The sequence below is a fragment of the Nesoenas mayeri genome (genome assembly GCF_963082525.1).
Source record: "Nesoenas mayeri genome assembly, chromosome: 22".
Classification (NCBI taxonomy): domain Eukaryota; kingdom Metazoa; phylum Chordata; class Aves; order Columbiformes; family Columbidae; genus Nesoenas; species Nesoenas mayeri.
Window position 1 is genome coordinate 1,868,292 of NC_137572.1, and position 51,396 is coordinate 1,919,687.

Genomic DNA, 51,396 nt, shown 5'->3' on the forward strand with positions numbered 1-51,396 from the left:
CAGCTCCCTTTCCCCTACGCTGCTCTCTAATTATTTTTCTACATTTCCCAAATTCATTCTCCTGAATTTCCTCAATTTCCTGAATTTCCCAAATTCATTTTCCTGAATTTACCAAATTTACCAAATATAAGACAATAACAAAATTATTTGGTACTTTCCAACCAAAAATACATGTATTATTTGACGCAAGATGATTATTTGACACAAGAAGAAGGGGGACACGGGACGCAATTCCCCGGTCATTTTTGGGGATGGAGAAGCAAAAATGACTTGATTTTCCAAAGCGCTGTTTCCATCCCACTATCCCCACGTTTTATTCATCCGTCGACGGCTTCCCAAACATTTCCCGCAGCGAGAAGCGCGCCCCCCGAAAGGAGATTTAATTAGCAAAAAATCTCGTTAGGCAAACGAAATTACCCATAAGACAATCCTCCTCTGGACAGGGGGTGCGATTAAGTGAAGCCGTTAATTTCGAGCGGGTTTTTTGGGGAGGGGTTAATGGGAAGATCCCCCTGTGCTCGCCAAAAAGCCTTTGAGCGTCTCATCAGCAAATTCGTTTCGATGCCCCAAAAACCAGCAAAACAAATTAGAATTTGGAAGCGCATGTGTAGAAAACCCCAGATTTAGGTGGGGTGAGATTGGCACCCGCCGGGATGGAAATGGGCATTTTTGAATTGAATTTCAGGTATTACAACATGATTTGTACCTCTTCTTTAAGGCTTTTTTAACCTTAAGGCTGCGGGGATGTTCACTCTGGTCCCTAATGACACCCGGGAGCGCAGCAGCATTGTAACGATAACGGCAGCGTCATAACGATAACGGCGTTCGTTTCATTTTAGCAGCCCTAAGATACTGATTTCTCCCCCCAATGATGCATTTTCCCCCCTCCATCGGTTCCCAAGACGCAAGAATTTCGTATCGTCATGCACAAAATGGGGAGATTTGGGGGTTTTTGAGGTGTGGTGTGAAGGTGAGGTTGCCAAGAAACAGCCCAGGGATGCGCAGTCCCCACTGCATCCCCCCAATATTAATAGTCTATTAATATTAAATATTAATATTATATTAAGATAAAATAGACAATATTATATAACGTTATTCAATATATATTGGGAACTAGCATATAATATTATGTAATAGCCACCAATATATGATATTCCTCAATACATCCCATCAATGTATTTTATATGTTATATATATAAAATATATACATATATGGGTAATATAGTAAAATATTGTATAATATTCCATATATACATATATAGTATAATATTCCATATATATATTCCATATATATATGTATAATATTCCATATATATTCCATATATATATATAGTATAATATTCCATATATATTCCATATTAAAAAATATATCTATATGCCATATATATATAAAATATATATACATATATAATGTAGTAAAATATTGTATAATATTCCATATATATGAAAGAATATAATATTCTACAATATATTCCACTACTATATTCATTATTAGTATATTATTATTAATAATATATTATTACTATTATTAATATTATTATTGATATTAGATATTAATTTATATTAATATATGTATTAAATGAAATATTACTTTTTATATATGCCTATAAAATATATACCCTGTTGAGGTCATTATTTTGGGTGTCCTGCAAGGACCATTGCTAATTTGGATGCCCTTCTGAGGTCATTAATTTGGGTGCCCCGCTGGGGTCTTCTGTTTGGGTGCCCTGCAAGTCTCATTCTAATTAGGGTGCCCTGAGAGGGTCTTTGCTAATTAGGGAGTCCTGCAAGGACCGTTGCTAATTTGGGTGCCCTGTGAGCATCACTGATCATTTGGGTGCCCTGCAAGGACCGTTGCTAATTTGGGTGCCCTATCAGCATCACTGATCATTTGGGTACCATCTCATGGTCTTTCCTAATTTGGAGGCCCTACAAGGGTCTTCGTTGATTTGCGTATCCCACTGGGGTCACTAATTTGGGTGCCCTACAAGGACCTTTGCTAATTTGGGTGCCCTGTTGAGCATTGTTGCTGATTTGGGTGCCATCCCACAGTCTTCGCTATTTTGGGTGCCCCACTGGGGTCTTTTATTTGGGTGCCCTACAAGGGTCTTTGTTAATTTGGGTGCCCTACTGGGGTCATTCATTTGGGTACCCTGCAAAGATCTTGCCAATTTGGGTGCCCCATCAAGATCTCTTCCTAATTTGGGTGCCCTACAAGCACTTTTGCCAATCTGGGTGATGCAAAAAGACGCTCCGGGGGTGACGCCCATGGCTGGCCCAGGATGTTTTGGGCACTTCTCCCCAAAATCCCACAAGTCACATCCCTGCAGGGGGACCAGGAGGTTCCAGGACCCCAAAATCCTCCCCCCGCCGCCCCTTAACGGCTCCACTCGTGCTAATTGTACAAAGTTAATGGGGGAATGCGCTGGAGGGGAAATTAAAGGGAAAAAAAGGGTAATGGCCATCAGGACAGCAATAAACCAAAATTAATGGTGCGTGGGAAGGAATCATGTCCACTTAATACCAGCTTGGAAACGCTAATAGAATAATGGAAGAGCCAGGGGTTCGCTCTGCGGCACCAAAACACCTTCTGGGGGGGGATATATTTATTATTATTATTTATTTCCATTTTCTTCTCATTTTTTATTTTCTTTGGTTCTTTTAATTTCTATTTTGTCATTTTGCACTTTTTGTTTTGCTCTTTTTCCCCATTTCCTTCTCTTTTTTTTTTACTTTTTTTTTTTTTACATTTTCCTTTAATTGTTTTCTTTTTAACCAAATTTCTTTCCTTTCCTGCTCTTTTCCTTCCTTTTCTCCACTTGAAAAAGCAAATCCCAACCATTCCCCAACGCACCGAGGAGCAAAATCCCACTCGAACCTCAACCGCATCGCCCGGGGATTCCCAATTTGCAGCATCTCAACTTCATCCCAACAAAAATTTAATCACAGAATCACAGACTGGACTGGGTTGGAAAAGATCTCAGAGATCATCCAGTCCAGCCCTTGGTCCAGCTCCAGCCCATTGACTAGATCACGGCACTAAGTGTCATGTCCAATCTCAGTTTACAAACCTCCAGGGCCGACGAGTCCAGCACCTCCCTGGGCAGCCATTCCAATGCCTGACCACTCTCTGCACAGAATTGCTTTCTGACCTCCAGCCTCAATTTCCCCTGGCACAGTTGCAGCCCATGGCCCCTTGTCCTATTGCTGATGCCTGGGAGAAGAGCCCAATCCCCACCTGGCTACAACTGCCCTTCAGGTAGTTCTAGAGAGTGCTGAGCTCAGCTCTGAGCCTCCTCTTCTCCAGACTGAACAAGCCCAGCTCCCTCAGCCTCTCCCCATAGGGCTTGTGTTCCAGTCCCTTCCCCGGCCTTGTTGCTCTTCTCTGGACCCTCCAGCACTTCAATCTCTTTCCTGACCGGAGGGGCCCAGAACTGAACACAATACTGCAGGTGTGGTCTCCCCAGTGCAGAGCACAGGGGAAGGGTCACTGCCCTTGTCCTGCTGACCACGCTGGTTTGGATACAGGACAGGACACCATTGGCCTTCTTGGCCGCCTGGGCACACTGGTGGCTCCTGTTGAGCTTCCTGTCCATTAGTCCCCCAGGTCCCTTTCTGCCTGGCTGCTCTCCAGCCACTCTGTGCCCAGCCTGGAGCGCTGCAGGGGGTTGTTGTGGCCAAAGTGCAGGACCCGGCACTTGGCCTTGTTGAACTTCATCCCATTGGAATCAGCCCAATTTTCCAGTCTCTCCAGATCCCTCTGCAGAGCCCTCCTGCCTTCCAGCAGGTCCACACTCCCTCCCAACTTGGTGTCAGCAGCAAATTTGCTGATGACGGTCTCAATCCCCTCATCTAAATCGTCAGTAAAGATGTTAAAGAGGACTGGACCCAACACTGACCCCTGGGGACACCACTAGTGACTGGCCGCCCGCTGGATGCAGCCCCATTCACCAGCACAGCCCAGCCAACACAACTAAAATCCAGTAAAAAACACTGAGTTTTGTTAATACATCAAATATTATCCTTTTCCTATAAGAAAATCTTAATTTTTCACCCTAAAAACGCCGAGGGGGGATAATTATTGTAAACTGGGGATGATGGATCATCCCGGGCTGGATGCTCCAGTACAGCGGAGAAATAACAACCGGGCCTAAATATCCCAAATTCTGCGATCTTTTCCCCAAAAACTTCACGTTATCCGGACGGAAAACCCACCCGGGATGGGGGAACAACCCGTTTGTGTCCCCCGACAAGCAAACCAAGGAGTAAACGAGAAATGAACCCGGATGGGTCGTCCCGGCCGTGGGTCGTGTTGTGATTTTTGGGGCTATTTTAAGCCGAGATCTCGTTTCACCAACAATTTCTCCGGGTTTCATGTGACGCGCAGCCCGAAAATAAACAGGCGGCCGCTCCCCCGTCTTATTGAAATATGAACTTTAAATAGCAAATATTGGTTCAATTACCAATGTGTATCTCCCCCCCGCCCCCCCGCCAAAACTGAGCAGGTATTTGGAGCCGGCGCAGCTCGTCTCATCCCTGGCGGTTAATTAAATTAACACAAAGAGGGGCTTGTTGAGCGGCCTCGAGTCGAGTCCAAGCGGGGAACAGGAAACAAAGGGGCTGAATTTTGGCTGCTGGGGTCTGGGGGTCCCGGGTCTGGGGGTCCCCCGGCCAGGAAACGAGCTCGAGAGGGTTTGCTAAGGGGGCTTATTAAGGGGGGATGTTAAAGGGGTTTATTAAGGGGGTTTTGCTGGGGGGTCTTGCTAAGCAGGGTTTTGCTAAAGGGGGTTGACTAAAGGGAGCTTATTAAGGGGGTTTTGCTATGGGGGTCTTCCTAAGGGGGGGTTTCTAAGCAGGGTCTTGCTAAGGGGTTTTGCAAAGCAGGGTCTTCCTAAGGGGGCTTTGTTAAGGGGGTCTTATTAAGGGGGGTTTGCTAAGGGGGTCTTGCTAAGCAGAGTTTGGAATGGGGTTCTTATTAAGGGGGGTTTGCTAAGTGGGGTCTTGCTAAGGGGGTTTGCTAAGGGGGCTTTGCAAAGCGGGGTTTATTAAGGGGGTTTTGCTGGGGGAGTTTGCAAAGGCGTCATTTGCTAAGCAGGGTCTTGCTAAAGGGGTCTTATTAAGGGGAGTTTGCCTAGTGGGTCTTCCTAAGGGGGGGTTTCTAAGCAGAGTCCTGCCAAGTGAGGTTTGCTCAGGGGGTTTTGCAAAGCGGGGTCTTCCTAAGGGGGCTTTGTTAAGGGGGTCTTATTAAGGGGGTTTTGCTAAGGGGGGTCTTGCTAAGCAGGGTTTGAAAGGGGGTCTTATTAAGGGGGGTTTGCTAAGTGGGGTCTTGCTAAGGGGGTTTGCTAAGGTGGCTCTGCAAAGCGGGGTTTATTAAGGGGGTTTTGCTGAGGGGCTGCTTAGGGGGGTTTTGCTAAGCAAGGTTTGCTAAGGAGGTTTTGCTAAGAGGGTCTTATCAAGGGGGGGTTGCTAAGCAGGGTTTGCTAAGGGGGCTTTGCAAAGCGGGGTTTATTAAGGGGGTTTTGCTGAGGGAGTTTGCAAAGGGGTCACTTGCTAAGCAGGGTCTTGCTAAAGGGGCTTATTAAGGGGACTTTGCTTAGTGGGTCTTCCTAAGGGGGGATATCTAAGCAGGGTCTGGCTAAGTGAGGTTTGCAAAGTGGGGTCTTCCTAAGCGGGCTTTGTTAAGGGGGTCTTATTAAGGGGGTTTTGCTAAGGGGGTCTTGCTAAGTGGGATTTGGAAGGGGGTCTTATTAAGGGTCATTTGCTAAGTGGGGTCTTGCTAAGGGGGTTTGTTAAGGGGGCTTTGCAAAGCAGGGTTTATTAAGGGGGTTTTGCTGGGGGGCTGCTAAGGGGGGGTCTTGCTAAGCAGGGTTTGCTAAGAGGGGTTTGCTAAGAGGGTCTTATCAAGGGGGGTTTGCTAAGGGGGCTTTGCAAGGCGGGGTTTATTAAAGGGGTTTATTAAGGGGGTTTTGCTGGGGGCAGTTGCTAAGGGGGTGTTTGCTAAGGGTGGTTTTGCTAAGCAGGGTCTTGCTAAAGGGATCTGGCTAAGCAAGGTTTGCTAAGGGAGTCTTGCTTAGGGGGTCTTATCAAGAGGGCTTTGCTAAGTGGGGGTTTGCTAACGGGGTCTTGACAAGAGGGTTTGCTAAGATGGGTGTGCTAAGTGGGCTTTGCAAAGCGGGGTTTGTGAAGGGGGTTTTGCTGGGGGTGGGTTGCTAAAGGGGGTTGTTAAGCGGGGTTTGCTAAGGGTGGTTTTGCTAAATGGGGTCTTATTAAGAGGGTTTGGCTAACGGGGGCTTGGAAGGAGGTCTTGCTAAGGGGGTTTTGCTAAGCGGGGTTAATTAAGGGGGCTTTGCAAAGTGGGGTTTATTAAGGAGGTTGTGCAAAGCGGGGTTTATTGGGGGGGGTTGCAAAGTGGGGTTTATTAAGGGGGCTTTGCAAAGCGGGGTTTATTAGGGGAATTGTGCAAAGCAGGGCTTATTAAGGGGGCTTTGCAAAGCGGGGTTTATTAGGGGGCTTTGCAAAGCAGGGTTTATTAGGGGGCTTTGCAAAGCGGGGTTTATTAGGGAGCTTTAGTGTAAATATTCTCAGCGGGTCCATTGGATGTTTGGGATTTTGGGAACATGGAAAGGGGAAAAATGGGGAAAGAAAACCCGAATTCTGGGTTTTGAGGCGGTTTGGGGAAGGGGAATGATTTAGTGTCCCAAAAAAGGGGAGCGGGATCCATCCAATCGCAGCAGGAGCCCAAAAATCGGCCGCAAAATTCCACCCGCATCCCCAAAATGGCACAAATAGCAATAAAACTGCACCAGCATCCCAAAAAATTGGACCAGTAAATGGTACCAGCATCACTAAAATTGCACCAGATTCCCTTAATATGGCACCAGGATCCCGAAAAATTGCACCAGGATCCATAAAAATGGCACCAGCATCCCCAAAATTGCAGAGATATCATTAAAACTGCACCAGTATCCCGAAAAATTGGACCATTGTACCTAAAATTGCATCAGTAAATGGCACCAGTATCCCTAAAAATTGCACCAGAATCCCTAAAATTGCACAAATGTCATTAAAACTGCACCAGTATCGCTAAAAATTGGACCAGTAAATGGTACCAGTATCCCTAAAATTGCACCAGATTCCCTTAATATGGCACCAGGATCCCGAAAAATTGCACCAGCATCCCTAAAATTGCACAAATATCCCTAAAAATTGCACCAGAATCCCTAAAATTGCACAAATGTCATTAAAACTGCACCAATATCCCTAAAAATTGGACCAGTATCCCTAAAAATGCATCAGTAAATGGCACCAGGATCCCGAAAAATTGCACCAGCATCCCTAAAATTGCACAAATATCCCTAAAAATTGCATGAGAATCCCTAAAATTGCACAAATGTCATTAAAACTGCACCAAAATCCCTAAAAATTGGACCAGTATCCCTAAAACTGCATCAGTAAATGGCACCAGCATCACTAAAAACTGCACCAGAATCCCTGAAATTGCATAAATATCCCTAAAATTGCACTAGAATCCCTAAAATTTGCACAAATATCCCTAAAATTGCACCAGTGTCCCTAAAATTTGCACCAGTATCCCTCAAACTTGGCCCAGAATCCCTAAAGTTGCACCAGTATCCCCAAAATGGCACAAATAGCATTAAAAGTTGGATTGAGATAATAATGATAAAAATTAAAAAATCAAATAAATCCATAAATAAAATAAAATAATAATAATTATTATTATTATAATAAACGACTATAACAATCGATCATTGTTTAAGTCCTCGAGCACTGTGAACATGCTCAGAATCCAGATGTTTGGGGGTCTGAACATCGTTTTGTCTCTAACAGGTCCCACTCGGCACCTCCGCGCTGGTTATTGATCATTGATCATTGGTTGTTACGAGGGGATTAAGCAGCCAATGAAATGGAAGTGGCAGAGGGTTCGGCTCACGGACCTCGGTCAGTGCAGCGGAAAAGGGCTGGAAAACAGGGGGGAGAGGAAACAGGGGGGAGGGAGGGGGAAAGGGGGAAAAGGAAGGGAAAGGGAAAAGGGGAAAAGGAAAAAGGGAAAAGGAAAAAAGGGAAAAGAGGGAAAGGAGAGGAGGAAGGGGAAGAGACAAGGGAGGAAAGGGGGAGGAAAGGGGAGGGGGAAGAGGAGGGGGAAGGGGAGGAAGGGGAAGGGGAAAGGGGAAAGGGGAAAGGGGAAAGGGGAAAGGGAGGGGAGGGGAGGGGAGGGGAGGGGAGGGGGAGGGAGGGGAGGGGAGGGGAGAGGAGGGGAGGGGAGGGGAGGGGGGAGGGGAGGGGAGGGGGAGGGAGGAAGGAAGGGAAGGGAAGGGAAGGGAAGGGAAGGGAAGGGAAGGGAAGGAAGGGAAGGGAAGGGAAGGGAAGGGAAGGGAAGGAAGGGAAGGGAAGGGAAGGGAAGGGAAGGGAAGGGAAGGGAAGGAAGGGAAGGGAAGGGAAGGAGGAGGAAAAGGAACTAAAAAAAGTGGGAAATGAGAAAAAGGGGGGAAAAGAGGCAAATAAAAAGGTCCATGCCATGGTGCCTGGGGACATGGGGTTAGAGCGGATGTGCCTGGTGGATATTCGATGAGCTTAAAGGTCTTTACCAACCTAAATGAATCCATGATGCCACAATTTGATGAGAATTTAAAAATCAAACAAGATTAAAGAAAGGATAATAATTAAAAGTAAAATAAAATAAAAACACAAATCAAGATTAATTTAAAATAAATTTTGAAATTAAATTTTCAAATTCAGTTGAAAATTAAATTGAAAATGAAATATCCTCCTCCCCATGGCCCCCAGGATCAGCTGCGTCTCGTCAATCACAACGAGCCCTTTTCGTCTTTAATTAAATAAGCAAATTAAATACTGAGCACTGCACCAGGAGCTCCCAAATATTCACCAAACACCAACTTCCACCCATTTGGGGCCTAAAGGGAGTTTAATGTTCCCTTCTGGACACACCAAGGGCAAAGAAAACCCAGCTTAACCCCAGCCCGTGGGCTTTTATTTTGAGGCGGCACCTTAACGAGCTGATTAACGACGCTGGGAAATCATTTAATTTCTATGGTAATTTCTTAAAGCCCCCCGTGGTGGCAGCGAAAATTCATTGGGAATGGAGATATTGGAGTTTCAGTCGTGGGTCAAACCCGCTCGGCCCAACTTTGGGACTTTTCCTTTAAATAAAAGCCAATCTCCTTAAAAATTGGCAATTTCCTTTAAAAATAAGGGAAATTCCTTAAAAAAAGGAAATTTCCCTAAAAAAAAGGAAATTTCCCTAAAACCAAGAATTCCCTTTACAAAAGGAATTTCCTTTAAACAAGGTGGTTTCCTTAAAATAAAATGTCATTTCCTAACTAAAAAGAAAAGTGGTTTCCTTAAAGAAAAAGGTGATTTCCTTTCAAAATGGGAAATTTCCTTAATAAAAAGGGATATTTCCTTTAAAAAAAGAGATGTGGGTTTAAAAAAGGTATTTCCTTAAAGGAGATTTCCTTTTTTAAAAAAAAAGAGATTTCCTTAAAGGAAAAAGATGTTTTTCCTTGATAAAAAATCCTGTTTCCTTACCAAAAAAGTGATTTCCTTTAAAAAGGGTTGTTTTCTTTAATAAAAGAGGAAATTTCCCTTTTTTGAGGAATTCCTAATTTCCTAAAACAAGAAAATTTCCTCTTTTTTGGAGGAATTTCAATTTTTTGAGGGAAATTTCCTCAAAAAGGGAAATTTCCTAAAACAAGGAAAATTCCTCAAAAAAATGAAATTTCCTCAAAAAAGAGGAAATTTCCTTAATAAAAAAAGAAATCTCCTCAAAAGAAGGAAATCTCCTCAAAAAAAAACCAAATTTCATCAATAAAAAAAATTCCTCTTTTTTGAGGAAATTTCCTTAATAAAAAAGGAAATCTCCTTAAAAAAAAAGGAAATTTCCTCAAAAATAGGAAATTTCCTCAAAAAAGAGAGGAAATTTCCTCTTCCTCTCCATCCCCACAATCCCGGTGGGGACGCTGAGCGTCACTCTTCCCCCCATTTTCCCCCATCCCACAACATCGGGGACATTTAATGTCCCGTGTCTCTAAAACGGGACATTTCTCAAATTCTATAGATTGAATTTAAAATTCTGGGGGTCACGTGACCACCTCAAGGCCCTTTTTTGGCGGGAAAAGGCTGCAAATTACCTTAAGAAACTCAATTTGGGGTTGACAGCGAGCACAGCCCGATGTCGCCAATTAACCTCTGGCGTAATTAACCTCCGGCAATTAACTCGTGCCCCTAATGAAGGAATTAAGGGGAATTAAATGAAATAGCAAGGAGGGGGGAAAACAAATAAATCTGAGGGAGTCCCAGTCGCATCGTACGGCTCCAATCCCCCCAAATTCCATTACTTTTTAACGCAAATCATCCCAATCGCAATTAATTCAACCAAATCCTGCATCGCGCTGAAAATAAACACCACTTTTTCCAGGATTTAGTGACGCCGAATACGCCGAGTCAGCACTTTTGGGAGGCGCCATTCCCCACCCCCCCGCCCCCCCCCCCAAATTTCCACCGATTGAAATCAAGGTGAAATAAATGAAATTAAAAGCCCAATTAAAGGGTTTTGCCTCTTTGAGTCGCTCCCAACAAACAGCTGCCCCCGCCGCCCGGCCAGAAATAATCGGGGGGGGGTTGTGTGTGTGTCCCCCACCCGGCCCCTTCGGCTCATCTGGGAGCTGGAAAATTTCCTGGTGGGTTTTGAGTTTCCCGGAGAGGGATAAAAACAACAAATCCTGGGAAGGGAGGAAAATGGGGAACAAAAGAGGCCAAGCGGAGATGGGACGGGGGACGGGGGACGAGGGACAAGGGACAAGGGACGAGGGGGGGAAGCGGAGCCAACCAAAACTTCCCCGAGTCGCGCGACGCCGCACGAAATCCCGCAGAAATTCAGTATAAATTCAATATAAATTCAGTATGAATTCAATATAGTTTCAGTATAAATTCAGTATAAATTCAGTATAAATCCTAAAATAATTCAAAATAAATTCAAAATAAATCCAAAATAAATTCAAAATAAATTCCAAATTAATTCCAAATCAATTCTGTATCAATTCTCTATCAATTCTCTATCAATTCTCTGTCAATTATTGCTATTCAACATTACTTTACAAGCCCTCCCCGTGCTGCGAAGCTGCAAAAAGGGGTTTATTTAGGGTTTGGATGGGCTGGGGGGGGGGGTGTCCCGAGGAAATGGGGTGCACCAAAAAAAGTGGGGGCACTAAGGAATGGGGGGAAGGGGGGTTATTGTTGAGCTCTATGTGTGTGTGTGTGTCCCCCAAAAGTGGGTGCTGGGGGGGCACCCCGAGGTGAAGGGGGTGTGGGGGGTGCGGAAGGTGCCCCCATTTTGCATGGGGAAGGCAAATTTGCCGCTGCAAAATGAGCTGATCCAAATCAGCCCGGGGGGGGGGCGAATTGCAAGGGGGTGGGGGGGGGCGGGGGGGGTGCAATGGGGGGAGCTGCAAATCCATGCGGGGGGGGGGTGTAACTCCTGGGGGGCTTTGCAAGCGGTTGGGGGGGCTGCAAACCCCCCAGCGGAGGGAACTACAATTGGATGTGGGGGGGCTGCAAAGTCCTGGGGGGGGGGGGGGGGGGCATAACTGTAACTGGTTGGGGGGGCTGCAACTCCTGGGGGGTTTGCAAGGGGTTGGGGGAGTAAGAATTGCAACCGGTTGGGGGCTTTGCAACTCCGGGGGGGGCTGCAAACCCCTGGGGGGGGGGGTACAACTGCTCGGGGGCTGCAGAGGGTGTTGCAACTGGCTTGGGGGGGCACTGCAAAGGATTGGGGGGGTTGCAACTGTCCAGGGGGGCTGCAGCGACTCCGGGGGTGTTGGAACGGGCTGGGGGGTTGAACCCCCCCCGGGGGGAACTGCAGCAAGTCCGGGGGTGTTGGACCCGGCCAGGGGGGTAGAACCCCCCGGGGGTTCATTGCAAGCGGCAAAGCGGGGGGTGCAACCGGGCCGGGGGGGCGTGCAGTCGGTCCGGGGACGTTGTAACCGGGAGCGGGGGGTGCGAACCCCGGGATCGCCGCAACCCCCCGGGATCGCCGCCCCCGGCCGGGGGGGTCACCGCGGGAACCGCAGCCGCTTGGAGGGCAGCCCGGAGCGGGGGGGCGGAGAGCGGAGCGGGGGGGAAACCGGACACCGGACACACACACACGCTGCAACCGCGGCCCGCGCTCCCGCACCGGGCGGGGAACCGCAAGTTACTTCCCGCACCGAAGGGGATGGAGACGGGAGAGGGGAGGGATGGGGGGTGTCCCCGCCACCGCCACACGTGCCCCGCCGGCCCGGCCGCTTTGTCCGCGGCGCTCGGCGCGGCTCCGCCCGCCCCCGCGCGGCGGCCCCGCCGGTGAGTGACAGCCCTACCTGCCCGCCAATCTTCATCACACCGACACCGGCCTGACAGCGCGGCCGCCGCTTCGCCGCCCGCCCGCCCGGCCCCGCCGCGCCGCCGCCGACACGCCCCGCCCCGCCCCGCCGCCGGGGCACGCCCCCGCCGCCAGGACACGCCCCTCCCGCCGCCAGCCACGCCCCCAACGGGACACGCCCCCGCCGCCAGGACACGCCCCTCCGGCCGCTAATACGCGCCCCCTCCCGCCACGGACACGCCCCCTGGACACGCCCCCTCGCCGCCTCAGCGCAGCGCCCCCTGCTGGCCGGCGCTTCGCCCGCACCCCCCGTGCGGTCCTGAATCCCCCAAAGGGTGCTGAGACCCCCCCGGGTACCCCCAAATGGGCCCCACCAGCACTTGGCTGTCCCCCGGGTCACCACTCAGACCCCCCCTTATTATTTGCCCCCTCCAAAATTTGCCCCCCAATCACATTTGCCCCCCAAAGCACCATTTGCCCCCAAACATTTACCTGGATTCCTATTTACCCCCCCCCTCAGATACCCCCAAATGGGCCCCCCCAGCACCTGGGTCCCTCCTGAGGCATCACGCAGACCCCCCCTAATATTTACCACGCCCAAACATTTGCCCCCTCCAACACATTTGCCCCCCAGAGCAGCAGGTGCCCCCCAAGCATTCACCCCCGATTCATATTTTACCCCCCAGACATTCCCAATGGGACCCCCCCAGCACTTGGGTGTCCTCCACAGCACCACTCAGATACCCCCTGATATTTGCCCCCTCCAAAATTTGCCCCCCAATCACATTTGCCCCCCCCAGCACAGCATTTGCCCCCAAACATTTACCTCCATCCCTATTTGCATCCCCCCGAACACCCCAAAATGTGCCCCCCCAGCAACCTGGGTCCCTCCTGGAACATCACTCAGACCCTCCTAATATTTGCCACCCCCAAACATTTGCCCCCCCAAACACATTTGCCCCCCAGATCAGCATCTACACCCCCAAGCACCTGGGTGCCCCTGAGGCACCATTCAGGGCCCCCCAAACATTTACCCCCCCTGCCCCCAAAATTTGTCCCCTCAAACACGTTTGCCCCCCAAAGCACCATTTGCCCCCCCAACACTTATCCCATCCATATTTGCCCCCCCACAGCAGCATTCGCTGCCCAGACATTCACCCCTCATCCATATTTGCCCCCCAAACACATTTGCCCCCCCAGAGCAGCATTTGCCTCCAAACATTTACCTCCATCCTTTTTTTCCTCCCCCCCCAACACCCCCAAATGAGTCCCCCCAGCACTTGGGTCCCCCCCAGGGCACCACTCAGACCCCCCCAAAATTTGCCCCCCCAACACATGTTCCCCTCCGCAAGCCACATTCAGAGCCAACCCAGTGACCTTCGACCCTCCACACTACACCCACAGATCCCCCCCTCCCCCTCCCCCCTTAAATTTAGGGCACCCCAAAAATTCCACCCAGGCGCTTCCTGCACTGGGAACACTGCGGGCACTGAGAATGCTGGGGGCAATGGGGACACTGGGAGCACTGGGAGCACTGGGGGCACTGGGGACACTGGGGGAACTGCGTGCACTGGGAGCACTGGGGGCATTGGGGGCACTGGGGGCACTGGGAACACTGGGGGCACTGGGGGCACTGGGAACACTGGGGGAACTGGGAGCACTGGGAACGCTGCTGGCACTGAGAATACTGGGAGCAATGGGGGAACTGGGGGCACTGGGGGAACTGGGAGCACTGGGAGCTTTGGGGGAAGTGCAGGCACTGGGTGCACTGGGGACACTGGGAGCACTGGGGGCACTGGGAGCACTGGGGGCACTGGGGGCACTGGGTGAACTGGGAGCACTGGGGGCACTGGGGGAACTGGGGGCACTGGGAGCTCTGGGGGCACTGGGAGCTCTGGGGGCACTGGAAGCCCTGGGAGTCCTGGGAACACTGGGGGCACTGGGAACACTGGGAGCACTGGGAGCAATGGGGGCACTGGGAGCCCTGGGGGCACTGGGGGCACTGGGAGCACTGGGAACACGGGAGCACTGGGAACACTGGGGGCACTGGGAACACTGGGGGCACTGGGAACACTGGGAGCACTGGGAGCATTGGGAACACTGGGGGCACTGGGAACACTGGGGGCACTGGGAACACTGGGAGCACTGGGAGCATTGGGAACACTGGGAGCACTGGGAACACTGGGAACACGGGAGCACTGGGCCAGTGGCGGTTTGCAAAGCCCCCTTTTTAATTTAAAACCCTCCTACCCGCTCAGCTCCAAAAATCCACCCCATAAAAAATATTTCGGGTCGTGGCCAAAACCACCCGAGTGCTCCATGTCTGAGGGTACTCCTGATTCTGGGTCTTCTACAGCAAGAACCCCAAGTTCACCCCTCGAGCACCCCAAGGTCATTCCCTGAGCATCCCAAATTCACCCTTCGAATACCCAAGTTCATTCCTTGAGCATCCCCAGTTCGCTCAAGCATCCTTCGTTCCTCAAGCATCCCAAATTTACTCCCTGAGCATCCCATGTTCGCTCCTCAAGCATCCCAAGTTCATCCCTCGAGCATCTCAATTCCACAAGCATCCCATGTTTGCACCTTTAGCATCCCGAGTTCACTCAGCTATCCCTCATTCCTTGAGCATCCCACATTCTCTCCTTGAGCATCCCAAGTTCATTCCTGGAGCATCCTGAGTTCATTCCTTGAGTAACTCGAGTTCATTCCTTGAGCAGCCCAAGTTCAACTCTTGAGCATCCCACGTCTGCTCCTCAGGCATCCCAAGTTCACTCCTCAAGTATCCCGAGTTCAGTCCTTGAGCATCCCAAGTTAATTCCTCAAGCATCCCATGTTTGCACCTTGAAAATCCCAAGTTCATCCTTGAGCATCCCAAGTTCATCCCTTGAGTATCCTCAGATCTTTCCTTGAGTGTCCCATGTTTGCTCCTCAAGCATCCCATGTTTGCTCCTCAAGCATCCCAAGTTCATCCCTCAAGCATCCCAAGTTCATTCCTTAAGCACCCCGAGGTTGCTCTTTGAACATCCCAAGTTCATCCCTCAGATATCCAAAATCCATTCCTCAGATACCCCATTTTTGAGCATCCCAAGTTCACTCCTTGAGTACCGCAAGTTCTTTCTTTGAGTATCTCAAGTTCATCCCTCAAGCATCCCAAGTTCATCTCTGAGCACCCCAAGTTCGCTCGAGCATCCCTTATTCCTCAAGCATCCCCAAGTTCACTCCTCGAACATCCCAAGTTCCTTCCTCAGACACCCTGTTTTCAATCCTCAAGCATCCCAAGTTCACCCCTCGAGCACCCCAAATTCATCCTTGAGCACCTCAAGTCACCTCATTCCCCTCCGGACGGTCAAACCGACTCCTCTTCTGTTTTCGGAACATTTTTTCCTCCAGGAAAAGCGCTTGGACGTGGATTTTTCCTCCACAAACGTCAAAGCTGCTTCTTCCCGCAGCGGCTTTTCCAGGGGTTAATTATCATCTCTTGTTAAAAGCCAGACACCTAATTTCCCAGCTGAACTGGCTCCTCTTCCACATCCAGGACCACCAGATCCTGAAGCCGGATCCTTTGCTAAAGCGCCGAGCGCTCGGAGCGAGTTTGCTCCATATTCACCATTTGGCAAGCGCGGCGCCGTGGATAACCAGGAATATTTACATATTTTACATAACAGGAGAAAACAAACGACAGCAAATCGAGCGGTTTAGTCTGCGGCGTTCGGCTGCTCCTCCATAAATAATTCAACCCTCCTTCCAAGATCGCGTTGTTGCTCGTGTCGGGTCGCTCGGAGAAAACTGCGCCGGGATGCGCTGAAAACACATAAAGGCCAAGGCGAGTAAATTATTAAAGGAGAGATGTTAGAAACAAGACGGGGTTTTAGGCTGGGCTCTTAAGGCTGAGCTTTGCGGCCGAGCCTGGCTTAAGCACCACATAAAATTGTAGGTTCGCTCCGTCCGACACACTTGGGAGTAGAAAGATGCTAAAAAGGGATTTTTAAATAGAATTTAGGACTTAATCGGGTGCTGCTCCAAACTGTCCCAGCTCAGGCAAATTGGAACTATTTATATCTCTACTAAATCTCATTTCTCCCCATTTATGGGACTTCAAATCTCCCCAGGTCAACTCCTCTGCTTAAATAGATTTAGTTTTACCTCCGCACATGATTTTCCTGGGAATAAGAAGAGTGGACCCAAAGCGATTTATGGCACCGAGGCCACAGCGCGGTTGTTGGGCGATTAAAATCGTCTCAGGCACACAAATGAATGCAAGGAACGCCACACAGATTTGACAACTATTGATAGATAAATCGATGGAATGATATAATTCAAGGCTTTTTTGCTAATCTGGGATGTATTAAGAATAAACAATCAATGCCGGGATGGGCCGATAACCCCGGAGGTGATTAAAGTTGATTTCTCGTGCAGGATTGATAATAAAGAAGGTAAAGCCAACAATAAAAGGGTTTTTCCCTGTTGTCGAGCCGGGAATGAGTGGGAAAACACCCGAGAAAATGGAATTTCTCCCCTGTTAATGGTGATATTTTGGGGTCCTTTCAGAGGAAAAATGCAGAATAAATGGCAGATTAGATGAATTTTGATGAGTTTTGGCCACCTTCCTCCTTTAAAATATTTAATGTCGAGATGTAATAATGGTTCTACGTGAAGTTTCTGTGGGCGCCACATCAACTGAGCCTTTCGCAGGCGTTTCCAGGGCTAAAAGTTGTATTTAAAAAGAGGATTTGGATGTTTAAAGTGACTTAAAGAGCTTCGGGGTCTGTTTTTGGCGGCCAGTTGAGATAGGGGAATAAAAGAAATGGAAATAATCCTAAAACACCTTGTAAAAAGAAGGGGATGTCGGCGGAGAGATGGTCACAACTCCTTAACGATGCAAATTGAGAAGCAGCCATCATAACGAGGGAGCTCTGCTAATTTGCTGACGAGTATGCAGATTTAAACACCAACTTATTTGTTTTATTTAGCAATAAATTCAATCCCGGGTCCCCGAAGCGCGGAGACGGCTGGACTAGAAACGTTGAATTTTGAGTGGTTTTCCTTCTGTAGGTCGATGGCATCTTTGATCTTGCCTGAAATTACATCTCGAGAAGTTTGTGGGGTTGAATTGTGCTTTTTACAGCTCTCAAAGGGTTTGATTCGCCGCCTTTTCATGCTGCTTCTTTTTCCACAGGTGACCCAAAAGGATCTCAAATGCCATTCATACAATTGGCTCCTGGAGTTATCTCAGGGGCCTGAGGAAGCCAAAGAGCCACAAAACAAACCCACAGGCAATAAAAAGAGCAAAATAAGTCTAATTCATCCTTTGGGAATCAATTTTCACATCCTTTGGGACGCAAAGTTCCCCAGGTCCGAAGGCAAAACCTGAAATAAAACAACGCCCTTGGAGAAGGTGGTTTTGGAAGGACCACCAAGCCACAACGCAGCAGAAAGGATTCATCTCCTATTTTGTTCTTCCACTCATCCACAAATAAATAATGAGGTTGGAGTTGAGGAGAAACACCTGAGCAGGGAGGTCATGAAGTCCCCGTGGTGAAGTCAAGTCCCCGAGCGCTGGGTTGATCTCCATCCTTGGGTTGTCCACACGTGGTAGGACGTGGCCATGAGTTGATCAAGCACCTTGGTGGATGGATACACAAGATCATCCCTTTTCCCACCGATCGATCACTCTCACAGGAGCACAATTCCGATTATCAGATGGGAAACGAGGGTGTGAGACCTCAAACAACATTCAAAAAGATCATAAAACAGGACATGAAGGCACTTTGAAAATGATAAAAGAAAATATCTCAGCCCAGCGAGAGGAAACGTCTCTAAAAATTTTAATCCAGTCCAGCAAATTTGTAGATTGCTACAAATAATAAAACCTTTGGATACTTGGCTCTCTGCACGGATTTCCCTAAAAACCTACAAAAAAAGGTCCTATCGTCGTCTTCTGGGGACGTTCAGATGTCATCACACCCACACATGGTGACGTTTCCCCCGGGGTCAAAACTCACGGGTGATATCGTGACAAAATCTGGTCCGGCCAAGGAGAGGAACCACTGGAGAGGCTGAAATTGGGTCGGTGCAGCTGGTGCAAGTGACGGGGTGGAGGCGAAGCTCAAGGACGGAGCGAAAGGACTGGTGGAAAATGGGAATGAAAAGGGTGAGAAGAGAAAACTTCGATGTTTCTCCAAGAAATTTTCCCTGTTGTGCAAAAATCCAAAGTTGAATTTGGGGCTAAAAAAGCCACATTCCACATGCTCCACAACATCTTAAGGGCAGCACCGTGGTTTTTGGAGGAAGACCAACAGAGGCTGCATCATTTCCAACCTGCCACCTGGGGAGCCTGGGGAAAACACCAATAGATGGCAAATGGAGAAGGGTGAGAGCAAAGGTGTTGTGAGAAGCGGAGAATAAAACCAGAATTAAAACTGCAAACAGGCTCAGTTGCCAAAAAAACCATAAAGTTTTGGTGGCCGCGCTCACGCCACACAATTTTGGGTCATTTGGGGAGATATTGGGTACTCACGGCCACGCAGTGTCCCATGGTGGATGATCAGTGCCTGTCAACCGATCCTTTCCAATAAAGAGCCATGATCAACCACGTGGTTGCGATGGAATCACCGCAGATGAACATATAGAGCCATGATCAACCACGTGGTTGCGATGGAATCACCGCAGATGAACATATTACGGGCACATTAAAGTCTAATGAGCGGCCGGTGATTAATGCTGTTACGGATACCAAAAAAACTAATGATGAGGAGCCACTTAACGTGAAGCGCTGGGGGTTTCATTAGCGACGACCTGCCAAAAAACTCTGGGGTTGGAAGGGGGAAGAGGTTGACACGAGAGATTTCCAGACGCATTCACATCAGAAGGTCCCAAATTGATGGTCTTCTCAGGATAAGATTGATGAGAAATCACATTTCTTGCAGAAACATCGAAGTTTCTTGGAGAAACATCCCACCACGGACTTCGGCACCTTTGGGAATCCCGCTATTAAAGCAAATGATAATTTCCTGCATCTCCCAGGCCCTGTTCTTACCTCTTCTCACCCTTTTCATTCCCATTTTCCACCAGTCCTTTCGCTCCGTCCTTGAGCTTCGCCTCCACCCCGTCACTTGCACCAGCTGCACCGACCCCATTTCAGCCTCCCCGGTGGTTCCTCTCCTTGGCCGGACCAGATTTTGTCACGATATCACCCGGGAGTTTTGACCCCAGGGAAACGTCACCATGTGTGGGTGTGATGACATCTGAACGTCCCCAGAAGATGACAATAGGACCTTTTTTTGTAGGTTTTTAGGGAAATCCTTTCAGAGAGCCAAGTATCCAAAGGTTTTATTATTTGTAGCGATCTACAAATTTGCTGGACTGAATTAAAATTTTTAGAGACGTTTCCTCTCGCTGGGCTGAGATATTTTCTTTGATCATTTTCAAAGTGCCTTCATGTCCTGTTTTATGATCTTTTTGAATGTTGTTTGTGGTCTCACACCCTCGTTTCTTATCTGATAATCAGAATTGTGCTCCTGTGAGAGCGACAACGACTGGTCGCTGGGAAAAGGGATGATCTTGTGTATCCATCCACCAAGGTGCTTGGTTAACTCATGGCCACGTCCTACCACGTGTGGACTACCCAAGGATGGAGATCAACCCAGCACTCGGGGACTTCACCATGGGGACTTCACCATAGGGACTTCACCATGGGGACTACATGACCTCCCCGCTCCGGTGTTTCTCCTGTGTGGACAACCCAAGAATGGAGATCAACCCACCACTCAGGGACTTCACCACGGGGACTTCATGACCTCCCCGCTCAGGTGTTTCTCCTCAACTCCAACTTCATTATTTATTTGTGGATGGATGGAAAAACAAAATAGGAGATGAAGCCTTTCTGCATCTAACTTTCTTTTCTTATGGATTTCTCTTCAGAAAAGGGAAACGTAGCGCTTCCCAAACCTTCACATCCTCCGAGAAGTTGGGAGGAACTATTTAACCATATTTCCAGCACAGAAAGCGACAGGAGGATTTAAATAGCTCTTGTTTACCCGCACGGAGGTATTTATAGAGGGTAATCGGATCCTCTCGATGCCTTGGCTTTGCTTTCTCGGGCTCCACGTCCTCCGATCCCGTCCCTGCACCTGTCCCAGTTTGTATCCGGGCAAACCCCAATGGGATGGTTTTTCCCAGTGGGTTAAACGGGGCAGTTCCCAGTTCGGCAGGAGGGATTTGGGCTGGAAAACCATCTCCAAGGCATCAAAACTTCATCTGACGAAGAAGAAATGGGACTAACGAGCACGGAGCACGAGCAGCGCTCGGGGATCCAGCCCTGCCTGCCTCACCCATCTCTTCAATCAATTAAAACTGGGATATCCTAGATAAAAAAGTCAATTACATCCATTAAAATCAATTTTAAAATCAACTAAACCTTGAATATCGCATATAATCACTGAAATATCCCAGCGACCATCCCACTCGTGCGCTGGTTTCGTAAGCAAATTGATGCAAACGAAGGCGCTTGGCGGTTCCTATTGCACCTCAGAGGGGAAACGATGGATTCACACCAACACCACGAGTTTTGGCCATCCCCAAAACCACAAAAAGTCACCCCAAAAGAGGGGTCCCCAGCTAGGTCCCCCCCCAGCACCGTCCCCAACGCGAGGCTGGAACCTCGTTACAATGGAGTAATTTAACGCCATCCCCAGCTTAAGCTCCATATCTACCGGGCGTGAAATTAGTTCCAGCAAGCTGCAAATTTGCCGCTAATAAAAATATTTAGCAATTCGCCGCTTTTTAAATGGGGAGCAGAATATTTTCGTGCTTGCGACGCCGCCTGTTTCTTTTTAATTCTAACATGGGAGCGGCCGGGAGCTCCAGCCGTAAAACTGAGTTTACGACTGTGCAAAGAGTTTTAAATCGGCTCCCTCGGCACTTCCAACTCCACCACCAAGAATTCAATCATTTAATATTTGATATTAGACCACGTTGGTCATTTTGGCCACTGGGATGAGCTCAGAATGGTGGATCTGTGGTTTTTCATGCAAGAAAAGGTTGTTTTGACCCAAACCTGCCCCATTTTGGGGGGCTGATCCTCCTGTGGTGTCTTACAAAAGTGCTTTGATCCATCTGATCCTTGCAGCCTTTGAAATGAGGTGACCTCTCCATCCCCCTGGGCCAAGTGTTTAATTAGCCTCGGCGCTAATTGCATCTCTCTACCGAGCCCATTTTATCCCAGAAACATCACGACTTCTTTGTCATCTTTTTGGGAAAACCCGTGGCCACGAAACACCCTTCAAATTGTGACCATCCGAATTATTTGTGTCCAAATGAACCCTTTGTGTCAGGAAAACGATGGTGAAGACGGACATCGCAGAGAGCCTGCAGAGAGGAAAAATACTCTGCGGTGGGATTAACGGCACGAGACAGCGCAGGAAGGAGTTTGTAATCAAACATACGCTGTGAATATGTTGGCAGGCGGCTCCTTCGCGGTGCCAGGGACGGTGCTGGGGACGGTTCGTGCTCTGCTGGCCCAACCAGTTGGTGTCACGGCGGCAGCTTCGACTCCGGCGCAGGAGAAGGCAGGTGGATGCGGTGCACGGCTTAATTAATCGCCGCTTTATTCCTCCCATTAAAAGCGGCGACAGAAAGGAAACAGGCGTTGTGTGACGTTTCATGAGAAGCATCATCAGGCTGCAGGTAGCAGAGAGGGAAAACTGAGTATATGAACGTATTTGTTTTTTCAGGTTAAGTGGTAGACAAGTCGTTAGGACCAGTATAAAATCACCCATCAGACCACACCCGTCAGAGGCTGATGGGGAAGAAATACGACTTAAACACAGGCAGAAAAGTGCCTTTAAAATGGAAATTCCTCTTGTCCTTTTATTAAAAGTATTAAAAGATGCTCAATGCATTGACAAAACACCTGGGCTTGGCTCGGAGGCCCTCGAGCCCCAGCGTGGCTGCTCCACAGCAGTGCGAAACCCTGCAGAGTACAGCCGTGCTTATGTTAGCCAAATCCACCTGGGTTTGGCCCCAAATATTTTGAGGGAGGGACAGTGACTGGATGAGGGTCCTGTGAGCTCCCTGAGGACCACGATCAGGATCAGGACCAGGATCAGGATCAGGACCACCGTGCCCTGGCGAGGCCGCATCTGGATTCTGCATCCAGATCTGGGCTCCCCAGTTTAAGAAGGACGAGGAGTTACTGGGGAGAGTCCAGCAGGGGCTACAAAGATGATAAGAGGTCTGGAGGATCTTATGAGGAGAGACTGGGAGAGCTGGGGCTGTTCATCCTGGAGAAGCTGAGAGGGATCTGATCAGTCTTTATAAATATCTCCAGGGTGGGTGTCAAGAGGATGGACCAGTCTCCTTTCAGTGGTGCCCAACAATGGGATGACGGGCAACGGGCACAGACTGAAGCACAGGAGGTTCCATTTGAAAATGACAAGAAACTTCTTTACTTTGAGGGTGCCAGAGCCCTGGAACAGGCTTGTAAGGAGCCAAACAAAGTGTCTTTGAACTAATCCTGGAATGCAAACTGATTACTGTATTTAAAAGTTTAAAAAGTTAAGCTAGAGGGAAGGGTAGTCGAAGAGCCAGGAATCCATATTTTAAATGAATCAATAAGGAGAGAGGGTTGTTAGAATTAGATGAATGAGACAGGTAAACTGAGGCAGGTGTCAGGTGGTCTGTAAACCCTGCAGCACCAACCAGTGGGGAACAGGGGAGGGAATCTGGGGCCGGGATTTTGGGGGGACATAAGCAGGGACTTTTTGCCTATTATGTGTGCCGACCTTTAGGTAGAACAGCCGGTCTTGCAAAATCATTATTAAAATCTGCTTTGCTGAGAAGTCCTGCCTAGGTCTATTCTATTGGCAAGGTAAGAGTTTCCTACAGAGGTTGCGGAGTCTCATTCTCTACAGACATTCAAACCCGCCTGGACACCTTCCTGTGTGATCTACTCTCGGTGTAGCTGCTGCAGCAGGTGGGTTGGAATGGATGACCTCAAGCAGTCCCTTCCAACTACAATGATTCTGTGATTCCCACCCCAACCATTCTGTGACTCTGTGACCCCAGTGGCGCGCCCCAGCTTCCCGCGGCGCGGGAAAACCCCGCGGCCATGCCCCCTCCACCCACCCCTCCACCCAATAGAAAGCTTCGGTTGCGCCACGCGCGGCGCTGATTGGCTGTGCCGCCGCGGCGCGTTGCGGTTGCTAGGGGGAAGCGGCAGGGCAGGGGGGCAGCATGGCGGTCACGGCGCTGGGAGTGGGGCCGGGGGTGCTGGCGCTGCAGCTGCTCTGGGGCCTGGCGCTGCTGCTCTGCCTGGGGCTGCTCCGCGCTTCCGGCCGGGCCCGGTGAGCACCGGGGGTGGGAGGAAGGAGGGTTGAGGCCGGGCCCGGTGCTGAGCCCGCCCCGCTCCCCTCCTGCAGGTTGGCCGTGGTGCCGGTGGCGCTGGGAGCCGCCGCGCTCAGCGCCGCGCTGCTGCTCTTCCCCCGGGAGGACGAGCGACCGGCCGCGGCTGCCGCCGAGGAGGTGAGGCCGGGGGCGGCCTGGCCAGGCAGGCCCGGGCGCGGCGGGACGGGACCGCGGGGAAGGGCCCGGGGATGGGCCCGTTAGCTCGGGGGTGAGCCCCGAGTGCCGCCCCAAAGTCCTGGGGATGGGCATTTAACTCAGGATTGGGCGCCAAATGTCACCCTGAGGTCCCAGGGATGGGTATTTAACTCAGGATTGGGCCCTTTACATCAGGATTGGGCCCCAGATGTCACCCTGAGGTCCCAGGGATGGGCATTTAACTCAGGATTGGGCCCCAAATGTCACCCTGAGCCCCCAGGGATGGGCATTTAACTCAGGTTTGGGCCCTTTACATCAGGATTGGGCCCCAGATGTCACCCTGAGGTCCCAGGGATGGGCATTTAACTCAGGATTGGGCCCCAGATGTCACCCTGAGGTCCCAGGGACGGGCATTTAACTCAGGATTGGGCCTCAGATGTCACCCTGAGGTCCCAGGGATGGGCAGTTAACTCAGGATTGGGCCCCAAATGTCACCCTGAGGTCCCAGGGATGGGCATTTAACTCAGGATTGGGCCCCAAATGTCACCTTGAGGTCCCAGGGATGGGCATTTAACTCAAGTTTGGGCCCCAAATGTCACCCTGAGCCCCCAGGGATGGGCAGTTAACTCAAGTTTGGGCCCCATGTGTGCCCAGATGCCCCAGGGTTGGGCCCTTTGTCTCAGGAGTTGGCCTCAAAATGCCGCCCCGAGACCCCAGGGATGGGCATTATGGGCATTTACATCAGGGATTGGCCTCTGGATGCCCAGAGGCTTTGGGGGGAAGGTCCTTGTTGTGGAGCCACCCTAACATTTCTCCAAGCAAATAATAAGCTTAAACCAACGTTAATTCAGAACTGAAACCAAACAAGATGCCAAAAGCAAATGCCAGAAGCCAACACAGTCACACAATCCCAGAATATATGTGAGAGGTTGGAGGGCCCTGGAAAGCTCACCCAGCGCAATCCCCCCCGGAGCAGGAACACCCAGATGAGGTTACACAGGAAGGTGTCCAGGAGGTTTGTTGGGACCCCATGTGTGCCCGGTCGGCTCCAACCATGGCCGTGAGCTGCTCTGGATCCCCCAGACAGGGGACAGAGGGACAGGGGATACAGAAGGTGCTAAAGAGCCGTCACTGCTGCATTGGCAGCTCCAGAGCTCAGCAGTTGTGCAGCCGCCACATTTGGTGACCCCACGGGCACCCCGAGGCACTGGGGATGGACTTTTACCTCAGGAATGGCCCCAAGTGCTACCCCAAGTCCCCAAGGATGTGCCTTTGCCTCAGGGATGGGTCCCAAATGCTGCCCCGAGGCCCCAGGGATGGGTCTTTACCTCAGGATGTGGCTCAGGACTTGGCCTCAAATGCCACCCCAAGTTCATGGGGTTGTGCCCTTTGCCTCAGGGAAGGGTCCCAAATGCTGCCCCGAGGCCCCAGGGATGGGCATTTACCTCAGGATGTGACCCAGGGATGGGCTTTTTCCCTCAGGATTGAGCCCCAAATGCCTCCCCAAGACCCTGGGGATGGACCTTTCCCTCAGGGATGTGACCCAGGTGTGGGACTTTACCTCAGGGATGAGCCCCAAATGCCACCTCGAAGTCCCGAGGTTGGACTTTTACCTCAGGAAGGTCCCGCAATGGCTGCGCTGAGTCCCTGGGGATGGACCTTTCCCGTATTTCCCCACCATTATCCACGACCCAGGGAGTTCAGCTCCCGTTCTCCCACCTCCCGGAGCTCCATCCATTAATCGCTGTGGGGCCTTTATCCCTCTGAGCAGCAGCTTCTCCCTCGCTCAGCCAGTCCTGGCTCCACTCCCACCATCTTCCTCCAATTCTGCAGCGTTTCGCTTTCCCCCAGCTCCATTTTCTATTTTAAAGCTCAGTAACGGCTCTTCAGCTCTTTTCTCGGTTGTCTAACATCTCTATTTTCAGACATCTCTATTTTCAGGTGTGGGGGTCTCCCCAGTTTCGGGTCACACGCCATCGCCGCCACCTCAGGCTTTCCCAGAGCTCTTTGAGCTTTGAACCCACAAAGTTTTGTGGCAGTTTAGGTGCCTTTTCCTCTGTTCTATTATTAATGCACATTAATTATTGCTCTGCTAGACCTTGATCTGTGTAAATCCCTCCTAAACATCCTTGTACTTCTTATTTTCCCTGCCTTGCGTGGCACCTCAAGGTTGGGAGCGAGGTGAAGAGCAGCGCGTTGGCGCCTGGGAGGCCAACAGAAATTTAAAGCTTATTTTATTTTATTCTTCTTTTTTTGGATCTTCAATTGGACTGGCCCTGCCCTGCCTATCAATAATACATGACCTGGGCTTTCCGCGCTGAAACTCTGCTAATTGGCTAATTAAAAAGGGAAGCGTGCGGAAGGAGCCGGCGCGGCGCTCACCAGAGACTCTTCCCGCGGCAGCGCCGGGGCCGAGCGTGTGCTAATGTGGTTTATAAAACCGAGCGCCGGGGTCGTCTCGGGAGCCAAGAGGATCATTTTGTAACCGACCTTCTCCTCCTTGTGTCTTGCATTGCTGCCATATATATATTTTTTAATTCCCCCCCGCCCCGTTTTGCTTCTAAAAGGGAGGAATGTGCGCAGTCCTTGCAGCCGCTGTGGGGCTTTTGTGCCAGTGCTGCTCTTCTCCTCCGCATTAGCGGCATTTTTCAGGGCAAAGCGATTCTTCTTGCAAGCATCTGCCACACACCCATGTCATGGGAACCGAGGGGACCAAATCCAGGAGAACCCCAAAGCTTTTCCTGCTGGGCCGATCTGGGACAATCCTCATTTCCAGGGCGTCGTGTGCTCCCTCCAGCCTGCAACGTGTGTGTTTCTTTTCTCTTGCAGATCGTGGACACCTTCTTCATCGGCCGCTTCATCCTCCTGGCCGTGATGAGCCTGGTTCTCCTCGGCTGCCTGTTCCTGCTGCTGATTTACCACCTCATGGAGCCAGTGTTCGCCAAGCCGCTCCGCAGCAGATAGTGCAGCCATCCCCACCTGATTTCATCTTCATTTCATGGCCAGAAAGCAGGAATGGAAACCAGGAACCTGCTCTGGAGGGAAAGGCGGCGATTTGTTCCAACCTGGAGTGTGTCGCTTCACCCGGTGCTGCGTTTTTGCCTTTAAAAGCGAAGTTTGGACGGAGCACAAGCGGCTTCCTCGCCTGTAAAGGTGCTTTAACCTCCCTCTTCTTTCCTCTTTTGCAGGAGAGATAAAACCCGTGCGCTTTGTACTCGATTCAGTGAATCGGACTGAGCCGAGATAGTTTGTTTATCATAATCCACAAGTTTTGTTATTGTTCCTTTTTCACTATAATAAAATTCTCTGAGAAATCCCCGGCTCTGTCTTTATTTATTCTCCGAAACGCACAAATTAAAATATTTCCCTCGTAAAGATGCAGAGGAAAGTCAGTTTTCTGAACAAAAAAACCTTCTCGCTTTTCCAGGACACCCCGAGTGTCTCCCATGTGCAGCGGGACCCCGAGTTGTCACCCTGGGGTGACCCAAGGCTCACGGTTTCTCCTACCCTAAATTATCAAATTATCACAAAATCCCAGAATGTCGGGGGTTGAAGGGCCCTGGAAAGCTCATCCAGTGCAATCCCCCCATGGAGCAGGAACACCCAGATGAGGTTACACAGGAAGGTGTCCAGGCGGGTTGGAATGTCTGCACAGAAGGAGACTCCACAACCCCCTGGGCAGCCTGGGCCAGGCTCTGCCACCCTCACCCCAACAAGTTGCTTCTCCTCTTTCACTGGAACCTCCTGTGTTCCCGTTTGCACCCATTGCCCCTTGTCCTGTCCCTGGTTGTCACCAGCAGAGCCTGGCTCCATCCTCCTGACACTGCCCCTTTCCATCTTGATCCCCAGCAATGAGTCCCCCCTCAGTGTCCTCTTGTCCAGCTCCAGAGCCTCAGCTCCCTCAGCCTTTCCTCACATGGGAGATGCTCCACTCCCTGCAGCATCTTGGTGGCTGCGCTGGACTCTCTGCAGCAGTTCCCTGTCCTGCTGGAACTGAGGGGCCACAGCTGGACACAAGATTCCAGGTGTGGTCTCCCCAGGGCAGAGCAGAGGGGCAGGAGAACCTCTCTGACCTACTGACCACCCCCTTCTAACCCACCCCAGGTCCCATTGGCTTCCTGGCCACAAGGGCCCAGTGCTGGCTCATGGTCACCCTGCTGTCCCCAGGACCCCCAGCTCCCTTTCTCCTACGCTGCTCTCTAACAGGTTGTTCCCCAACTTACACTGAACCTGGGGTTGTTCCTGCCCAGATTCAAGACTCTACACTTGCCCTTGTTCTGTTGCATTAAATGTTTCCCGCCCAGCTCTCCAGCCTGTCCAGGTCTCTGATGGCAGCACAGCTTCCAGTGTCACCACTGCTCCCAGCTCGGTGTCACCAGCAAACTTGCTGACAGTCACTCTGTTCCCTCGTCCAAATCACTGATGAATATATTGAATAACAGCGGCCCCAGCACTGCCCCTGCGGCACTGCACTGGATACAGGCCTCACTTGACTCTGCCCATTGACCACGACTCTCTGGCTTCTTCCCTTCAGCCAGTTCGCAGTCCCCTCACTCCCCGCTCATCCAGCCGCACTCCCTCAGTTCAGTGTGAGGATGCTGTGGGGACTGTGTCAATGCCTCACTCCGGTCAAGGTGGATCATGTCCACCGCTCTGCCATCATCCATCCATCTTGTTATGTCCTCATCAAAGCCAATGAGGTTGGTCAAGCATGACTTCCCCTTGGATCACTGGCCGAAGCCGGTAGTTGCCTTCTTGAGGGGAAAAAAACCCACTTTTTAATGTTATTTAGCAGCAGTGATGGGGTTAAATCCCATTTTTCTCCCTATTTTTTCGTGAAAACTTGGGGGCCCACAGCTCAGCATCCTGCCTGTCGGCCGCCGTGGCCGAGCGTCCGCGTTAAACCAGCAATAATGACAGCTTTGTGCTGCCTCGGCTGCCCCTCGGCAGCCACAGGTTATTTTCATGCGTCCAGTCTCACGAGGCTTTTAAATTCTTCGCAGGAGAAAAGCATCTCGATGACCCGGGGCGTTGTGTGATGGTTTGGGAGCCAGGAAGGAGCCCGAGAGGTCCCACCGGTGCTGCGGGAGGTGAGTGATGTTCCTTTCTTCTATTTTCTACATTTTAGAGCTGTTTTTCTTAATTTTCTTCCAGTAAATAAAAGAACCGTCCGGCTTCTTCCAGCCTGTCAGTCACAAAATATCGCTGTCAGGGCATGAAATATTAATAAGGCCTCGGAGACGACGCTTCCCCTGCAGAAAATGCCCCGGTGCCCAGGAGCCCTGACTTGGTCGGCTAAAAACATGTAAGTACATCTCAAGAAAAGGCCGGGGTGAGGCGTAATCTGCTTTTCGAGCGCCATAAACGCCCGATCCCTCCCTATCCCGACGCCAATGTCCAAGGGAGCCGAGGCGGCGCGTTAAGGAACACGCCGAGCATTTATGCGACACGAGCGCCTCGGGTCTCCCGGTGGTTTTGAAGTTGAGCCTGAAACAAAATTCATATTTAATTCATCGCCTTAATAATGCTGATGAACATGGAGCTTCTCTTGCCGTGTCTTTATTCCCCGCGCTCAAACGAGAGCCTGGTGAATGGGGAAACCACGGCAAAAACAGCTGGGGCGCTAAAAAACAACCCGAAAAGCACAAATGTTGAAGCTTCTTCCAGTTTCGCGCCGTAAACGAACCCAAGATTTCTGTGTCTCCTCAATGGGTTTGCAACTCAAATCGCTCATCGTGCGGGGGGTGTTTTGTGGCTCTCGCACAAGGAGACTATTTCATCGCATTAATTTGGATTGGTTTTCCCATTAATTGGGATTTTTGGCTCTCTCCCTGCCCCCGCCGCCCAAGACATTTCAAGCTCCATCCTCGGCAGCGGGAAACGACCGGCTGGCTGAACTCAACCCGGGCTCTCGACGGCTATTTATTTATTCTGGGCGATTCTCCTCCCCGCTCAGGGGCTTTCCAGACGGTTCCTGTTTATTTTGGGGAAAGGAAAGACCGTGTCAAGCAATCGGTATGAGCACAAGCTGCTTTCCAACCGGCCCCAAATGGGGATCACTTTTTGCTGCTGTCCCCCACCCAAACCCCCGGCTCCTGGCGACAACCTCTGGCTGGCGCATCCGCCTCCGTCTGCCACCCTGATTATTTTGTTTGCAATCAATGTGTAGCAGGAGAGCGAGTTTGGCTTAAATCCCGATTTCTCAGTCGCCGGTGAAAGCGTTAGGAGCTGTTATAGCCAAGGGGCGCCACTCCGGCCCGGCTTTTTTCCCCAAATTTTGCAAATAATCATCTTTTTCCTCTCGCAGGGTGGGTGCGCCGGGTGTTTTGTCTCCCGAGGAGCCATCCCCATGTGGGCAGAAGATCTTAATAAACCCCGGTGAAAGAAATGCAACGGGATGTTTGCACAAGACACAGCACACGCCAGGAGGAGGGCGGCCCAGCCGGTTTTAGGTCAGGTGGGAAAAAAGCCCTTTTTTCCCCCCAAAAATCCCCACCGGGCTCATTAGGAACGTTCCTGCACTGGGATTCCAGCCCATGCAGCCGGAGCGGGACCGAGAGAGCACAAAGTGTCTCCTCTCCGTGATTTAAGGCCCTCGAAAGACAGCAATTCCTCACGCCTCGTGCCGGCGCTTAATTACCCACCCCGGTAAAAACCAGCCTCTTATTTCCACCTTGGCTTTGCTGACTTCAGCTTCCCCGCTGTCACATCTTGCCTTTGCCTTTGGCTGCTAATTAAAAAGCCCTTCAGCCTTCACCTCCTCGCGCTGGTAATTACGGACCGTGCACCGGCCGCCTCTTCGTCTTTGCGGCAAAGCCACGGCGTTCACAGAGATACCCGCAGCGGCGTCACCGCGGTGGGGTCACCTATAGGAAACCAACCAGGGACTCTGTAGGAGCCGGGAAATGCCCCTGGGAGGGTTGAGCACTGGGAATATTCCATTTTAAATCCTCGCTCCATTTAAAATCCTTTTTGGGGCAAACCCAGGGGATCACTCCTGCCCACCCCTCAGTCTCTAAATCGCAGTCAGACCCTTTCTCCTCGCTCCCAGCAGCGCAGCCAAAGCTACTCAGACTTTCCAAACACAAGCAGGACACAACCCAGGCCTAAATTTGTCCTGGAAAAAACTGTGAGCAGCTGAAAGAACAGGAGCTTGGTGGAAAAAAAGAGGAAGAAAGGGGCAAAAAATAACCCACAAAACCAACTTGCTTGTGCAATAAACGTCTGCGTGTGTCAGCGCTTGTGGGATTTTTTGGGTTTGAATTTTTTTTCCCCTTCGCTGATGAAATCAGCACTTAATAAAATCACATCAGGCCCAGATGTTTTCTCCTCAGGTTCAGATGTGAGGTTAAGTCAATTAAAATTCAGATTTATACTGGGCGCGAACGCAGCCCTGGGCTCCGTCCTGCACCCTGAGTAACCTGTGCACCCCCAAATTCAGGAGGTTTCCCCCATGAGTGCACAGCTGGCTGCACAGCTGGCCCAGTGACCCACCTCTGCCCAGGGGGCACCGGTTTAACCTCCCAGGGGCTCCTGGGCTCCTCCTAATTAAGAGGTGTCTGACGAGGACCGTCAGCTGCTCTCTGAGAACAGCCGTGGCGTGCGAGCAGCTGTTTGTCTTGGAACGGGGGCTGGTGTGTGGCCACGGGTGCCTCTTTTGGGGCTAAACGGTACAAATTAGGAGGCAGAATAATCAGAAAAAGCGCCGGTTTGGTTTTTTGGTTTCTTCAGTTGTTTTTTCTTGCAGCGGGATGAGCTGAGGTGCCAACCCAGCTTGATTTGAGCTCGGTTCAAAGCCCAGGGATGTTCTCCCTGTAGCGGAGCTTTGTCAAGGCAACGCTTGAAGTGATTTGGCACCATCCTCCTGAAATACCGAGCGGTACACAGGCGAAATACAGGCTCCACGTGGAGAAAAGCGTGAAGACGGGCGCGATCACCAGCCCTGAGCTCACACAGACCCGGCCGAGCGCCACCAGGAACGCGCATGGAGCGGCACCACAGATTTTGCACATTTTTATTAATAAAGCAGCCAACAGTGAAGAATCGTCCCAGAAAACCGGCCAGCCGGGGGCCTTGGGCTGCTCCTCGCCTCCAAATGAGCCCACGGTGGCGGAATGAGCCAGCGGGGCCGTGTCACGGCTCTACCGAGACCAACGCGCTCCCGGACATGCTCCCGGCGTGTCCCGGCCTCTGTCCTCCCTCCGGGCCCCCCGGGCTCACGGGGGAACATCAAAACTCCTTGTACCTGCGGGGAGAGAAGCGGGTGAGTGCGGCAGGTGATGTGTGGTGGGTGCCATGCGGCGGGTGATGGGATCGGTGACGGTGCTGCCAGAAAGATGGAAAATAACCCCAGCTCTGCCACGCAATCCACACCACGAGCCCGGAGGAGAAGCAGACGCGAGGGGTTGATCCAGCCACCATTTTGTCACTGGCCAAAGCTGAAACAGCCCCAAAAACACCCAGCAGTGTTTGCGCCTCCTGTCCGCAAGCTGTGCAGGAGACAACGTGCTCCCCAACCAGCCCCGGCACGGGAGAGCGGAGCCCGGCAGCCCTTCACCGGTTTGGGCCGCACTTACCGCAGCGCGAGGCCCAGACTATTGGTTTTTCACCTGCAAACACAAGACATAAAGGACTAAACGTTCGCGGGGGTTCACGGTGGTGTCCCCTTCCCCTTGGTGATCGCCACAGCACTTTGGTGGCAATCAGGGCCAGGCCGGTGCCGATTCGGAGATTACTGACACCCTCGCTGCAGTGATTTGGCCAAGGATTTGATTAGTGAGGCTGCACTCTGTAATCACGCTCATTAGCACGGGTGGGCAATTCGGCCTATAAATTCAGATGTTTCAAGTGTGTTAATCAATGTTTTGCTAATCGGGCGTCCGGGCCACCCGTCCGCACTCTTCCCTGGCCATCACAATTTGATCCTCTGATTCCCAATATTGATCTCAGCCCTTAAATTATCAGCAGAGCGGCTGTTTCTAGGCTGAGCCTGCCAAGCGCAACTCAAAATTAGGCTGAATCAGGCCTTGTGTTTGTGTCTAATCCTCAGGGCTCGAGCAGCAATACTCACACCGAGCTACTTCCCATCCAGCACTGACTCTGTGAGCTGCACGCTAGAGCTACAAAGACACAAGGACGGCGCGTTTAGAACACAGAGAGAGCTTTGTGAGGTTGGCATGGCTAAAAACCCCTGCGGTGGAGGTGAAAATGCCCGCGGGAGCGAGACGTCGCGCAGGCACCTCGCGAAACCCAACGTGATGCCCGCGCGGGGACGCCACAGCGGCAGTGACCGTGTTTCGGCACGGCGGGACCGGAGGCCGCTCTGGGCGGGCCGTACGTACCCTCTCTTCCTCGCCATGGAGCCGCACCAGCCCCGCACCTCTTTGACCACCACGCGAGCCAGGAGCTGCAAGAGGAAAGGTGGGGGATCGCCGCGGGACTGACGGCTCTGCCGCCGCCAGCGTGGCATTTCCATTGCCGGGAGAGGTATTTTAAGGCATTTTGTAGGGAAAATCGGTTGAGCTAAAACGCACGTGAAGGAAAAGCCGAGCGGGGGGCTCAAACAAATAACCTGGGGAGCAAATCGCCTCCTGCCAGGGAGGGACCTACCAGACAAGCCGAGACATCGGCCGCGATCAGCATGTAGAAAACGTTATTCCAGCCTGTGGGGGAGATGATTCCCGCCAGCAGCGGCCCCAGCGCCGCACCTGCAAGGGGACATGGGGACATTTGGAGATGCCATGGCTGAGCACCGGGGGAAATCAGCGCTCGGCATCCCCCGGTGTCCGTACCTATGGATCCCGTGCCGTCGATGATGGCCGTGACGGTAGAAAGGGCTTTGGCGTTTCCTTTGAGAGACTCGTGCGTTCCCTGTAAAAGCCAAACGTGAGGAGGAAAAGTGGCGTTGGGATCTGCACCCTGAGGCCACTCACACCTCGGGCAATTTCCATGTGTTTCACAGTATCACAGTATCACAGTATGTTTGGGATTGGAAGGGACCTCAAAAGATCATCTAGTCCAATGCCCCTGCTGGAGCAGGAACGCCCAGGTGAGGTCGCACAGGAAGGTGTCCAGGCGGGTTGGAATGTCTGCAGAGAAGGAGACTCCACAACCCCCCTGGGCAGCCTGTTCCAGTGTCTGTCACCCTCACTGAGAAGTTTTTTCTCAAATTTAAGTGGAACCTCTTGTGTTCCAGCTTGATCCCATTACCCCTTGTCCTATCATTGTTTGCCACCGAGAAGAGCCTGGCTCCATCCTCATGGCACTCACCTTTTATATACTTATAGACATTAATAAGGTCTCCCCTTAGTCTCCTCTTCTCCAAACTAAAGAGCCCCAGCTCTCTCAGCCTTTCTTCATGAGGGAGATGCTCCACTCCCTTCAGCATCTTTGTTGCCCTACACTGGACCCTCTCCAGCAGTTCCCTGTCCTGCTGGAACTGAGGGGCCCAGCCGTGGAGAGGAAAAACAAACCCAGACCCGGCCTGCAGGCAAATTATGGCAAATCTGGGATCACCAAGCAATCCCAGGGTACTCCCAGCAAATTTTTCCGCTCTGATTGTGTGATGCAGCAGGGCCAAAGCAGAGTTACGCGGCCAGGGTGAAAAAGCAGTAGGAAACAAAGCCGTGGTTAAGGTGCGGACTGTGTGACAGCCCTGCCCTTCTCTGCTTGGCTTCAGAGGTGTTGGAAAACAGAACTAAAATGCAAAAATCCCAGAGAAACATCCCCCTGGGATAGAGGGAGCAGCCCGTGGGTGCGCGAGGCGGCTGGGACAAGGGTTGCGTGGTGCGGTTCTTACCAAATCTGCCGAAACTGCCGTGGTGATGAGAGCGTAGGGCCCATTAACCAGCGCGCCACAGACAATCAGCATCGCTGTGAGGAACCAGGGGAGAGATTTAAGTCTTCAAGTGCAGGACACTGGGTCCATCACCCTTGGCACACGCGTGGACGTCGCTGTCCTGCGTATCTGTCTTTGTTTTCCCTCGGATCCCACCCAGCAAAGGCTCATCCCTCTCCCAAATCTGGGACTGGGGACCTGGCTCAAGCGGAGAAATAAAGGCGGGTGAGTCCCCAGCATCTTCCATCGCCCCGGGGGTGACGGCAGCCGGCTGCGCCGTAGAGCTCCTTACCTATCGACGTGCCGATGCCGTTCTGGCCAACGTGGTTATACAGGAACAGCTGGAAAAGAGACACACGATCAGCCAGTTGTGGCTATTCCAGCTGTTTTCCTCGCAGTAGGACAGCGAAGGCGGAGACCCAAATTATAACCAGCGCCGAGCTCTGCCGACACCTCTGCACGGCATTTGAAGAGAAGAGAGGACAGGGAGCCGAGCGCGCCCTTAACTCCGTGTCCCATCTGGTGCCAGATCCAGCCCCTGGCAGCCGGCAAACAGAGGTGCTGCCGCAATGTACAGCCCCACGGGGCTCCTGCACCTCCCCACTGGCTGAAGCCAGGCGGTAATTCGCCCTAACGGCGCTATCAGAGGACGTGACGCGGCCTCTCAGCTTCTTTGGAGGGGGGCGGCTCACGACGCAGAGCCAGCCAGGCTTGGATTACAGCTAATTAACCACGGGTTTTGCGGCAGCAAAGCCAAACGAGCTCCATGCAGGTGTTCGGGAAGGACGTCCTGGCCAAGCATGAGGATTTTGGGATGCAAAGCAAAGAGACGAAAGCTGGACCAGCCCAGTGGGACCCCCAAGGCTTTAAGACCGAGCAGGGTTATGGCAGGAGGGAGGAAAAATACACCCTTAAAATATTTTTTCAGCTATCAAGGACTATACGATGCCCTCCCAGCCCCAAGATCAGGACATGAGCCCTGGAAACATGGGCACGTGGATCGATCCCGGCTCCCGTCTCGTGACCGGCGCGGCGCGGGGCAGAGGAAGGCGGCCGTGACTCAAAGGAGCCGGACGAGCGGAAACCCTCGTGACTGGGTTGTTTTCTTTTTTCCCCCATGTGACAACGCACCATAGGAGCGGCGATGACCAGCATCACACAGCACGTGGTGGCTCTGCCACCGGTGTAGTCAGAGATGAGGCCGGCAAAGATCCCCCCTGCAAGAAGGAGTCGCGGGTGTCAGTCACGCCGACTTTGCCCAAAACCCAACAGGATGCTGCACTGCAAGGCTCATTCGTCCCCCAACTTGTGCACAAGAGGCCCCCAAGGTTAAACACAAAAACATCAGTGGGAAGAGGTTTGATTTCTCCCTGCAGATGGTTCCCCACACCTGTGTGCATCTCTGGTCTCTTCCACACTTGCAAAATACATTATTTCTCTAAATAAAAAGGAGAACCCGAGCAAGCGAGACCCAAGGAAAGGTGTCACAATGCTCACCTGGATGGCAAAATAAAAGCAAGGGGTGTTTGCTGCCTGCTGAGGACTATGAACAACTACTAAACCCCACTGGGGTGCTCTGGGGAAAGAGATGGTGTTACATGTGAAGGGGACTTTCTATCAAAGCGACAATTGTCCCCAAATCATCCCCGATCCACCCCCTCCACCCGGGTATGTGACAAACCTAAAATGCCACCAACGTCAAAGAGGGTCGACAGGTCCCCGGCTTTCTTGGCACCAAAATGAGCTGCAGGGAGAGGAGCGAGGTGAGGAGACACTCCCCTTGCCGGGCTCGCTCCCGTCATATTGTCCCCAAAATCCTCACCAACGTTGACGATGTAGAGGGGCAGCCAGTAGAGGAAGGTGTAGCTCACCAGCTTGGCGAAGAGCAGGCAGAGGGAGAACTCCACCACACCCTGCGAGGAGAACACATCAGAGCAGCCTGGATGGTGGGTTTTTACCCCCATTTTCTGCCCGGTTGATGAGACGAGCTGCCCTGACTTTGCTCGTTCCTCCATCCCCATCACCACGCATCCCGCAACTCACAGGTATCCGGAGCGCCCCGAGGAAGCTGATGGCTTCGGGCTCCTCGCCCGGCTCCTTGGGGCTGTCAGAGCGGTCGGTGCTGCTCCAGCCCGAGCTGCTCAGCGGCCCCTCGTTGGACGTGGTGCCTTCAGGGTCCTTGGCCGTGGTGGTCACACCTCCAGTGTCTTCCTCCTCGGATGCCGCCTAAAAACAAAGTGAACGCAGGAGATGTTGCTCTTGTGGCTGCCAGGACGTGACCCAGAGTCGTGATGAGCACCCTCCACGATAACACAACGTCGCTCTGATTTCTGACGTTACAACTTCACACCCCAGTTGTTTGGCCATAAACTGAGCGGGACGAGCTGGAATCGATCGGAACTCACGTGATGCAGGGGGGGACTGCAGCCGACGTCCTCGGGATCTACACGGACAAAGGACACCCCGTGAGACCAGCCCCGCGCCGCCCGCTCTCCCTCCAGCAGAGACGTGGGGCTGGGAACCCCCCGGGGCTGGGCTGTGTCTCTGGGTACCCAGGAGCGAAAACCCTGTGAAAATCCCAAATGTTTTAGAGAAAAATAGCCCAGGAGGAGCGAGCGGCCCCCAAAGGATGCTGAGCATCCCCCCTTAGGGAAATAAGTCCTTGGGGTTGCCCAAAATGCTTGGCAAGGTGAAAAATCCTGCTGATCTCCATGTCATCTGCATTGCGCCACTCACACTCCACAAGGAAGAAGAAGCAGAGAACGCCCACAGCGGCAATGATGATGCCGGGCACGATGAAGGACAAGCCCCAGGTGGAGGAAACCCAGACGCCGGCAATGAGCGACCCTAAGATGTTGCCGACGGAGGTGTGCGAGTTCCAGATGCCCATGATCAAACCTCTCCTGGCGGGGACAGAGCCAGGGTCGGCATCACGGGGGTCGGCATCACCAAGAGGGACAAGGATGAGGGGGGATATGCCGGAGAAACACTCACTTTCCCTTCCCGAACCAGTTCCCGACGCACGCCACCACAGCGGGCCAGCCCGTCGTCTGCACCAGCCCGTTGCACACCTGGTGAGAGACAACGGCAGCACCAGCCGGTGAGCACCGACATCATCACCAGAGCATGGCCCCTGCTCAAAAATCCCAAAGGTGTTGAGAAAGCGCTCATTTTGGGTTTTTTTCCCCACTGGGGCAATCCCAGAGCCATTTGCGTCGTCGCGGTGGCTGAACTGGGAGCGGCTGGTGTTGCCAAACCAGCCGCCCTGCTCGGCGAGCCGGGCGTGCCGGTGGTTTCGGCGCCCACGGCATGCGCGGCCGGGTTTTGCGGGGAGTGGAAATGCCCGATGTCCTCCCACTTGGAAACTGGGCCACCCCCATCCCCAAAAAACACCAAAAAACCATGGGGATGCGGTAAAATCCGGGCCGTCCTCCGGCGTGGCCGCACCTGCATGACAATGAAGTACCAGAGGACGTGGATGTTCCAGAAGTAGCCGAGGCCGAAGAGCGCGGTGAAGAGCCCGCTCAGCACCATCCCCCCCGACAGGTAGTAGCGCAGGGGGAGCCGCTCCCCAAAAATGCCACTGCGGAGGGAACAGCAGGACAGGAGCTGTCACAGGTGATGCCACCAACGATCCCGGTGACCCCAGCCCTATAAAAACCAGTTTCCCGGCAAACTGGTGCAAACTGGTGCGTGGAGGGAAGGGCCGTAAGTACCTGATGAACATCCCGATGGCATAAGCCACCAGGAAGGCATTATCCAGCGCCCCGAAAAGCTCCTTGTAGTTGTCCCCATCTGGAAAAGAAGTAATTAGGGACACGTTGGCTTGGCCCATGTCTTGTGTCACCTCCCGTGGCCACCGGCTCGTCCTTGTCCCCAAAACTCTTCTCCCCACAGCATACGGGGGCTCTCGGGTGTCACCGGCGTTGGGCACCGGCCCTGATTTCACCACCTGCCGCTGCCCTTTGGCCCAGATGGTTAATTACCTCTGGGTGCCTAACAAGCGGCCAAAACCACCGGCCGCCTTAGGGTGGGGGGGGAGCCCATGTCAGCCGGCATGAGGGTGATTTTTGGGGTGACACGGGGGGCTCAGCCTTACCAAAGGGTGCCCAGCTGCACCACGCGCTGCTGTTGGAGTTGTTGCGAGGGTTGGGGCCCAACGCCGAGCAGTTGGGGTGCAGCTGGCTCTGTGCGGGGAGAAAAGGGGTGAAACGGGCTTTTCAGGGTCCCCCCCATCCCCATGTCACCTCCCGCCAGGGTTGGGCGAGGTGGGGACAAACCTTGACGATGCTGATGGGTTTTCGGGAGAGGTGGTAGCTAGTGTAGCAGAGGAATGTCAGCACCAGCGTCAGCCCCCGATACCTGTGGGATAAAGCGAGAGGAGTTGATACAGGGACAGGGATGGGGACAGGGACCCCTGTCACCAGCCATGGGGTGACCCCCAGGGACTGGTCGCCCCCTAAAACAGCTGAGGATGTGGTTAAAAGAGATGAGCCGAGCTTAATCCCGAGGGTTCCCCCTCCTCAAACCACGGGGTGGAAACAGCGTGAGGCTGCGGGTGACTCAGCGTCGCTCCCGGCGCTAATTAAAGACAAGACGGGATTGAAAAAATACAAGCGGAAGATGGGGATGACGTGAGTGACTTCATCTTTTGCCTTCAATGAAGGAAAATGGGGAGAAATCAGGGGAAAATGGGGATGGATAAATCCCAAATCGGACCCAACACCCCTGGAGCGGGATGAGCGTCTCCGAGGGGCCTGTCCTGCGTTTCGGGTGGTTTTGCGGAGGGTTTTACAGCAGCCGGGAGCGGCTGTGGCACCGCAAGCGGTCATGAGTTTAGGAAAAACATAACAAAAGCTTTGTTTCTGCAGTTTTAGCCCGTCCCGCTCCTTTTGGTGGTTTCACTTCTTCATGAAACTGCAGAAATCACACACGCGCTGCAGATCCGGGCGGCTCCATAGCTGCTAAATTGCTGCTCGGCCCCCAGAAAATAAACCAACACCTCCAAAAAATCACGGCAGGGCTGAGCCGAGAGGAGAGGAAGGGGAAGAGAAACTTGGGGCTTGTGGGGTTTTTTTACCCCATGTGTTCTGGGAGGGAAAATCGCAGCTGTTGGCAAAGGGTGGGGGTGTGTTTGGTAACAGGCTTCCAAAAAATAAACATATTAAATCCAATTAAACCACCAGCGGGCTCGTCACGGCGCCAAAACAGAAGGAACCGGCAGGATCTCTGTGTTGGACACGTCCCACCGAGTTTGGAGGGCCCGGAACAGGCGGAGGGACCGATCGAGGGGCGATGATGGTCCCCGGGTGAGTGACGTCTGGTCCAGGACCGGTCCCTGTCCCAGTGCCAGTTCCCATCCCCATGCTGGTCCTGGGCCCAGTGTGGGTCCCCAGACGAGTGACCCCCCGTCCAGTGCCAGTCCCAGTCCTCCGGTCCCCAGTTCGGTGCCGGACCCCAACAGAGTGACCCCCCTGGTCCAGGGCTGTTCCCCATCCTGGTGCTGGTCCCAGTGTCTGTTCCCATCCTGGTACCAGTCCCAGCATCTGTCCCCATCCCAGTGCCAGTTCCCATCCCGATGCTGGTCCCCAACCCAATCTCAGTGCAGGTCCCCGGAAAAGTGACCCTCAGTCCAGTGCCGGTCCCAGTCCTCCGGTCCCCATGCTGGCGCTGGTCGCTGAGTGACCCCCCAGTCCAGTGCCGGTCCCTGGTCCAAGGCCTGTCCCCAGCCCTATGCTGGTCCCAGTCCCTATCCCAGTGCCAGTTCCTGCTCCAGAGCTGGTCCCCGGTCCCCATACTGGTGCTGGTCCCAGTGTCTGTCCCCATCCCGGTCCCAGTCCCCATCCCAGTGACTGTCCCTATTCCAGTCCCCATTCCGGTGCCGGTCCTGGTCTCTATCCCAGCACCAGTCCCCGTTCCAGTGACTATCCCTATCTGGGTCCCCATCCTGGTGCCAGTCCCCATCCCAGCACCAGTCCCCATCCCGGTGCTGGTCCCTGTCCTGGTCCCCTTCCCAGTGCCAGTCCCAGTTGTCATCCCAGTGTTGGTCCCAGTTCCAGTGTCTGTCCCTATCCCAGCCCCTATCCTGGTCCCAGCCCCTATCCCAGTCCCCCTTCCAGCATCTGTCCCTATCCCTGTCCCCATCCCAGTCCCTATCCCAGTACCATTCCCTGTTGCACTGTTGGTCGCGGTTTCAGTGTTGGTGCCTATCCCAGTCTCTTTCCCAGTACCAGTCTCAGTCCCCATCCCAATGTTGGTCCCCGTTCCAGAGTCTGTCCCTGTCCCAGTCCCAGTCCCCATTCCAGTGTCTGACCCTATCCCGGTCCCAGTCCCTATCCCAGTCCCTATCCCAGTGCCTATCCCTATCCCAGTCCCAGTCCCTATCCCAGTCCCCGTTCCAGTCCCTATCCCTATCCAGGTCCCAGTCCCTATCCCCGTCCCTGTCCCCGTTCCAGTGTTGGTCCCCATCCCGACTCCCCCCATCCCGGGGCCGATCCTCATCCCGGCCCCCCCCCGGTGCCGCTTCCTGCCCCAGGGCCGCTCCCCATCCCGCTCCCGGTCCCGGTTCCCCCGCTCACCGGCTGTCCCGGGGCAGCGCTCGGAGCAGCCGGACCCCGGGGGCCAGCGCTGCCCTCATGGCCGCGCACGGAGCCGCTCCCGGTCCCTCCGCCGCTTTTCACCGCCCCGGGGCCGCCGCTCCCGCCCCCGAGCCCGCCCCGGCCCGGCCTCAAAATCCACCCGAAATCCGGCCCCGAGGAGGGAAAAGCAAAGTCAGGGAGGACGCAGAAGCCCCGGGGACTCCAGTTTTTTCCCCAGACGCCGTTTTATTCCAGCGGAAAACGCTGATTTTACTTTTCCGCTTAATTGCTTATCACCCCTGCCCCCCGCTCCAGGCACCTTGATTTTGGCCAAACCACCCGAGCCCTGTTTTGGGGTTTATTCGCAGGGATTTAGGGGGTCCCGCTCTCTTCCCACGGGTTTCATCCCCCCCCATCCAAAGGATCCAATTTACAGATGATACTGAGGTGCAGCAATGACTATCAAACCATCATTCCCCAAACCAGCCCCTTCCAAAAGGTGGAAACTGGGGGGTCCCTGTGTCATGAACAAAGACTTGGGGACCCCATGAACAAGGACTTGGGGACCCCCCGATGCCACACGCGTCCTCAGCCGCCACACCCTGAAATCAGTTGAAAAAACATTTAAAAAATGCATTTACAGCTTTAGCATTTTGCTGCCCCAGCTCACTCCAAAACCTCCCTGGCTGGATCGTGCCCATAAATCCACCTCAACGCCCTTGATTAGATCCGCGGCGTCTTCCCCTGACGCAAACGGCGGTTAATAAATGCGGATGCACCGGTGAATGATTCTCCAGGGGGACCGGAGGAGCATCTCCGGGTCGGAGTGTCCCCGCTACCTCTGGACCGGGGTCGGGGGTTTGTTCACCAAAGGACGCGCGGGGTGGGACGCGGGACTGTCCCGCTCGGCTGCGCGTCCTTCCTGCCGCGGTTAATATTGGAGAGCTGCAAATATTAACAGCGGGTTGTGGCGCAACCTCCGTGCGGGAACACGTTATGCCACCCGTGTCCTTTTTCCCTGGAAATATGCACCTTGTTTCTCCCAATTTCACACTCCAGCTGGGGTAACTCGTCCTTAAAAAAAACAGTTTATTCCACAGCCAAAATTCAAGTAAATGACCCTTCGCCCCGTGGAGCAAAACAGGAGAGACGCGGCTTGGACCTGAGCACGAAGAGGAGTGGAAAAGCAAAGGTGCGGCCCCACAGCTCCACTCTTGATGCCGAAATGCAGCGGAGGGGACACAAGTGTCACGGGTGTCGCGGGTGTCACGGGCGCGGCCCCGGGCGGGCGCAGAGCACGGCCAGCACCGGCAGCCGGGCCGAGGGGCCGGTGGTGTCGGCGGCGCAGGATGAGGCGACGGAGCGGAGAGCGCGCCCGTAAGCTGAGCACGGAACGACAGGAAAGAGGTGTTGAGAGACTAAAACGTCACTTAAAGCCTGAAATCGGGCTCAGTTTTAGCCCTTTACCATTAAAAAGTGGCTTTCTGTACCCTCCTGATTACGAAGCAGCACGTGAGCCACGGCAGAAAAGCCCCAAATTTTTATAAAACCCTAATTTCTCTATTTCTTTTATCCCTAGAGGACAATTCCCAGTTGCCAACCAGGTATTTTTCCAGCTGTACCCAAGACCAGAGTGCTTCATCCCCTAATGAAGACCATTCCCATCACCTTCCCGCATCCTCCCACCAGAAGGTTGAGCGTTTAAGGTTTTTCTGTGCCTGCTTTGCAGTGTTTTCCTTATGATTTATGACGTTTTGAGCACATTCCAGAGGCTGCTGCTTTGCTGAGGATGCAACCAATGTCCCCAAAGGGCCAGAGGATGGGTTAGAAATAAGCACCAGAGCACCTGACTCGGGGTATATTTGTAGGAACATCCTCATACAGCAGCCTAGGACCAAGGCAAGGTTTAGCCAGGTCTGGTTTCTCCCTGGATTATCACAGAACCAGGTTTTAAGATAAAACCTCCTACCTTGGTGGTTTTTGTAGAAAACGCAGTTGTTGGCGCACGTATCCGGGTGGGAATCCCAGAAATCGGCCCCGCAGGAGCACAGCGGGGGCAGGTGGATGTCGTGGAGCCGGATCTTCTCCCTCGTTTGGGCTCTCAGAGCCTCGACATACCTGCGAGGGATAAAACATTCACCTGGGCTTGTAAAACCCGGCTCCGAGCGGGCGTCCTGGTTTTGTTAAAGAGTTTCTCTATTAGTGAATTTGCACGTCAGCTAAAACATTCTTATTAGCTGCATTTTCCTGAAAGCCAAATACATGTTTTGGTAGCCATAGAAATGGAATGCGGGGTCATTGATAAGAGCGGATGCACATCCCGCAAGAGGGGCAACGACAAACTGGTGACCAAAAACTGACCAACTGAGTGTAACATCCCATTCACGTGATAACTCATATAAAAGTGGGAGATCACGAGGACCTCGTCCCTTTTCCTTATGGCGACATTAGCAGAGGACCTTGTGAGTGGTCCCTGCGAGCTGAGACCAGTGACAGACTGAATCCAGCTCCGGTTGGCTGCAGAGTCCAGTCCAGGACTTCGTGTGCCGGCTCTGCAGTTGCTGGGATTTTCAAGGTTGGTTTTGTATATTTTGTATTAGTTTCTCTATTTTTATTAGTAAAACATATTTAATTTCTCCAACTCTCTTCTCTCTGTCCTCCTTTCCCTCCCGACCGCCTGTCCGCAGTGGGAAGCGGGGAGAGGGGGTTAACAATACACGTGCCATGGTTTATTGTCACCCTGCAATCAAAACCTTGGCAGTGGGGAGGCCCGGCCGTACCTTTTGCGCTCCTTATTTCGCTGCTTTTCCTTTGCCTTCCTGGCTCTCCTCTCCTCCAGGTTCAGCCGTGCGAGGGTTTCGCAGGGTCCCTGCTCCCCCGGGGAGGGGTCTCGCTGCTCCGCCGCCTCCCGCATCCTCCGCTCGGCCGCCCGGCGCTGCGTCTCCTTCGTGCCCTTGATCCTGCGGACACACAGACGCTGCGAGAAGGAGCGGAGAAGCTCCACGGATCCCACGACTACTCCAGAATAAAACAAGGTGTTTTTAACCAGCTTTCCCTCTGTTTCCTCCACCTCCAGCCCTTAGGGTGGAAGCTGAGTTGGATAAATCACAGAAAAGCCAAATGATGTTCCCCTCAACAAGCAACAATTAGAGGCTTTTTTAAAGCGACGGATCTGCCGTTTGATCCCCGCTGATGAGCACCAAATGCGAGACCATTTTACAGGCCGATTGCTGCCAAAAAAAGGCATAAAGAAGATAAAAATCAAGGCTGGGCAGGAGCCAGGGGGAGAACGTGGAATTGAACGAGACATTTCAGACATTGCTCTGTTTGGGGGGTCAAATCTTTATGTCCAGAAGGAAAGCGCTGAAGCAAAAACTTCCAAGTCCTAAACTCCAGAAATGTTTTTTAAATGAAGTGGTAATGGAGCCTTAACTCCCCCACCATAAATCTTCTGCTATAGAAACTAAAGCCGAGGCCAACTTAAGGCTTTACACTCAATAATTACAAAACCAGGCCCGCCGGCTGCAGAGCCGGGACGGTCAGAGCGACGTCTTGTTATTTTAGACCAAGCAGAGCTCCTCCTTAACAAACCCCTAAAAGGGCAAAGCTGATTAAGCCAAGTCTTGCTTAGAAGTATTTTATGACGCTATCGACATTTATAGCTGTGAGAGTCTGATATTAAGAACCCCAGAGATAAGATCAGTTTAAGGAAAATTATGCGATCTCACCCCAAAGTTTCTAAAGCCGGGGGCCTCGGAACTGAGATGAGAAGTGCCGAGGACTCGACGTCCACTCGAATCCCAGCCCAGATCGGGCACTAAAATAAACCCAGGAGCTAAGCCAGGCTTTACAAGCCACATTCGTATCGTGGAGCTTCTTCCAACAAATTTTGGCAATTTGATCAAGTGGGTTTTTTAACCTGCCCCAAGGGGACAGAACCCCCATCACGTTGGTTTTTTCCCTGTATCAAGCTGGATACTTTTCCCAAAGCATTTGGGCTTTTGCTTTGCAAATTACTGTGGCCCAATTAACAACAAACGAATGCACAAGAGCTTCCCAGTGACAGAAGAGGTGACACCAGAGTGGCCGTGCCCCGCGGTACCCACCGGGCGATTCGCTGCTGCCGCTGCTGCTCCTTCACTTGCTGGCGCTCCAGGTCCATGAAGAGGCGCCGGGACCTCAGGAACTCATTCTGACGCTGCAGGAAAGACAAGAAACCTTTGGGAAGGACGTTTGGGATCAATAATTCATTTCTGGGACCCTCCAACGTCTCCTTGTGCATGTGGCCCAGGACCGAGAAGCTGGAGAGATGGGACCCGGACATCTCGCAGAATCACAGAATGTTTGCTGGTGACACCGAGCTGGGAGGAGTGGGTGACACTGGAAGCTGTGCTGCCATCAGAGACCTGGACAGGCTGGAGAGCTGGGCGGGAAACATTTAATGAAATAGAACAAGGGCAAGTGTAGAGTCTTGAATCTGGGCAGGAACAACCCCAGGTTCCAGTGTAAGTTGGGGAATGACCTATTAGAGAGCAGCGTAGGGGAAAGGGAGCTGGGGGTCCTGGGGACAGCAGGGTGACCATGAGCCAGCACTGGGCCCTTGTGGCCAGGAAGCCAATGGGACCTGGGGTGGGTTAGAAGGGGGTGGTCAGTAGGTCAGAGAGGTTCTCCTGCCCCTCTGCTCTGCCCTGGGGAGACCACACCTGGAATCTTGTGTCCAGCTGTGGCCCCTCAGTTCCAGCAGGACAGGGAACTGCTGCAGAGAGTCCAGCGCAGCCACCAAGATGCTGCAGGGAGTGGAGCATCTCCCGTGTGAGGAAAGGCTGAGGGAGCTGGGGCTCTGGAGCTGGACAAGAGGACACTGAGGGGGGACTCATTGCTGGGGATCAAGATGGAAAGGGGCAGTGTCAGGAGGATGGAGCCAGGCTCTGCTGGTGACAACCAGGGACAGGACAAGGGGCAATGGGTGCAAACGGCAACACAGGAGGTTCCAGTGAAAGAGGAGAAGCAACTTGTTGGGGTGAGGGTGGCAGAGCCTGGCCCAGGCTGCCCAGGGGGTTGTGGAGTCTCCTTCTGTGCAGACATTCCAACCCGCCTGGACACCTTCCTGTGTAACCTCATCTGGGTGTTCCTGCTCCATGGGGGGATTGCACTGGATGAGCTTTCCAGGGCCCTTCCAACCCCTCACACTCTGGGATTCTGTGATCTGATACCACAGAAACCTTTATCTCCCCAGCCTGGTACCCAAACAAGATAAACTGGGGGTCTGTTCTTTTTTGCCTTTTAAGCATTTTTTGGCAGATTCTCTCCAGCAACCGACTCCTTTGTTTGGCTGCACAAACAGAACGAAGCCGGTTTTTCCTCCAACCTCCAACATTATTCTGATTTTGCTGAAAAAATAACATCACACCAATAGGTTCACCCAAGAGCCGAGTGACCAAACGCTGCCCAACATACAAAGCTCTCGGGTTTTCACACATAAAAGCCGCTCTTGAGGTTTCTTTTCTCATCCCCCGCAATCAGTGCCTGAGAAGGAGGAGAAAAACATGCAGATGTGGCTCTGTGGACGAACCTGCTTCTTGGTTTCCTCTTGGTCGGCGCCGGCCCAGAGGACGGGGGGAGCTCGGGAACGGGGGCGCAGCCTCCGGGGAGACTCGGGAGAGCGCAAATCCTGGGAAATAATCAAAAAAGAGCCGCATCAGCATCCTCACGGTCAAATTTCTCAGTAAAATAATCATTTTGGGGGGTATAAGTTGCCTGGAGACACGTGTGACATCTCCATAGATGAGCCCGAGTGATAAAGCTTTGTCTACAGATAAACTAAACCAGAACCCTCCTCCAGGGATTAAATTCAGATTTGCACCTCCCTGTCCCCAAACACCCATTAGGAACTTCGCAACGCGCAAGAAAGACAATAATAATATGGATAAAAATACAACAATCTGTATAAAGATACAATAATCTGACTAAAACCAGAATTTGACAGCCGCCATCCCACAAAACCTCAGCCCTTTACCCTCCACTCGGGATTTGCCAAGCCAGTATTTCTGCTCCAAGCTGGACTAATCACCGGGTGAGGTCGGGCATGAAGTATTTGTTAAGTAATCTGGGTAATGAGGGCGAAACATTTCAACACCTCAGGTGCTTAAGGAAAGTCTGAAAACAAAAGAGGAACTGATAAATACATCAGGTCCCTGCTGGTGACACAGGAATCGTGACACCCGCTTGTTCCTCTGATGCAAATGTGCCGCTCTCAAGTTTTGCCAACAGTAGGCTTCAGAGTGAACGAGGCCTGAGGGGAAAAACTCTTCTCCCCCAGCAGCCTCAGTGTCTCTGCAGAAATAAATTCGAATCCAACAATTCGAACCTCTTAAGACAAACCGGCCCGTATTCATCTTACTTTTTTAAATTCTATTTTGATGTAGAAGTCGTCGTCTTGCGGGGCCGGCGGCTCGGCCGGCAGATCGTGATGTCCCACCACGGGCAGAGCCTCGCTCGGCTCCTCCACCGGTGCCGCGGACGCTTGGCGAGAGCCGGGGTCCTGTGGAAAAATGAGGAGACGGGTGTAAGTCGGGAATTGAAATGGGTGTAAATCTGGAACTGAAAGAGGTGCCAATACGGAATTGAAACAGGAGCAAATCCGTAATTCAAACGGGCATCAATCCGGAATTGAAACGGGCGCAAATCCGGAATTGAAACGGGCGCAAATCCGGAATTGAAACGGGCGTCAATCCGGAACTGAAGTGGGAGCAAATCCAGAATTGAAACGGGCGTCAATCCGGAATTCAAACGGGGGCAAATCCGGAATTGAAACGTGCGCCAATCCGGAATTCAAACAGGGCCAAATCTGGAATTGAAACGGGCACCAATTCAGAATCGAAACGGGCACCCATCCGGAACTGAAGTGGGAGCAAATCCGGAATCGAAATGGGCATCAATCCGGAATTCAAACAGGCAAATCTCGAATCAAAACGGGCGCCCATCCAGAACTGAAACTGGCGCCCATCCGGAATCAAAACCGGCGCCCATCTGGAACTGAAACACAGCTGCTTTGGTGCTGAAAATAAATAGTTGTGCGGGTTCCAAGGAGGTTTAACCGCTGTTTCTGGTTCTGGTGAAGGATGCAGGATGAGGCCGGGGTTGGTGAATGTGAAATGATTTGGTAGACACCGGAATTACTCTGTTAACCCAGTTACGAGAGGAACGCAATTAGCAGCCGGGTATCTGCTTGGGAAAGCAGGGGAGCAACTCTGGGAACGGTTTGGACCTGAAAGGAAATGTGGGAGAGAGGGGGACGATGACTTTGGTCAAGGGATTGTCCATCGCGGGGAACACAAGACTTTCAACCAAGGTCAGAGAAGCCAAAGCCGTAAGTAAAACGATGGATTGAGCAGCGTCCTCCACCCCCAAAATCCAGCGCTGAGAAAAGGGGTCTGGCTCTAGATAAGGAGGGAAAAAGAATAAAGTTTAAGCCTCAATTTTGGGCAAAACAAGAAGAAATCACCTTCCAAAGCATCTGGGAAGTGCTAGAAATGGAGATAAGGAGCAGCATCGATGAGTCATGAGCAACTTGTGTCCGGCTGGTTTGAATGTTTCCTACCACAGAAGAGGCCTCGGGGAAGAGCAGAACAGCCAGGTCGAGTTTAACTGATCCGGCCTAACTCAGCATTTGTGGAAAAAAACACCTGTTAGATGGAACTATTACATGGGAAGTGTGATCCTGATTAAAAACTCCATGCGGATTCAAGCTCAGGGGTTCACTGCACAAAAAACGGTAAGAATTCTGCCAGATGATTTAATACCAGCCTGGACAATGGGAAAAAACATGGAAACCTTCACCCAGAGACATAAATTCAGATTAATATCAGGGCTTCTTTTTCCCTCCTTTATCCTGGAGCATGGAAACAAAGTAAAACCATAAATCAACATATCCCCCCCCAGAATAAAGTGCCTGTTAAAGATCCTCCCTTCATTTCTTGGTATGACGAACGGGACTCCCACGCGGCCCGCTGGATTATCCACGTTGGGCTTTAATCAATAATAATTAATAATAATGATAATCATAGCCAAGTCATGAATCACTCCGTCCTCCCGAGCACTCTGGACACTTAAACAAAAGGTGTGTTTAGTGTCCAAAACGGGTAACGAGGTTTTTCCAGTCCGTAATTACACTGGTTTTGTAACTCTTGTTCCTCGAACAGAAACCAAACAGAGGAGGAAGAGCCAGACCAGCTCTTAAATGAAAAATATGTTATATTTTCTAGATAACAGGCAGCCAAGATCTGCTTCACCTTTGGTGAACCTGAGACAGGAATGCAGAATTGCGAGACGGGCAGGAGGAATAAAGCAAAATACCAGGTCGGTGTCCTCGGGGAGGGACGATGTCGGCGTAAGGAAGATCTTGGCACAGAAAGAGCGGTGACAAAAAGCTGCTCTGGAGAACAGGAGTGGCCCAAGTCGGTGAAATGCTCGGGGACAAAAGGTGAAACACTTGGGATTGACCATGAGCCAGCACTGGGCCCTTGTGGCCAGGAAGCCAATGGGACCTGGGGTGGGTTAGAAGGGGGTGGTCAGTAGGTCAGAGAGGTTCTCCTGCCCCTCTACTCTGCCCTGGGGAGACCACACCTGGAATCTTGTGTCCAGCTGTGGCCCCTCAGTTCCAGCAGGACAGGGAACTGCTGCAGAGAGTCCAGCGCAGCCACCAAGATGCTGCAGGGAGTGGAGCATCTCCCGTGTGAGGAAAGGCTGAGGGAGCTGGGGCTCTGGAGCTGGACAAGAGGACACTGAGGGGGGACTCATTGCTGGGGATCAAGATGGAAAGGGGCAGTGTCAGGAGGATGGAGCCAGGCTCTGCTGGTGACAACCAGGGACAGGACAAGGGGCAATGGGTGCAAACGGGAACACAGGAGGTTCCAGTGAAAGAGGAGAAGCAACTTGTTGGAGTGAGGGTGTCAGAGCCTGGCCCAGGCTGCCCAGGGGGTTGTGGAGTCTCCTTCTGTGCAGACATTCCAACCCGCCTGGACACCTTCCTGTGTAACCTCATCTGGGTGTTCCTGCTCCATGGGGGGATTGCACTGGATGAGCTTTCCAGGGCCCTTCCGACCCCTCACATTCTGTGATTCTGTGACCCTCAGGCGGCTCCTGCACTGGGAGGAAAGCGGCTGCACACCACCGATTCCCACGCCAGCGATTCCAGCACCAATCATTGCGGTGTTGATAGTTCTTGTGCCAAAACTTCTTGAGCAGGGTGAGGAAAACCCGCCAGGTCTGTCACCCACACAAACACGGGACTGATGCAAAGGGAAGAGGTGTTTTTAAGAAAGAGAAGCACGTAAGGTGAGGGTTGATCATCACATTCCTCCCAGACACCCAGATCATGATCTCAGCCTGTAAAAAGGTTTGTTTGAATTCTTGTTTCCTTGTTGATCTCTGGTACGGAGATGTTTTCCGCCCACTTCATCCTTCTAAGAACAGAACCCTCGGGCCACCCAGTTCCACCACCGAGAGCCCAGTTTGCTTCACTCCTGCTGGACAAACCCACTGAAATAGGCTTGGGATTTGCTAATTCCAGCCAAACCATCGCCAATTTGCCACTTAATTTGTTTTAAGCCGCTTCAGACTCACCTCTCGCCTCCAGACGCCGCCGGGGAGCTCAGGGGCAGGTGTGGTTTTACGGGACGCCAGTTTGTGCCGAACCTGCCACACGGATTCGCTGGGCTGGGAAAAGGTTAGAACCGAGACTAAACCCAAATCCAGACCGGAGAAAGCCATTTACTTCCAGCTCATCCCCTCCTAAATCACTGAGATGCCACAAATCCCCGTTAAAACCCAGACTAAACCCAAATCCCGACCCAAGAAAGCTATTTCCTTCCAGCTCATCCCCTCCTAAATCATTGAGACGCCACAAATCCCCATTAAAACTCAGACTAAACCCAAATCCCAACTCGAGAAAGTGTTTTGCTTCCAGCTCATCCCCTCCTACATCATTGAGACACCAGAAATCCTCGTTAAAACACAGACTAAACCCAACTCCCGACCCGAGAAAGTGA

At 52.3% G+C, this 51,396-nt stretch overlaps 2 protein-coding genes across 2 annotated transcripts; one reads left to right on the forward strand and one right to left on the reverse strand.

Moving 5' to 3' along the window:
* Nucleotides 1-23,626: 23,626 nt before the first annotated feature.
* Nucleotides 23,627-26,896, forward strand: TMEM218 (transmembrane protein 218; the record flags this gene model as incomplete). The annotated part of the gene is made up of 3 exons (XM_080357974.1): nucleotides 23,627-23,736; nucleotides 23,812-23,914; nucleotides 26,762-26,896. The coding sequence occupies 3 exons, from the start codon at nucleotides 23,627-23,629 to the stop codon at nucleotides 26,894-26,896; spliced, it is 348 nt and encodes a 115-aa protein (XP_080214100.1).
* Nucleotides 26,897-33,008: 6,112 nt separating this feature from the next.
* Nucleotides 33,009-41,406, reverse strand: SLC37A2 (solute carrier family 37 member 2; the record flags this gene model as incomplete). The annotated part of the gene is made up of 18 exons (XM_080358058.1): nucleotides 33,009-33,051; nucleotides 33,274-33,338; nucleotides 33,542-33,639; nucleotides 33,724-33,802; nucleotides 34,731-34,804; nucleotides 35,062-35,110; nucleotides 35,901-35,986; nucleotides 36,451-36,513; nucleotides 36,592-36,682; nucleotides 36,813-36,995; nucleotides 37,175-37,212; nucleotides 37,506-37,672; nucleotides 37,764-37,840; nucleotides 38,217-38,352; nucleotides 38,486-38,564; nucleotides 38,869-38,956; nucleotides 39,050-39,131; nucleotides 41,348-41,406. 18 exons carry the CDS (start codon nucleotides 41,404-41,406, stop codon nucleotides 33,009-33,011), a joined length of 1,557 nt encoding a protein of 518 aa, XP_080214184.1.
* Between the last annotated feature and the right edge of the window lie 9,990 nt (nucleotides 41,407-51,396).